At 33.2% G+C, this 72,089-nt stretch overlaps 1 protein-coding gene and 1 long non-coding RNA gene across 2 annotated transcripts; both read left to right on the top strand.

Moving 5' to 3' along the window:
* Positions 1 to 23,699: 23,699 nt before the first annotated feature.
* LOC134701901 (uncharacterized) lies at positions 23,700 to 40,421 on the top strand. The gene is made up of 7 exons (XR_010104248.1): positions 23,700 to 24,101; positions 25,313 to 25,410; positions 34,316 to 34,367; positions 36,604 to 37,051; positions 37,814 to 37,862; positions 38,885 to 38,933; positions 40,142 to 40,421. It is a non-coding gene; the product is annotated as an uncharacterized LOC134701901 (long non-coding RNA).
* Positions 40,422 to 47,586: 7,165 nt separating this feature from the next.
* On the top strand, positions 47,587 to 65,239 carry LOC134701915 (uncharacterized). Its single transcript, XM_063563023.1, has 4 exons — positions 47,587 to 47,702; positions 48,660 to 48,918; positions 61,984 to 62,199; positions 64,926 to 65,239. Exons 2-4 carry the CDS (start codon positions 48,693 to 48,695, stop codon positions 65,174 to 65,176), a joined length of 693 nt encoding a protein of 230 aa, XP_063419093.1. The 5' UTR covers positions 47,587 to 47,702; positions 48,660 to 48,692; the 3' UTR covers positions 65,177 to 65,239.
* The last annotated feature ends 6,850 nt before the right edge of the window (positions 65,240 to 72,089 follow it).

The following is a 72,089-nucleotide window of genomic DNA, read 5'->3' as shown; positions in this document are numbered from 1 at the left end:
ACTACCTGGTTACACAAAAAGCAACCACTTTTTGTTATGATATAGACGTGGGAAATGCTTAACCGGTCAAGTCCTTTTTCTCGTTTGACGCAAAATTTCACTTCTGTGTGGTAAGACGGATTACTTATATTTTTAAATGTTTTTCAATAAAGCATCACAGTCTGTATTTATTACGATGTTCTGTATTTAAACACACAACTGAATCAAGTGTAATAGTTTTACAGCACGATCGATGTATTATTGATAATGGACCCCTAAATGAGATATTTGGAGAGTATTTGCCCCAAAACTCAGACTTTGTTCGTGTTTTTACCGAAGTCGGCACCCCAAGTCAACAAACTATGTCACAAACAATGGCCACGAAGACGATGAGTTCTCATATTCTCAGCCCTCACAAAAGTCAGTCTATGTTCCCCAACAAGAATTCATCGCAAAATTAGACTACGATCTTGCTGATCTACCAAAAAGAAACATATATTTCAAAACTTAATGAAAAGACAAATAACGCTGACGATTGCCTGACACGGTACAAAAGTACTCTAGCTGGTAGAGCAAAATCTATACAGGGGTGTCCCACAGGGAAACTTTACAACAGAAAATCTATGACGAAAAGCACTTCCACGTCTAGATATGATAGGGATTGCTATATCATATATATGTTCCTGCAAGGAGATAAAACGCAAATCGACGAAGTCTTTAGAAAAGATGACAATAAATTAAGTGTTGTTGAGCAAAACAACGAAGTGGTTTCTAATGAAATTATCGAGATGCGCGCAAATATTTATATTTTATTAGAGAGAGTTTCGGAACTAGAAAAATCAGACCAGAAAAATGAAAAAGTCATTAAAAATCTTACAAACTGATAACAATAAACTTCGTTCGCAATATTTAGATTTAAATGAACAACGTGTTACTCTGTTATGGGACTACGAGAGAAAAGCAACACAAAACGATGCCAAATTTAAAGTGCTGTCCCAGTCGACAAAAACATTGGATGATTTTGATCTGAATAACTTTCAGCAAGATATTATGACCATGAATATCGAACTAGATAGACATAACAAATTACAATCGGTTATGCTTAAGTCATTAAATGAACTAAAATTAATTGTTAAACCGTCTTACGCATCGATAACTTCTCCCAGTAGAGCCTCTGGTGAGTTAAATGTCAGCACGTTGTTACACTCTACGGACACGAAAAAGTCACAGATCAATGAACATTTAAATGTGCAGACTACCCCGGAAAAAAAATAAAAGCATTAAATGAGAGTATTTTTGTTGGTGTAACACCAAGGAAACAATCTGCTAGATACTATTCATCCAGAATAGATAACAAATCAACACGATCTAGAATTTTACAGTTTCTCGAAGTGTCAAGTGTTAACAGTACGTTTCTACAACTGTTTCACTGCAAATACAATTATTCACGAATATCAGCTAAATTGCACGTCATAGAAGAACCCGCTAGCATTATCGAGACCGAATCATTCTGGCCTACTGGTGTACACTGTAGGAGATGGCTGAACAATCACGACTGGCAAGACAGATGTAATGAACACTTATAAAAAGATACAAGTCGAACACTACAAGACTATCTAACACTTAAAATGTTTACATGTATATAATGTTGATATTTAACAAATGTGTAATCATTAATGCTTTAATGAGTCTGAATATTTTATCATGGAATGTCAGAGGAATTATGTCTTATACTTTGTCTCTCCTCAATGACGCTCAGATCAAAATAGTTATAAAGCCAAACAAGCACAAAGTTGAAGAGCATTGAAATTTTTAAAAATGTACCACATACGAAAATCCTTAGTATTTCGAAAAAATCATACTTTTGTAAACAGGAAACTTATAAAAATGACCATGAATTGATATTTGAGACCCATTGGTGGCCTCCGGCTGTTGTCTGCTCTATGGTCGGGTGGTTGTCGCTTTGACACATTCACCATTTCCTTTCTCAATTTTATTAAATCATTCACATTAATATCTTTTCGTTTTTCTTTTAGATAGTGCAAGATAGGAGTGTTTTTGATTCTATTTATTATTTTGTTGGTGATCCCAGTTGTAAAAGGTCTTCAGGATGACAATAGGTGTAGAGGTAAAGTATTCTTCGAGTTAAAATATACAATATAGAATTGATGTAATTATTTGCTAAACATTTGTTAGTAAGATATACCAACTATGTTCTTGGAACCTCAAAATGTTAAAAATGATTTCTGTGTATAGCATTTAAAGAAATTTACAACACTGATGTAAAATACGTTTATTCTTTTTAACGTTTTAGAAATCTTGATATCAAATTTAGAAAAATATTTAGCCATCTCTTTCAAATCTGCGTTTTTACTTCGTTTGCAACTTTATTCACACAAATAATATAAGGAAACCGGTATGAAAAGAATAAACTTAAGTTACAACTTCTGACATCAGACTCGGACTTCTCTTGAATTGAATTTTAAATGTACGTATTGTTATGCGTTTACTTTTCTACATTGGCTAGAGGTATAGGGGGAGGGTTGAGATCTCATAAACATGTTTAACCCCGTCGCATTTTTGCGCCTGTCCCAAGTCAGGAGCCTCTGGTCTTTGTTAGTCTTGTATTATTTTAATTTTAGTTTCTTGTGTACAATTTGGAAATTAGTATGGCGTTCATTATCGCTGAACTAGTATATATTTATTTAGGGGCCAGCTGAAGTTTAATTTAGTTTAATTTAAACATATTCATTTATAGTGGATTGGGAAACAAGTTTTGCAACTTATATAAATCCCTTTCAACTTTGCGGGTGCGAGTGCTGTCTTGTAGCGGCATTAGCCTGCTCTTTTTCGAAATCTACCTAAAGGGTGTCTTTAACGTGCAAGAGATATGGCTCTCTCTTAACACAGGTCAGCCATTTATCGTCCCCGTCCGACGGACTATCATCGTTTCCTCAAGACCATACTCGCAAATGGTGTCAAGGGAGAGCCAAAAATTAAGTCCCTGAAATTTTCATCCCAGACGGGAATCGAACCAGGAACCTTTGTGTTAGTAGTCCGATGCACTAACCACTACACCACGGCCAGCTGAAGGACGCCTCCGGTCGGGGGAATTTCTCGTTACATTGAATACCTGTTGGTGATCTTTTGCTGTTGTTTTTTCTATGGTCGGGTTGTTGTCTCTTTGATACATTCCCCATTTCCATTTTTAGAAAGGACGAATAGAAAATTATATTGTGAATGTAAGGTGGAAGTCATTTATGTTCATGATTTACGCACCGAATTGGTTCAAAGTATCTGAAACTAATACACAATCAGGAAGAGGTACTCACCACAGATGAAGCAATGAGAGGGTATTAATGCATAGGCAGATCCAGGGGTTGCCTTAGTGTCCCGGGCCCCCTTTCGTGGAACAAATTTGGTTGATTATATAGGGAATCACTGAAGCATGATTGAAGCGGGCCCCTCCCCCTGTAGGTCATTCAGCGACCCCCCTCCTAAATGAAAAGTTCTGGATCCGCCACTGAAATTTGATGACAGAAAAAAGACGGTTTTAAGATTTAATACTCCCACTCCGTAATGTATTGATAGTTTTTTTATGACTTCTTCTTCTTCTTCTTTTTATAATAATAATTATAATAATAATTATTATTATCATTATTATTATCATTATTATTATCATTATTATTATTATTATTATTATTATTATTATTATTATTATTATTATTATTATTATTATTATTATTATTATTATTATTATTATTATTATTTCTTACTAATAGTAAAAGAAGGTGATGACGAATCAGCACATTCAATGGAAGAACAAGAGCTAAGTAAATATAAACATCTTATTGCATGTTATATAAGATGTATTTATAATCTAACTGGTCACACCTTTAAATAGTAATCATGATAATGTCTTAGGATAAACAAAAAACGACGGCTATGTAAACTTAAAAATTTGATCGTAATGAGAATATCATCATTTTATTTTCTATTTTCTTGCATAATTAATTGTACTCGATGCAAAAATCATAGATTTTTTTTCACAAAATAAATAATGAAAAATAAAGGCAAGCATGAAGAAGAAACCAAATCAAATCCACATGAACAGAGCTGTGTTGGCAAGGAAAAAAAACGAAACCAGAATTGAAAAAAAAGGTTATGGATATGTTCTTTTTTTTTTTTTATCATAGATGAAGTTTTGTTTGTTCCTGACACAGAACATCCCTAAACGGAAACGAAAGAAGAAAGTCAATTGAAAATATTTAGACAACTTCTGAGTAAAATATTCACGATACATTATACTGTAAATTGTAAATTGAAAGATATTTATTGTTGTTGTTGTTTTTTTGGTTTTTTTTTCAATCATGGTTAAAGATCGCATTGTTCCTGACACCGATTATACCCAAACGGCAAAGACAAAAGTTTACAGACAAATATTAGACAGTTTCTCAAGAAAAATATTCATGAATTTCTCCGTGAAACGAAAGTTTGAATGGTGGAATGTAGATAATCTTGTCTGACAATTGAGTGCTTTGATATTTCTGGTATAATATATGTCTTTATAATTTTTATATGAAATAAAAAATAAATAAACTCAGTTGTATATCTAGTTACAATGTGTATACAGTTGAAACTAGTAAATAAAAATCTCAAACGTCGGAAAATAAATTGAGAAAATGAGAGAACACTGTTATTTGCATTTATGTTATATTATAAGAAAAAGGAAATAGTGACAAATTTCTGTTGTATCGTAAAGATTTGCCGCTTTATTTCAGTACATTTTCTATGATAATAAAATCAACGGTATCAATTTTCTTGCATCAGATGCGCATTTCGACAATACATGTCTCTTCAATTATGCTCGTGGCCAAAATATTTGAAATCCAAAGCTTATATAAAAGATAAAGAGCTATAATCCAAACGGTCCGTAAAGTATAGTCAAATCCGTGAAAGAAATCAGAGCTTTGCATGAGGGAGATACATTCCTTAATTTATAATAATTTCTAATATTTTGTAACAGCAAATTTTAATAACACAAAAATCCGTATTTTCATGCCAATACCGAAGTACCGGCTACTGGGTTGGTGATACCCTCGGGGACTAATAGTCCACCAGCAGAGGCATCGACCCGGTGGTAGTAATAAAATAAACGGTACTAATTTTCTTGCACCAGATGCGCATTTCGACAATACATGTCTCTTCAGTGATGCTCGTGGCCAAATATTTGAAATGACTATTAAAAGCTGCGAGATTGGTTGCTTTGAATACAAGTATCAAATAACTTCAATATAATGAGAGATCTCATTATTGGTGTCATTATTATGTGATTGTCTGACGGTTTCCTTTAGGTATTTTTTTCACCCATGTTGCTTCGGTATTTTGTTTGGATATCGTACTACTACTATTTTTTAAGTAATTAAATATTTTTTTTCATTTGGACATGAAACCTGTAAAAATTCTTATAAGATCAGGTTTCTTGAAACTCATGGTGCAAAACAGTTGAAAGTGGTGTTATTTACCAATCAACAATTCCATTAATTTAAGCGAGACTTGATTGATAGATGTTGATTAGATACATTTGAGAATTAAAACAACAAATGCACGATAACAGGTACAAATAAAAGACTATTACTGGATGTATCGTCAATGTATTTTCAATCCAATTATTAAATAGCTTATACCACTGGGTCGATTCCACTGCTGGTGGACGTTTCGTCCCCAGGGTTATCACCAGCTCAGTAGTCAACACTTCGGTGAATATCAATAATGTGGTCATTTATATAAATTTCCTGTTTACAAAACTTTGAATTTTTTTAAAACTTAGGATTTTCTTATCCCAGGCATTGATTACCTTAGCCGTATTTGGCACAACTTTTTTGGAATTTTGAATCCGCAATGCTCTTCAACTTTTTACTTGTTTGGTTTAATAAATGTTTTGATATGAGCGTCACCGGTGAGTCTTGTGTAGACGAAACGCGCGTCTGTAGTACTAAATCATTATCCTGGTATCTTTGATAACTATTTATACTTCATCACGACAAAAGTCATTTTATATTTCATTCATACCTCATAGTTCTGTTAACACTTATATTTTACATCAATCAAAATTGTTTGCTTCATATGTATCCAACTAAACTAATGGTTATGGTAGTGTATGTATCATAGGTATAGACCAGTCTCTTATATAAAATTTCAATAAACGAAAGGTTCCAAGTATTAACAATGTAATCGGATGCCCAATATAAGCTACTAAGACTTAGTATATATATATTACTGTCGTTTTTTAACAAGTCTAAGTTGAAAACAACGTTCAAACCTATAATTGCGGTGGCTAAAGGCCGCATTTTATACGTGTCAATGTAAAACAAATTTCTTGGTGGATGGATCTAAATACAGCACAAACAAAATTTGCAAAAATAAAAAAAAAGGAAAAGTGTATTTTAACAAAACACATTTGACTAACAGGTCTGTCGTTACTGTCGTTTGTCATATAGTACTGGTAATACATATTTAAAATTCGTAAATGTTTGTTTGATGAAATACATCCAAGTGAACTGAAAAAACTAAATTACCATTTCCTAACATAAACACACACGATGAGTGTCCTTTGTCATTTTGCACATCTTTTTAAAAAGTTCCAGACAAGTAGTCTTTGATGAACAAACTCGGAATATACCTAGGCACATCTATATGCCTTGAAAATATGTCTACCGTAATGTTCGCATTCACCAAAGTTATATTGTAAGCACTTGTGTTGAATAAAATGTTGTTGTCATTAAACCACTCAACCATGTCTTCTTTGAAAGGTTTCAATGATGTTTCAAATTCAATCGTTAAAGAAATTGTGTCCGATATTTTGACTGTTTTATCTGTTAATACTAATGATGGCTCTGAAATGAAAACAAATCTAGATAACATATTTCATATCAACCATTTTAGTGTCAAACGCTTTTTTATTGCAGCAGTCGGTTATTTTCAAGATAGTCACGTTAAAACAAGCACAATTAACATTTGAAAAAAAATGAAAATACGAATAAATGTATCACACGTTTACACATAAAGTAACATGCTTGTACGAAGTGAGGAATTCATTCGTGTGATGTGTTTGAGCTTTTTATTTCGCCCTATGATAAGGAACTTTCTGTTTCTAATTTTCCTCTTAGTTCGGTGTTCATTGGTGTTTTTTGTACTTTTTAATGTTTTAAATACCTTATTTTCTATTACAGATATTATTTAAACCGTTGTTAGCTAATTTAAAAGGAACTCTAAGTGACAACACCGATGTTTAACGTTTCTTCAAGTTTTCCTCTCCGAAAACAAATTTTTCCCCCGTTTCAGATGTTCTCATCTAAAAAACCATTTTTTAAAATATGATGGAGTTATCCTGTTTACAAAATAAAATTCATATGGTATAATTCAATAGTTTCCATCCCCAAAAATATTGTCTCATTAAATATATTTCTAACTATTTAGCTTATAGGCAGATTTGGTTAGAAGAAATCTTCATCAAGTTTACGATATAAACTAAAACGCCTATCCTGGCGACAAGAATACATTTTGAATACCTTTTAAAATGTTTAAAGCTCCTTCCAGCCAGAATATGAAATTCAAATTTAACAGTTCATACTGATACTTAACTTATAAATTAGGGGGGAAACATGTTTACTATAGCAACCAGTATCTTTAGAATAAAATTGTATACCTAGATGCACAGGGTTTAGTAAATAAGATAGTATTTAAGATCAATAGTAGTAGTAACTTGCACCTCAACGATGCTAAATGATTATTCCATGTAGTTCATATGTATTCGCCTGCATTCTTATAGAAGCAAGAAATTATTAACTAAAGGTTAATTTGCTTATGTTAATTTCACTTTCCAAATCTCGCATAAACTGTCGTTCAATAAAATGCTTCCAGTAAACCCATATCTGGTTAAATCTCTGTGCACTATACACACTACCTCTGAAGTGTTGAACATGTTGCTTCGTCGTTTTTTCTAGTCTTCTGAAGATATATTTAGGTTTTTTTAAGCCTTCTGAAGATATATTTAGTGGGTTTTTTTTAACTTTTTTTATCTGAGCGTGAATGATCAGTCTTATGTAGAAGAAATGCGCGTCTGGTGTATCAAAATAATATGCCTGATACCTTTGATAACGTGTTTGATTGTATGTGTTTACTTTTGCACTGTATCAACCTATCTTTTTGACAATCGTGTTATTAGTAACTTTCTCAGACGTGAATTTCCTAAGAAGCATTCTTTATCCTGAACCCCAATGTGTGTGTACGTTTCGTCATTTAGTTAAAACTTAGTGCTCTGTCCGACAGGGACGTCATCTTAAGAGCAATTAGGGATTAAATTTTTACCCTTTTTGGCATAGTTTGGTCCTCTTATGACAATCGGGTTCAAACTAATGCTCAATTAAACAATATAAGATAACTAAATTCCTCAACCGATTGTCTTTATCAACACAACAAAATTTGAGTTACAAATCTAAATACATGACACAGGTTAAATTAAACGTACTAAGTAATGATATGATGGAATGGATTTTTTTATAGTTCGTTGCAAATCATTGAAATTCTTATTATAATTTACACAATAACAGATTTACTTCACACAGAAAAAGAAAAAAATCTGAATATATAGAACAGCAACAGATACTGAAAAGAATGAAGAATTGTAATGGCATTTTAAATCCAACAGATATATCTTATGTCCATAAGTTGTGGTGAATAAATCAAACAGACCCTAGATCTGCTATAGACGCCAAAATAACATTTTTAATAAGGAGAGGCACATGAATCTTTTGCAATTATTTAAGCTAATAGTTTTAACGCCGTTTATGAAAACATTGTATTCAATTTAACACTTAGCACAAACTTGTTAATGGAGAAATGTTTCCACTAGTCTTTGCAATTTTACTAGGAAGTCAGGGGAAATTGATACAACATACAAATGACACAGAGATAAACAACTATATGTCACCATGTCACGGGCCTTTAACAATGAGCAAAGCCTATACAGTATATTCAAATATAACAGGCCCTGAAAATTGAAAATGAAAAACATATTCAAACGGGGAATAGGGGAATAGTCCATTTGCTAATTACCCGATTTGATTCTGTTATTACACAATTTTTATAAGAATTACTTCCCTTTCAGTTTGTCAATTGTAGACTGGCTCTATTCAGGACAAAATTGGCAAATTTGCCAATGCAAAGCATGATAAAAGGAAAGTGAGGTATCGGCATTTAACTTACTTTTCGTGAAAAATTAGTTTCTGATGTCAAAAGTATTAAGCTGTACAACAAATTAATGTAATTAAAAGATTTGAAACGCTTAGAATACTCACATTACGCACAAATAAATTTGCTCTTTCTGCTAGCTCTCCATTGTAAATAAAAATGAATGTCCCTCATACGGGAGACAACTTCAAGAGGGATCTCTAAATACAGGGTCAATAACGGGAATTGGCAAATGGACTATTGATTAGATATAGGAAGATGTGGTGTGAGTGCCAATGAGACAACTCTCAATCCAAATAACAATTTAAAAACGTAAACCATGATAGGTCAATGTACGGCCTTCAACTCACACCGAACAACAAGCTATAAAGGGCCCCAAAATTACTAGTGTAAAACCATTCAAACGGGAAAACCAACGGTCTTATCTATATAAAAAAGAGAAACGAGAAACATTGTAATTGGAAATGGGGACTGTGTCAAAAAGACAGCAAACAGCCCAAAAAGCCACTTATGTATCCCAACAAGAAAGACACTAAGAAAAGATCTGAGAGTAATTGTAGTTACTGACAGTAAAAAGAAAAGAAATTAAAAAAACATACATCTAAGACTAAATTTTCATTACTTCATATTGTATTCTAGGTTTGATGATGCTTCAATTGTACAAAATAAAATATGTAATTATTATTACTTTATCCGACGTAGTCGGTATAGTTTCGGTTTGTGCCCTTTCAACTTAATGACGCTTAACTATGGCAACAGAATACGCATGCTCGAAAATCCTTTCTGTGATTGGACAAAATACTGTCATGGTGGGTGATTAGGTTGTGTTTGAAAAACGTCTCGTTTATTATATCAAATAATAATAAATTATTTTATTAAAGTGTCACGTATTGATTAACATCTGAACAATATACAGTAAAACATATACAATATTTAAAATAATCAACACCCAGCCAAACAAATTGACTTATGAGACACTGTAAAAATATATTACAAAGTTATAAACATGTATACTAATAACCATTTTCATTTCATTGAATTGTTTCATCAAAATTCTTTTTAAAATTCTGGGTAAAAAAACAAACTTTCAGGTTTAGAATAAAATGTAAAAAGAAAAAAAAAAAAGTAAAATATTAAAAATATGTGATTGACAGAGTATTTTCATGATAAAAATTCATAGACAAGTAAGTTAAATACTAAACAAGATTAATAAGTTAATAAAAATATGCTGTTTACTTTTGAATAAAAATTCTTCGATAAAAGGTTGTTTACAAAAGTTTTAGATCAGATATCTACATACAGTTTCCTTCGAGTGAAAAATTTATGCAGTTGTTTACATAATAGTTTTTGAATCGTATCACAATTCATTATTTCAATAAATTTTTCGTCCATACTAATATTTTGAAAGTTAGCAATATGTTTTGAAGCTTCATAAAAAATGTCAAATCTTAAATCACTGTACAAGTCACATTTCATTAGAAAATGTTTTTCGGTTTCAACTTCGCTTAAATTACAGAATTGACAAAGTCTGTTTTGAACTGGTACTGGCGGCCTGGAGTAACGTCCTGTTTCAAGCGCTAACGGTAGCGAACCCGCGCGGAACATAGCCATAAGTCTTCTTTGCGATTTTGGTAAATTTTGCCGAACATATGGTTCCACAGATACATTGTTTTTGTAGAGTCTGTATGTGCGCAGTTTATTGCCGTTTATCTCGTTGGCTTTGTCATTGAATAAATCTTTTTTCCACTCCTGATTGTCTAATTCTAAGAGTTTTTCATTTGCAATTTTCATCACTAATTTAGTAGATAGCGTAGTGTCTTGTACCAATAAGTCCATATCAATCTTGTCTACCAGTTTGTTTACCATGAATGTCCATCCTTTGCGTCGACGGGCCGAATATTTCCAAATTTTGCTCAACATTCTCGTTTCGTCCAATCTATATAACTTGCACAATAGACGTGTGCAGGACTTCCTCTGTTTGGTTTCACAAGATGTCCAACCCATATCCCCTCGAGAGGATAAATTTGAAGTGTTTTTACCGACGGATAGAAAATATTTACACGCACGGTTCTGTACAGATGTTATTTCACTGAAAGTCTTTGTTCCCCATATTCCACTTCCATACAAAAGTATCGGCTCAACAACTGTTGAATAAAGCTTCGTGTAAACGCCATGTGTCATTCCACCAGCAGCCACAACTTTACCGCACAATGCACCTAATGCTCTACTGGCTGATTTTGACAGTTCTCTCGCGTTCTTCCGAAATGTTAGATGCTCGTCTAACCATATTCCAAGATACTTGTATGAATCTATTTTCATTATGTTGTGTCCACTACATTCAAAACTATACTCGGATATCGCTATTGATTGAGGACGAAAATGAACAACTTTTGTTTTATCTGCATTAACGGAGAGTTTCCATGTTTCACACCATTCCGTAACAACGTTCAGTATTTGCTGCAGACTGTTTTCATCCGGTGCTATCAATGCTATATCATCAGCATATAGTAAAATGCTCAACATAGTATCGTCTATACGTACACCACAGTTCAGCGCGTTGATATGTTCTGCTAAGTCGTTTATATAAACGGAAAAAAGAGTTGGTGACAGAATACATCCTTGTTTTACTCCGTTCGCTACGTTAAACCAAGGGGTTAAGTCATCATTTAATCGGACAGTGCATTTGACGTCAGTGTAAAGTGACTGTATCGCTTTAAGAAAGCTTCCGTGTATTCCCAAGGCTTGTAGTTTATGCCATAGTAGTGTTCTATTTACCGTATCAAACGCTTTTCGCATGTCGATAAAGCCTACATGTGTGGACAGTCGAGATATTTTTCTATCGTTCAAAGTCAGGTATAACGCTTGGATGTGTTCTTCACAACTTCTTCCCTTACGGAAGCCATTTTGTTCTTCGCATAAATGATCGTTATCTTCTAGCCACTTACTAAGACGTTGATTGAGAATAATACAGTAAATTTTAGATGGCACTGATATCAATGTTATTCCACGGTAGTTAAGTGGTTTACGTTCATCGTCTGCGTTCGGTTTCAATATTGGATTAATTATTCCCCTTGTCCATTCTAATGGGACTTTTCCGAGCTGAAAACATCCGCTTATTATTTGGTACAGTAGTTCTATTGCTGTGTCATTTTTAAGTACTTCCGCGGGAATATCATCGATACCTGTAGCTTTTCGGACCTTTGCTCTGGTTACGGCCGTTATCACTTCCTCTCTAGTGATCGGTTCATTTAATTCCGTTATATCTCGATTGGCATTTTGACTTTCCGTTGATTGTGGAATCGTTTCTTCGTTGTTTTCATCGGAGTTAAATAGTTGTCTAAAATCTTCCTTCCACCGATCTAAAACGTTAACTTTGTCCGTTTCTATAGTTCCATCTTCATTTACAACAGCGCTAGGTATACAAGATTTCCGTTCGTTGCATATTCCTACTTTCCCGATTGATCGCCAGAAATCACGTTGGTTACTTGAATAGAGTTTATCTTCTAGTTTTTGTCGTTCGTTATTCTGATATCGTCTTTTAAATTTACGGTTCATTCGATCAAATTGTTTTCGTTCTGTACAATAACAATCTTTTAATTTGCGCTTTTCACTGTTTGAACCGGAATGTTTTAACCATTTTCTTTCAGACATACATACTTTATCCCATTGGTCACGCAGAATATCGTTCCAATACGGTTTAAACATAGACTTTTTACGCTTATCACTTCTGTTATAATCTGTTTCATACACAGGTAATTTATTTTCCATTTCGCTTTTTATCAAAGATTGGAACTGGTCATAGGCCATTTGAATGTTTTCATTTATTTGAATTGAATTTTCTATATTGCTAATAGTATCGTTGATCAATTGAGTTATCTCCTCATTGTTAAGAAAATCACTCGGTAATGCAGACACTTTAAATTTTCGTTTTAATCCTGTTATATTACGATCACAATAACTCGCATTGCTAACTGCCTTCGGCAATAAAATATCACAATACATTAAAGAATGATCTGGGATCCTATCAGGCATGACATTTAGTTCGTTAATTATGTTCGACATCGGCATTATTTTAAAATCTAAAATACATTCCATATCTTCATATGGCACGCAGACATAATCGACCACTGAACGTCCAGTTGGTGAAATATATGTAAAATCATTGTCACCGAAGCGACCATTTAACATCGCAAAATTAGCGTCACTAAGAAAATTTATAAAAGCATCACCTTGATGATTATCTGCAAAGTCTACCACACTTCGGGGTTTAATGTTATCAACACCTTCGATATAATCTAAATTTCGTCCTACTCGAGAGTTGAAGTCGCCACAAATAACAATTCTTCCCATGTTTTGGTATGTATACACTTGTTCTAATAAAGTTTGAAAAAATACATGATGGTCCAGCGCTCTACACGACTCGGCTGGGGGTAGGTAACAAATCGCAATGCATAAACTTAAAAAATCTGTTTTTGATCTCATTTTAATCCATAAAATTCCGTCAACTTCAGAGTCCAAAGTTTCGAAAGTGTAGCTATTGTAAATTTCATCCTTCACTAAAACGCCAACGCCACCTGATCCTCGATTAGCATTTCTGTTTATAGTTTTCCGATTGTTGCCAAAGAAAGTATACCCCGGAATGTTCAACTTTTCGTCTTTTCGAAGAAATGTTTCGGTTAAGGCTAAAATGTCACAATTTGTGTATTCAAGTACTTGTTTGCGAAATTGAGAATTATCGTTACTTTTAAGCGACCAACCCCGTACATTCCATACTCCAAGCCGCAACGATTCCTATTTATTTTTAACTAAACGGGTTCCGACGAATTTGTAGTCTTTTTCTTTACCTAGTTCTTTCAATACAGTTCTAATACTGGCTTGTATGTTTCGTGATTCAGCAGACTGGTCATTATTTATGTAGACATTTTCATAAGCCCTGTTTGCCCTCAACTTTCGCTTGTTTTTCATAATTTTCGATTTATTGTCAAAATTATCTATTTCTACTATAACAACACCCGGATAGGAACCTCTACTTTCTTTTCTACAAACCGACTTAAGTGTAATGTCAGATAGAGTAAGACCGTCTTTCAATAAGGTTTGCACTTTATTCTTAGTAATATCTTCATTTTCTTTCTCTCTCTCGTCAAAATTCAAGTTCTTGATGACTATCTTATTTCTGCTTTCACTTTTCTCACCTATAGTTTTTGTTTTAACAGTTTTTTCTAACTCATCTATTTTATTTTGCATACCTAACATGTCAGCTTTTACTTCTTCTCTAACTGTATCTATATTCTGTTTTAGCTTTTCATCAATCATTATTGAAACCTTTTCTGATATTTTATCGGTAATCTTTTGTTCAAAATTTGTTTCAAGTTCATCTATTCTCTTTTCTAGCTTTTCACTCACTGTGTTTAAGTTTGTAGATAATTGGATTATAAGCAATTCTAATCTAGTAGGGGGTTCTACTTCTATTGTTGGCGGTGTGTTCGATTGGGGAGAAACTATCGATTTCTTCAGTCGTTTATTCATTGAATCATTATCAGATAAATATTGCATATCTTGGTTTGAGAGACTTCTTTTTCTCATGTGTGTAAAATTGTCAGTATCATTACTTACTGTTCTAACGTGGCCATAACATAATTCACTGTTCATATTCATATTCTCGGTATTGTTTACATATGTATTCACGCCACTAACACTACATTGTGGGTACATGGAAAATTGTTGAAAGTTTTCCATTTTACACTCAAATTTCTCAGTTTTTCGCCTCCGTTGCTCGATTCAATATACTATAAATGTCAGAACACAGACTCAGAGTCTAATAAATGGACAATATCACACAATTTATCAATTCTTTACACCAGCTACAACAACTGCTTGTTTTCTTGTCAACAACCTTGACCTTCTATATCGTGATGGAAAGAAAGTAAAAAACTATAAATATTTGACTAGATCTTACAAAAATTTATATCTGTATTGAAATTATTGTTTCTCAATAGCTCTTGCATCCATGACAGCTGTTAACTCGGGACAATTATATAATTTTCAATGTAAACTTTGGTGTACGAACTTTTAGAACGCACCTACGCCTGTGATATTTCCGCGGGGTTTGGTGAATGTAAACAGAAAGATACGAGGACCGAGAATACTGAACACAAACAGAAAAACGTTATTTAAATGGTAAATCGAAATGATAGTTTTAAACATATACTCAAATTTAAAAACGTCGGATATCTCTTTTAAAGATAGTTCTTGTTTCATGTTTTTTCATACTTTATAAGTAACATTGATTAGTACCCTGTAACTTTAATTAAAACTGCTTTACACTGTAAACACAAATTATCATCACTATCAAAACAATTCCCAATTTTACGAATTGTGAATAAGAATTTGGTAGAGAGTTCTCTCATTAGCTTTAAAAGGTTTGCTTTATTTCTTAAAGGTATGCATTATTTCGCAAAGGTTTGCGTTAAATATTGGCAGAAATTACATAAAAAAAGATGTGTGGCGCTAATACGCTCCCGTAGTTTTTTTTTCATTTTGCTAAATCAATATTTTATAATTATGTATTGTGTGTTTTACTGCCTGTTCGCGCATAGAGAATGTTTTGGTTTGGTGTATCTATTTTACAGTAAACCTTATGCTCCTGTATGTTTATCTCCCTTTTTAGTCTGCTCATTCACTTTGAATGAATTTTTGGAGTCTATTGAGCCGAGGTGGTAGTATAATTGGTTGTTGTTTCAATGAAATTGATAGTCGAAATTGTAAGAAAATGGTTTCTGATTTTTGTGAGAGTTGCAAGCCTTTAGCAATGAAGAGAGCTTTAACACTTTGTTAGTGCTATTTAGAAAGTTACTATTGGTGAGGATTAAATTATTAGAAATGGAAAAGTCTTGTTATAGTTTTGTGAATGAAATATGCAGAGTAAAAAGTGACAATTCAAAGCAAGGTTTGGAACACACTGAGATCAAATGCTCTCCAACTTATGACAATATTCAGGAATGGTATAACATGACGTCCTTCAGATGAAAACTTTATAACTGAAAGTTATTCAAATACTAGTACAATTAAAATTTGGATTGCATTATCAAATGACTGTTTTCGTTGCTTTAAGCACAAGTTAAAACGTGTTGACATGAAATTACTTTCACTTTATTTCAATTTAACACGAAGTCTCCTAATATTCGGGCAGAATAAAGCCGTGTCCTGAATGTCCATGTTGACTTGAAAACTTACAGCACATCGAAATTTATTACGTGTCAATCGATATTTTTCCATACCTCTATATTTACGAACGTCATTTTTTTCATTTTCATTTGCAAGATCCCCAGGACGCAGTATTCCGAATTTCACTGTAGCAGTAAAATATATACCGTTCCAAGACTCATGAACATGTACCAAAAAACCATTAATCTCGTAAAGTCCGTGATTTTATCAATTCTGTACCGAAAAGCCTGTCACATTCATTTTCAGTTAGATATCAAACTGTTCCCAACCTATAGAAAGCACAGATATATTCCGGAACAGTCGCGATTTAGAAAGGCCAAACAAGTCACGCATGCATGGTTCACTCAATTATATACAATGATTTAACATGCATATCAGAGAGAGGCATACTAAAACTCTTAGACAAAAATTAACCCACACAAGGTCACAGGGCAAGATCAGTGTTCCAGCTAGGATTTCAAAAGGGCAGGGTGCCAATCCTGAAAAAGGGCATTTAACGCGCGATATGATAATATGAAAAGGGCATATTTTAATAAAAGATGTTAATCAAACATTGTGTTTATTCGTTGAATCACAGGTTATACTATTTACCGGATTTGTAATCACATAAGCAACACGACGGGTGCCGCATGTGGAGCAGGATCTGCTTACCCTTCCGGAGCACCTGAGATCACCCCTAGTTTTTGGTGGGGTTCGTGTTGTTTATTCTTTAGTTTTCCATGTTGTGTCATGTGTACTATTGTTTTTCTGTTTGTCTTTTTCATTTTTAGCCATGGCGTTGTCAGTTTGTTTTAGATTTACGAGTTTGACTGTCCCTTTGGTGTCTTTCGTCCCTCTTTTATTACCACTGGGTCGATGTCTCTGCTGGTGGACATTTTGTCCCCGAGGACATCATCCGCCCAGTAGCAAAACTACAATTGCATGAACTTACGAAGAACTAACAGGAAACTGGCTCGGACGTCGCCCAGTATAAAAAGGTCCGAAACAGACGTCACCATGGACACGGTGTCGTCTGATACGGCAGGTGTCCCCTCATCACCAGACATGACAAATAACCCAAACACGACTCATTCAGATCATCGTCCTAGTGACAACAGCAATATTACACATATACAGCCTTGTTCAGTTCTCCTTAAAGACATTTTGGTTTTTGATGACACAGTACAACACTGTCGCATTTCAAAATGTGAGATCAAAGGCTGCAAAACTTGTGCTATTTTAATTACAGATGCTGAATTCACTAGCAATTTGACCAAGAAGTCATATTTTACCAGAAGTTACGATGATCTGAATTGTAAATCGATAAATGTCGTCTACGGATTAGAGTGCAACCTTTGCGGCTTGGTATACGTCGGTGAAACGAAAGGAAGGCTAAACAAACGTATGTGCGGTCATAGATCAGACATTAACCTCAATGCTAACGACATTCTATACCAGCATTTCAATCAGCCCGATCATTCCATCGTTTCTATGACAGTTCGAATTATTGAAAAAATATACCATAGCTCGAACAATCCTAATCTTTCAACGACTCTCCGTAGACAAAAAGAAGACTACTGGATTAGACAATTGGGAACTGCAACACCGTATGGCTGCAATGACAAAATTGATGGTATAGGTATTCTATCTAGTCCTTCGTGTAACTCGGTGAATGTGATGAATATTTTCAACTCGACTCCTCGACGTAGACGTAGTCATGGCCATCGTCATTATACATCACCCTCTCTGCATGATGTCTCTATTAATGACTTGCTGTCATGCATACAAAAACCGTTAGGTATTCATCACATTCGCACGAAACTTTATTCATTACCCCTTTCAAAACTTCATTCTCTGTTCAATTTATGTTTTGAATCCACTGTAACAAACCCTCATTCAAACCAATACAAACTACAAGCTATAATTTCGGATATTGCTAGTCACAGACTTTTCAAGCCAGTTCGCATTGGAAAAGATGAAAAAGAGAAAAGATCTTTTCTAAATCTTTCCTTTGCCAACAAAGGTCTCGATGGCGTCAACCTAGGCAATATCCTTCATCATAAATTAGTTCAATCGAAAATACCTCCTTATTTCAAAGACCAGTCTGTACCAATAATTTCTTATACCTATACCAAACCTATTGCAACTAAAATTTTCAATTACAAACGCGTTTTGCAGGATCTCGATATTGACGACTTCAAGTCTAAACCTCCTGATTGCACTTGTGCTAGTTCCCAATTCACATATAATCCTGCTGGCCACGTTATTACCGGTGACCTTAACATTGTTAATAACACTTCTCTACGAAACGTGTTATCGAAAGGTCCGAAATATCGTGAGCCTAAATCCATCAATTGGAAACACAACTTTAAAATTTTGATGGATTCAGTCGAGGATTATGCCAGGCAATGGGCTAAGCGCGAGAAGGAAGACATAGACACTCTATCCGAATGGATTAAGACAGTGAGGTCGTTAATACAAATCAGAATTAAGAAACTGAATGGGTCCATCAATGCCCATGCTACGTCAATCTTCAAAGATCCAAATGTTGCTAAACACCTATCTGACCTCCATGATGAATATGTTGTTGTCCCCGCAGACAAAGCCCCAAATAACATCGTTTTTATCTGTAAAAGTCATTACATTAATTGCTTGATAAACGAATTAGGTATAGACAACTCACTTGGAAACCCAACATATACCCTCACGACACTTACCAAAGAGGAAATCCTGGATAATCATAGGTCTGTTCTTTGTTCCTTTGGTATTTCAACAAAAGATGAAGAACTGGATCTTCCATCACTGTATTGGATACCTAAACTACATAAGTGTCCTTACAAACAACGGTATATTGCTGGGTCTTCCAAGTGCTCTACGAAACCCCTTTCTAAATTATTAACATCCATTTTATCAGCAATCAAAGACGGGCTTCAAAGTTATTGTGAAACTGCCTATTCTAGAGGTGGCGTGAATCAGATGTGGATACTTAAAAATTCCAAAGATCTTTTAGAGTACATACAATCTAACTCTCTTTCATCTTGTAACAGTATTAAAACATTTGACTTTTCTACTCTTTACACAAGTATTCCACATTCCAAACTAAAAGAAAAATTAAAAGAGTTGGTATTGCTTTGCTTCATAAAAAGGAATGGCCAACGTAGATACAAGTATCTTGTCTTAGGGAGGGATAAATCATACTTTGTAAAGAACCATTCTGATTCAAACAAAAAATTCTCTGAAACCGATATTATCAAGATGCTTGATTTCTTGATTGACAACATATTTGTTACGTTCGGAGGACGTGTTTTTCAACAGACTGTCGGCATCCCAATGGGAACAAACTGTGCCCCTCTACTTGCTGACTTGTTTCTTTATTATTATGAGGCTGACTTCATGCAGAAACTTCTAAGGAAGAAAGATAAGAAGTTAGCAATATCCTTTAACTCTACTTTCCGCTATATAGATGACGTTCTTTCACTAAACAATTCAAAATTTGGTGACTATGTGGATCGCATCTATCCCATCGAATTGGAGATAAAGGATACTACAGATACAGTTAAGTCGGCTTCATATCTTGACTTACATCTAGAAATTGACAAAGAGGGTCGGTTGAAGACAAAACTTTACGACAAAAGAGATGATTTCAGCTTTCCAATTGTGAACTTTCCATTTCTAAGTAGCAACATTCCAGCAGCACCTGCATACGGGGTATATATCTCCCAATTGATACGATATTCCCGTGCTTGCATTTCCTATCATGATTTTCTTGATAGAGGGTTACTGCTCACAAGGAAGCTATTAAACCAAGAGTTCCAAATGGTGAAGTTGAAATCATCCCTTCGTAAATTTTACGGACGCCATCACGAGTTGGTTGACCGTTATGGAATAACCGTTTCACAAATGATATCGGATATGTGCCTTACGTCGTAACTACAATCCCCTTCCCTTTCATGAATTTGACCTACTAATTAGACTATTTACCGGATTTGTAATCACATAAGCAACACGACGGGTGTCGCATGTGGAGCAGGATCTGCTTACCCTTCCGGAGCACCGGAGATCACCCCTAGTTTTTGGTGGGGTTCCGTGTTGTTTATTCTTTAGTTTTCCATGTTGTGTCATGTGTACTATTGTTTTTCTGTTTGTCTTTTTCATTTTTAGCCATGGCGTTGTCAGTTTGTTTTAGATTTACGAGTTTGACTGTCCCTTTGGTGTCTTTCGTCCCTCTTTTATACAAGAACAACACCATTAGCCCATATAGAACTCTATCTTTCTACTTTTAAGGCTGAAAAACTTGTCAAGCAGCTTGTCACACAAGTCTTTTTATCATTGCTTGGCACAGTTGACCTTTATATGCAGTATGTTTTGAAAGGTAACCTGTTTCATACTGTTTCTATGGTCTGCCACATTTTACCAGTTTCACCTTTCTACCCCTGCTGTGCTTAAATCTTAGATGGTATATATGGCAGTGTGCTTAAAGAATTTAGTACTGTCATCGCATCCATAATAACATTAATTTTCGAAAAATCCCTGAACACCAAAAAAAAAACTAATTACTGGAAGCATGCCAGCGTCTGTCCATTATTCAAAAAAGGAGATTAAACATAATCTAATCAACTACAGGCCTATATCCTTAACATGCATCCTATGAAAAATCATGGAGCACATATAAGCAAGTAATATTATGACAAATCTAGAAAATAGCAACATTCTACACGATCTACAACATGGCATATCCAACTATCTCGGTCATCACGTGACTTTTACACTTAAGTTGTATATCATTAATGGCCGACAGATTATCCATGAAAGTGAACGGGTACATAAATAAAACGGTCATAACTATTTTGTTATAATGTATATTTTTCCTTCTAACCCCGCGTTTTACAGTTTATAAATTTTTACAATTAAATATGTTTTAAGTTTCAGTTCAGAAATATGATTTCGTGCTTCGAAATAAGTTTGAAAATTGAGGTGACATAGCCACACAGCCTCCGTTGACATCTTCGTAAAAACTTGACAAAATTGCAATGGGACCTTTTTGTAAAATCAATTTTCTCAACTAATTTATTGTTGCTTATATCCTTCCAACCCCTAAAAAGATCGACAACATATTTATTTAAAGTAAATCCCAAACCATATCAGTTCAGGTATTAAACTTTTTGCTTCGAAGTTTGTTTGAAAAGTTCATATTTTGGCAGTCCTCAGCAATATTTTCAAAATGGCGGCCACTGTTGAAGGTTCACAACGACACGACATGCCGGTATTCATTTAGTTATACATCGGAAAGTAATATTTCAAATATTTATCAAAGTCTGTCTTTTTGTACTTAAGAAATTTCTTTTTCACATGTTCCTCAATATATTTATAAGAAACAGTCTCTCACTAAAAATAAAGATGTACATGCACCGACCATGCAGTTTACATGAACATTGATAGCGTGGGGCGACATGGGAATATATATTTTTGTAGATTTTTACATTCCTCAAGATCTTGCGAAACCCAGTTGGTATCATTTATACAAGAACTTGCAAAAAATCGCATTGATAACATTCAAACAACAAAGCATTGAATTAGATAGAGGACTCTCAAGTCGCACGCAAAGGATATTACTGCATGGAAGGCACCAAATCTGAACGGTACTGGGTCCTATCCTATTCCTGGTGTAAATAAACGATCTGAATAGATATATTAATCATGCCACTATAAGAATTTTCGTAAATGACAGCATAATTACAAAACCATCAAAAATAAACATCACTCAGAAAATTACAAGAAGATCTTACAGCAGCAGCAAAGTGGGAAGAGGACTGGCTCGTGTCCTTCCATCCGGACAAGTCTTCAGTCCTCTAAGTAATTACAAGAAAACGTCTCTCCCATATGATTACATCTTACACGGGCACACTTTGCAACAAAAACATCTAATAAATATCTTGGCTTATAACCATACAAACACATAAGTAACATCACAGCAAATGCAACTAAACAACTAACTTATTTCAAAAGAAACCCATAAAGTCAGCTCACGGTCAATTAAAGAAAAGTCCTTTATTTCACTTGTGATACCAAAGATAGAGTATGGTAGCTTCATCCGGGACCCATATGCAAACATCACAAAAATTACAAATGACGAGCCGCCAGGTATACATGCAATCGATAACATAATACCAGCTCTGTTACAAATGTACAAGCATGCTTTACTATCTCATCTGGCCAACGCTTAACCTTACAAGTATATTTTTCACTTTATACACCACCAAGTAGCAATATACCCCCCCCCCCCCCCCACGAACTTGTTAATACCATCAGACAGTTGAACAAGACAATCTCACAGTCACTCATTCAGGCACATACAGTCAATAAAAGACTTATGTAAATGCTCATTCTATAAAAGAAAAATCATCCAATGGAATCTTTTGTCAGTTACTGCTGTTCAATGCACCACAGTTGAAACATTCAGAGAATAGCTTTCTTCATCAGTTCTCAACCATTTACTAAACCATACAATCGTAAACCTTGTAAATAGTTTATCTTATATGTACAGTGAAAATCAAAAACAAGTTACTATTTCTTTATTTCTGTATTTTTTTTATGTAAATATAATTTATAATTTGTAAATTTGAACTACGCATGTGCGGCACAATTTGATGTACATAAATAATTGATGTACAGTTTATTTGTGAAAGAATATTGAAATACAATAATCCAGAAGAAATCAACTTTCACATTTACTGCTTTGATTTTATATACTGAGTGGATTAACATTATATTTTTTTCTAATTCCTATTTCAAACATTATGGTTAGAAGTTCTTCTAAACATAACAATAGTTAATTATTGTAACAAAGAAATTAACATAAGTTACAATTTTCACTCGACAAAAAACTCTATTCTTAAAAAAACTTCATTTACTTTGAAAAAAAATAAAAGTCAGTTTTATGTCATTTTTTTTAAATTAAGATATATCATATATATTGCTGAACTTTATTTATTCAGTATACATCGACTTTGTTTAAGACTTGACTCATGAAAAAGATATTCTACACTTTTAAATATATTTAAAATTTGTTCTTTGGTTTGCAACGACCATACTTGAACCGCAAATATATTTTGTCTGAAATTTAATCTGTCGTCCATTGTCCTCGGTGATTTAATTGGTTTAAATGGACATCGACTTTCAAGGGATTTGAAATGAACAAACAATTAATAATTACAAATACAAACGTCCTTGTAACAACAGTTTTAAATTAAGTAGGTCAACGCGGTATTAACAAAGCAAGCATATGCCAATTATGACATGGACTGCCCAATTAAAAGTTCACTTTTTGTAACGGACAACTGACATCAAATAATCAATGTCTCTTTTAGTGTTCGCTCTCGAATTATATCTGCTTAAATAATTAATTAATATCAATGGAAAGGTATTAATTCCACCTGTACATACATGTACACGACTGAAAATTTAAATAGTTTTCATATTGTATTGCATCCATGAATGAACATCGAACGGATAACGCGTATGTGAGAAGAGAGCATAACCCCAGTGGATTATATTCATCAGAATTCTGAACGTTATAGTTTTTACCTGACTAGGTTATTTAACAGAGCAAGTGACTATACTTCTTATTATTGTTTGGTTTTGTCCAAGTTCGTCGACAAAAACTCAAGGTAAGTACTCAATTTCAATATCACGTGGAGAAGAGTAATTAAAAGGTAAACAAATGAATTATATATATATATATTGCATTAATAGTTTTTTCTTAGTTCATAACATTTTTTGTTTAAACATTAACTATATAATAAAGTTACTATTTCATGAATAATAATATTATTATATACATAGGCGGATTCAGAGGGACTGGGGTCGAAATGTGAGACAAATTTTGTTGATTATATAGGGAACCACTATTTTAAGCATGAGTGCCCCTTTTTAGGTCAGTCAACGCCCCGCCCCCTCTGATATTTTCTGAAAGTTTGTATTTATGGACAACTTATCTCTGCCATGCAATCGGATCATTAACCTATTTAATGTTGGTCTGTAGGCGATCTCCCACTAAAATATTTAATACCACTGTGACCTTGAATTTCTAGCTATGCTCTTAATTTCCCCAATGCCAGAGGCGGATTTAGGGGGCCCGGGCCCCCCTTTTTGGGACAAACATTTGTTGCTTATATAGGGAACCACTGAAGCGTGACTGGAGCGGGCCCCTCTTAGGCAGGTCAGTGGGCCCTCACTTACGAAAATTTCTGGATCCGCCACTGAGTGCTAAACATACAAGTATATTTATGGATCATTACATGAGATATAACACAGATATAAATAATTAAATTTATGGATTACGTACATCGGATATTACACAGATATAATGTTTATTGCCAAATAAAAATTAAGATGTATACATACACCTTTGCGCTGTTTAAAAATTAATGATTTCATAATAATATAATATACAGTCATTCATAAAGACTCATGCAATATACGATTAGAAAATTCACAATTTTATCAGATCGAATCTTTTTTTTTTATTTTGTAAGTTCAAAAACTAGAACTATAACCTGAACGCAAAGGATTTAAATATTAAAGATTTATTACACTTAAACAACCTTTCCGGTAGCTTGGGCAATATATATTGTGTAAATAAACAATGTTCTAACAATCACTTGTAAAATGTATACAACAGAAAGAATAAAATAACCTATAACTCATTTAAACCATTTGTAAAGTGAGCATCGATTTAAAAAAAAGATTTATGAGAGACTTAAGATATCAGATATCATATATCTGAACATTTCTAATAAAGTTACTTAAACACACTACGGTGTGTAATAAAGACTACCTGATAAATTAATTCATTTATCTAAAAACGTATTTATTACAGAATGAGTCTAATGGTACTAGCATACAAACGATGGTTGATTGTCCCTTACTTATTTATTGTATTCTGTGTTTGGATAATGTACATGAAGTTTGGAAAAGGTTAGTATAATATTCTCTTTTAACAATATCGCATGCAAAACACTTGCATATTATAATTATAACCAGGGGTGGATCCATTCATTTGAAGAGAGAAGGGGTCCTAACCCAGGACAAATAGGGGTTTCCAACTCCATGTCCCCATTCAAATGCATTGATCGACCCCAAAAAGGGAGTTCAACCCCCGGACCCACTCCACCTGGATCCACGACTGTACAACTGTTATATATGAGTACATTCTGGTTAATCATGATTTATTGTTAAGTGGCAGGAAAAAGAATTAAATATATATTAAATGACGAAATTAGCTGCAATATGCAAATGTAATATGAGTCCATTTGGTATCATTATACTTTCGTGACACACATACAGGAAGAAGAATTAAATAAGTATTGAATGATGAGGGTGTTTAACCCAGTCGAAAGCAACGTATATGCAACTGTTACTACGCTGTAAAAACGATGTTTAGATCCTAAACACATTTCTAAGGACATCTTGTATGTTCTTTTTTTGTACATGTGTAAGTCTAAACGTGTCTCGGTGCAATGTGTTAAGAATTGTGGTTGCTTAGAAATAAGTGTTTTATTTCTAAACACTTTCATTATTAAACACATTAAAAGTGTTAAATTCAAGTTATGTTTAGCTATTTGTGCTTACTGAGAAATGTGTTTAGAAATTAAACACAATCCTAATAAAATTGAGAAAGGAAATGGTGAATATATCAAAGCGACAACCACCCGACCATAGAGCAAACAACAACCGAAGGCAACCAATGTGTCTCAGTCAATGTAGCGAGAATTCCCGCACCCATAGTTGTCCTTCAGCTGGCCCCTAAAAGTATGCATGATAGTACAGTGATAATGGACGTCATACTAAACTCCGAATTATACACAAGAAACTAAAATTTAAAATTATACAAGACTAGCAAAGGCCAGAGGCTCCTGACTTGGGACAGGCGCAAAATTGCGTTAAACATGTTTATGAGATCTCAACCCTCCCCCTATACCTCTAGCCAATGTAGAAAAGTAAAAGAATAACAATACGCACATTAAAATTCAGTTCAAGAGAAGTCCGAGTCCGATGTCAAAAGATGTAACAAAAGAAAATAAATAAAATGACAAAAATACATAAATAACAACAGACTACTAGCAGTTAACTGACATGCCAGCTCCAGACCTCAATTAAACTGATTGAAAGATTATGCCTTGTCTTCATCATATGAATATCAGGTACAATCCCTCCCGTTAGGGGTTTAGTATCATACTATCATAAAATATATGAGAAGAACATAACCCGTGTCATGCCAACAACTGTAAACACGTTAAGATCTAAAAATGAAATACAAGTGTTTAAAATCTAAGCACGACGTTTACGGTGTATATCAGTACATTTAGGTTAATAATTGAGCGACATACATGAACGAGAGAGGCACATGTATTAGATTGATTAATTGATTGACGCCACTTTCAACACAATTGTGGTTTTTCGTTGCGATAATTTTTTATTGGTGGAGGAAGTCGGAGTGCCAGAGAGAACCTATCAATTAAAATATGAGTCGAGTACACCTGCCATGTTCGGGATTCAAACTCACAACCTGTGTTGACAAGCTAGTGATAAATATATTTATATTTACTCGACCTCATAAGCATCCACACAAGTATTAGATTTTGAATGGTGGAGAGAGAAAGGGGTATATTAGGTGGAATTGTAATTATGTAACGCATAATTATGGTATTGACATTAAGGGTCGATGCTTCGTTATTTATAGAATAGAATAGAATAGAATATTTTTATTTCCCAAATTACAGGCCCCATAAAGGGCATAAAATCAGATACAATTGATTTACATATTAATTAGTAACAACAGCAATAATAGAGGCATATCCATATATAATTGGAATATAAGCATTGGTCAGAATCAAGCTAAAAACCACATATATATTGTGAATAAAAGAATAATAAAATTACATTATACATGCATATGTATTTATTTTCAAATTATTTACTTGACTAAATGTCAGTGTTCATGCCTGATCTCCTTAATTCAAAACAGTCACAAATATAACAACCCAGTTTTTCCATAAAAGTAACATTTTCTTGGGTCAAGAGCCATAAAAATTTAGAAGATTTATTTAAGTTTATAGAATTATAACAATTGTTAGAAATGTCTTGAAAAAAATCGTCCCTTTGAACATCATAAAGAGGGCATTCTAATAAAAAATGAAGCTCATCTTCAACTTTACCAAGTGAGCAATTAGTACAAAGACGCTCAGATCTTTCTATATGCTTTTTTGAATATCTGGCTGTCTCAATTTTTAAAGAGTGAGCACTTATTCTTACTTTACAAATTGACTGCCTTTTTTTGAAGTCCTGCAATTCTAAATATTTTTCTTTTTTAAATTTTTTTTTATGGAAAAATAAGTACCAAGCTTCCCTTTTTCAGAGATAATTGTTTGATACTTCAGTTTATTCCAAAAAGTGACATAACTTTTACATAGTTTATTTTTAACATACTGACATAAAGAACCAATTGATTGGTCAAAATTTGGTAATTCAATTTCTCTCTGAATATAATCTATACTAGAATACCAGTATTTACATTAGAGCTATGTAACTGCTTACAACATATAAACGCATCATATAATAGTCCTTCTGTCAAATGTTCCAGTCTATGACAATATTTTTATAAAGACATTTAATTTAAAGGTTATAATACTTTCGATTTCAAGCTATCCAGAATATGATTTACCGAAACGATTTAAAAAGCCTGAAAAAAAAATAGATTCGTGCCTGGCAAGTAAAACCCGTATGGTGTTTATTTTATATTTTTATATTATGGTATTAATGAAGTCCTCGCTTTATTTTCTTTTCTTATCTTTGCATGAGGGTTTTTCCCGGGCTAGTTATACTTCGCTACGTTGGAAGGAAACATTCTGGCCCACTTGGTTGTATAACCATCATGTCTTAAATCTTTTAAAAGAATGTACAGTATTTAATAAATATAAAATGCAAAACCAAGTGCTTGTCATTTATACATGTATTATGCTCTAATCAAATATTTGGTATGATCAAACAAACTCATGTCAGTGTATTTATTCAAACCAGTTTTCAACCTTCATTTTTTAAATGTTTCAGACAATTTTTCGATTTATAGTTTTTCCATAACTTACGTGATTCTAGTTAAATATATAAATGCCGGCAATTGTCAAAAAAATAAAAAATTATTATAGCATTTATTAGTTTACCAAAATATTTAATAGCCTCTCTGAAAACTAAGCATTTTATAACAACTCCGTTCAATTTTTCATGATACATAATTCTAACGCTATTTACTTTAAATGGAGATATTAGTACGAACAACTTGTAAACTTACAATAAATATATCAATCATTTTTTTTAAATACACCTGCAAGTTATGAATGTGATAGACTTTGAGGCCATTTTTTGGGGGGAATTTATATCCATCTTCTTTTTTAGCAAGAAAGAAATTAGTGTCTGGATATTTTTTTCTTTCATTTTGTAGTTAATGATCATGTGATGAGTTATTTCAATCGTCCTTGTAAAAAGGGTTCAAATTTCTTGATTTTCATATTAAGTCTTTTATATATTTCTTAGAACCAGACCATTTAAACCCAGCCTATATAATTATATCAGATGCAAAAAAAAGAGAGAAACACATCTTGAGTCACTTTTCCTTATACTATCAATCGTCTTAGACTGCATTTAAAATGAACGATATTAAAATTCGAAAAATAATTCGTTAATTCCATTTCTTGTTGGTCAATTTTAGTGTGCAAGAGTATAAAGTAAAATACAGTTTATAAATTTGAGAAAGGAAATGGGGAATGTTTCAAAGCGACAACAACCCGACCATAGAAAAAACAACAGCAGAAGGCCCCCTCAGAATTATATATAGTACATAAATCTTTATGTATGACCGCAGTGGCGGATTCGGGAGAGGGTTTCGGGGGTTGAACCCCCCGTTTTGACGATCAATGCATTTGAATGGGGACATATAGTTGGAACCCCCCTTATCCTTGGTTTGGAATCCTTTTTGAAAATAGCTGGATCCGCCCCTGGGCCCCATCACACCCTCATGCAGACACTTGAGAAAGGCGTGCGTATCGTCAGAGACATATAATATTTCGTTTGGCGGTCTCATGTCGCTAATATCATTTGAAATTCGTGTCCCTAGTATCATTGGGAAAAAACTTGTCATTCTTTCTGTTTTCTTTTACAATAGCTTGATCGGTCATTGATACGTGTACGTTACATTCGTGATATTTAAAATACACAATATTTCTATTAATAATTAAGATGTTTACACTGACATCCACCCGCTACCTAATAACTACATTATAGGACATTTAAATGTTACATTATTCACTGGTATTAAAGAGATAATAGTAACTGCAATTACGATTATCCCAATATGGCGACGGTAGATGTAGGTAAAATCTTTACACTCATTTTTCTTAAATGTAGCATGCTTTTGTCAATAGTTACTCAGCTGCAAGGTTTATCTATACCATTACATCATATGTGAATCGTAAAGGTGCACTGGATTTGTCTAAGCGCTTTGAAAATTGTCGTCGAAAAATTCGGGATGATAATCGTAACTCGGAAAAAAAGATAATCGTAATTATGGTATTTAAAAATGGAAAGATAATCGTAACTGGAAAGTGTTTTATTGATATTGACACTGTAAACATATATCTGATAGCATATAATGAAGTTATGTCGATGAATTATTTACGAAACGTTCCAACATCTTATGACATTTCTTTTTATGCATATATCATTAACAGTTCTTAGGAAAACAGCTACATATGTGTATTAATTTATGTTTTTTGATTGAGTTAAGTCTGCCAATTGATATTTTAACGTGTGTTTTTCTATGTTGTGATGTTATGCTATTGTTTTTTACACTAGTAATTTTGGGGCCCTTTATAGCTTGTTGTTCGATGTGTTGAAGGCCGTACATTGACCTATACTGGTTTACCTTTTTATAAATTGTTATTTGGATGGAGAGTTGCATGTCTCATTGGCACTCACACCACCTATTCCTATATCTACACACTAGTATATCATAAAATTTAGTTTTTTAATTAATAATGCCGTTAGTTTTCTCGTCTAAAGTGTTTTACATTGTCATTTCGGAGCCTTTTATAACTTGCTATGCGGGTTGGGCTTTATTCATTAATGAAGGCCGTACGGTGACCTATTTTTGTTAATATCTGAGTCATGTTGGTCTCTTGTGGCAAATTGTCTCGTTGTTAATCATACCATATTTTTTTGGCATTTTAGCTACTTCATGACTGTCACTGAAATTTCGATATCTCAGAAAATAACTATAAACAACACAAATTTTGAATTATAACAATATGACATCCTTTAAACATTTAATGCTATATAAAAATAGAGAAAGGTTGGGATTTTTTTGTGTATATCCGATAATGCAGTTATAAAGTTATTGACAGAAACTTTTGTTCATTTCGCGCAGAATTTTAATATAAACGTGATATTGGAGGCAAAACATATATATGACATATGAAAATGTGTTACACGCGCACACAACATTATAACTTTGAAAAAAAATCAAAATATCTACTTACCACGATAGCTGACTCGACAGCTGCTTCATTTTCCGTATCTTTAACAGGTACATGTATATATCAAAAGGTTCACCAGCTAATAGAAATTTATTATAGGATATGCATGTCACTTGATGATCGCTGAATAACATCTCTTATATTATGTGATACCTCGAAAGCTTTTGATAGGGTATGGCATAGTGGCCTCTTAATAAAACTAAAAGCGTATGGTATTGATGGAAATCTGTATAAATGGTTTGAAAGTTATATTTCAAATAGAAAACAAAGCGTTTTTGTTTCAAATGCCTATTCGCCTTTTGATAATACTAATGCAGGAGTTCCGCAAGGCTCTGTATTAGGTCCCTTACTATTTCTTATTTATGTAAATGACATAGCTGATAATTTGACAAGTCTAACTCGATTGTTTGCTGATGACACTTCTCTTTCTTATTCCAGCAATAACCCTTACACTAAAGAGGATGTCTTAAACAGCGATTTAGAACAAATTTCAGTATGGTCTAAAGATTGGCTTATTAACTTTAACCCTAATAAGACAAAGGCTATGATATTCTCCTGCCATACTTCCCCAGATGATATTGAAATAGAATTTCAAAACCAATTAGTAGAATTTGTCTCCTGTCATAAACACTTAGGGATTACTTTTGATTCCAATGGTAAATTCCATACACATATAGAAAATATTTTAAAGTGTGCAAGCACGAGATTAAAAATAGAAATATGTATTGAATAGAAATTATCTTGCTCGTATCTATAATACTAAAATTACGAGGTCCAATTTGTCAGCCGTCATCACGTAAAAACGACGAATCAAAGAATTCAACTTTATATATAACTAATGTAGTACAAAGGTGTAGATTAAAAATTACACCACTCCAGGCCCTTTTGTTTTCCACGTTATTAATATTGCCAATAATTAAGAAGTTCCGGGTCGAGTCCGATATCGATACCATGCAAAAGTATATTCACCTGTTACCTATTACCTTATCTGTACGTTCTGCATCTGACAGGCGCACCAACAAACGGTGTATTCAGGATTAATATGCTATATACACGGGTCATAATCATAGGGTTGACGCTACTAAATTGTCAAATTGTTACCTATTGTAGTATTTTAATCAGTAAGATAACAATACGAATACTAAAAATCTGGACTAAAAATAGGGCGTATAGGTACAGTTTTCAATTTGTTAGCGGGCATGACGTTAAACAGCGAATCAAAGAATTCAACTTTATTTATAACTAATATAGGACAATGCTGTTGATTATAACATACTCCATTCCAGGACCTTTTGTTTTCCAAATAATTTTTATTACCAATAATTGGTAAGTTCCAGTTCGACGGGTTCAAACAGAAAGATTTGAAAGCAGAGAAAACTGTTTATCGACAATTCTTAATTTTCCCTTTGATCTTACTGCCTAATATTTTCGAGTATCAACGTACTGGCTGTATCACTGAAAATGAATACATTGTGTGACGTCATTATTACTGATAAACAGAATACTAGGTGGTTTCGTTTTTGATACTGACTATCATCTGGAATGTCTAAACTCGCCCTAACGGACCCGCGATATCACGGGTGTGTTCTAGTATATTTAACTTTTATAAGACCCGTTGTGGAATATGCATGTGAGTTATGGGATGGTTGTACTCAACAAGAAGCCGACAATTTAGAACATGTTCAGTTAGAAGCAGGGAGGTTAGTAACTGGGTTGCCCGTGTTTGCTAGTCGGGAAGCTATATATTTTGAAACTGGCTGGCAATTGCTTGTGGACAGAAGAAAATCCAGAAAGCTCAATATGTTCTATTCTTTACATAATGGGACTGCCCCTGATTATCTCTGTGATTTAATGCCCCCGCTTGTTGGTCAAGTATCTAACTACGATTTGCGAAACAGTAATAATTATGTAGTACCCGGTTATAGACTAGACATAACTAGAAAATCCTTTTTCCCAACTACTACTATTGAATGGAATAGCCTTCCCCCCCCCGACATACGTACGTCCAAAACGTAAATATTTTTAAACGAAAGATGAAGTCCAAATTGATACAGCCACCTTCCTATTTTAGTTGTGGGATATCATTCATACACGTTTGAGAAATATGTGCAGTTCTTTAAATTCAGATTTTCATCGTGTTAATATTAAACCCAGTCCCGCATGCAGCTGTGGCCACCCTGTTGAGGATAGTATACACTATTTTTTAGAGTGCGCTCTTCACAACGAAGCCAGAGAAATACTGTTTTCAAAATAAGAAAGTTATGCTATATCCATTGAGCTTCTATTAGCTGGTGACGGTAACCTTTCTTTTCAGCAAAACAAAGACATTTTTGAGTCCGTACAATCTTATATCACAATAATAACACAAAGATTTAAAACAATCAATTAACATTCTAAATTTCTACTTTACAACCTTTCACTTCAGTCTAGTTGTTTCATTATTATTCCTTATTATATTGATTTTCTTTTCTTTTTATTTCTAATTTTTGTTTGAAGTATGTATTGGTTGTGGTTTCTTTTCGCCATTATCTAATGTACTTTGTGTTTATATTTATATTGGGAGAGGACGTCTCTAATGTTGTTATAACTTGTGTCCAATCCCTTTTGCTACTTTTGCAAATAAAATATGTTTAAACTAAAAGGTTATGCATATTATTGTCAGTTATAAATAGATATACAAGTTGAAATGATAGGACTTTTTTTTTTACTGAAAACTCACTTTTGTCCCATGACTGTATATATATATATATAGGTAAATGTCCTAGATATTAACCTGTTAGTTTCTTCATTTATTTTTATATGCGTTTATGTCATCGTTAAACTTGACATTTGCATTTTTAACACACAAAATACCATTGAAATGCTGAAAGACACATTTATTATGTTTCAGTTACTATTATCCGATAAAGAAAATTACGATTATCAAAGAAGAAAAATACCATAGAGTTACGATTATCATACCGAATTTTTCAACGGCAATTTTCAAAGCGCACAGACGATTCCAGTACACCGTTACGATTCAAATATGATGTAATGGTATAGATAAACCTTGCAGCTGAGTAACTATTGACAAAAGCATGCTACATTTAAGAAAAATGAGTGTAAAGATTTTACCTATATCTACCGTCGCCATACTGGGATAATCGTAATTGCAGTTACTATTATCTCTTTAATACCAGTGATTATTTAACGTCCTAGTATTTGGCCGGATAATACACAATATTTATATTTCTGAGCTTGAAAGTCTAAACAATAATTAGTATAATTGTAAAATGCCGACCAATTTATCATTCTAGATCATTCGGATGTTGTTATACCTGGTAATAAAACAGGACCACATTGAAAAAGGTAAGTGACAAAATTTATTATTTTTAATTATATTTAATCATCAAAAGTAAGATTGAAATATAATGTATAAAGGTAAATTTCAAAACATTTTATAAAGTTATATATAGAATCATACGATAATAATAATCATCGAAACATGAAGAAGAAAACACATATACACTCGTATCTATTGTATATGATAAGCTAATCAAAAGCTAACGCAGCTGAGATCATGCCATGGTGGTTCGTGTTACAGCCTATTTCAATGAGTGTGTAGCTAAAGATAATATATTTGGTTAGCTTAGCCTAGTCCTACAGGCATATACATTGGTTATCTATCGGACAAGCCTACTCTTCAGTAGTGGAGGGTAGTTTACCTAACCTAACAATAACTTCATGGTCCAGCTAACAAGCAGGCTAACCAAAAATATTACATCTGCCTACACACTCAAAGAAATTGGCTGTAACTAATCTATAGTTTTCTTCGTAGTCGAATCGTGGTTGTGTCTTTGCTCTCACTCCTTAAAACACAGCGTTTGCATTTAGTTTGTTTAATGTTCTTATATTACTTCACCATTTGACGAGTTTAATCTGTTCTAACCCTAATTTTAAAACAAAATGACAATGATCAGAATGTTTACTGTTTGCTTCTTTTCGATAATTCGAACCTTTCCTAAGTGTTATGTGACTGTGCACTTGTATAAATTAAGTAAACTAACACGTGCACTGAGTTTATTTGCAATACAATCTTTGAACATTTAATATTTATGATAAATCTGTTAAAATAGCCTACAGCATAAACCACAGCGTTTGTGTTTATTTTGTTTAATGTTCTTTATAGTACTTCACCAACTGACAAATTGAATCTGATCTTACTTTATTATTTAAACACAAGGACATTTCAATATTTATATAACTCTGTTTAAATAGTCTACAGCATTACCCAAACATGGTGTTGTTGATATAGTTTATAAATTTTACCTTGGTTGCTTTTTTAAAAGTTAGTGCTTTTTTATATATATTAAAACAATGTTATTACTTTTTTTACAACGACAATTGTCTAGACTACTAGGTTAAAATGCAATCTAATTAAAATATTGATCTCTGATTACGTTATACTGCATATGAGCATGCAGTATAACGTAATCAGAGATCAATATTTTTTAAATTAGATTGGTTAAAATGTAAACTGACAATTTACCGAGATGTGCATTTGTAATACGTTTAAAAGAACGGCGTATATTTTAAAACAATGTACGCAAAAAGAAAGGCAAGATGACGATTTTTAAAAATAAAAGGTCAGAATAAAGTAATGAAAAAGGCTGTATGAATAGATTTAAAAATAAAAAGGCAGAACAGATTACAACCACCACAAATTGACGTGTTTTTAATATTTTTTTTCATTTCATCGCCACCATCCTATTACCCATACAATTGAAATGGTAGCCCCTTAAAGCTTATAAACACGCCAACAAATCAATTATAAACGGATTTCAAGTTTTGTTTTCCTTTTTTTATCCTAAATTTCAATATGAGAGCCTTACTTGAGGTATTATATGCATCGACATTCAAAGATAATACCAATAGCGACGATATGGAAACTAATGAATTCTAATACATTTGTTAAAATCTTTTAAAATAAAAAAGAAGATGTGGTATGATTGCAAATGAGACAACTGTCCACAAGAGAACAAAATGATACAGAAATTAACAACTTAAGGTCAACGTACGACCTTCAAAAATGGGCAAACCCCATGTCTTTTCCCCAATATATTGAAATGACTAGTGCTATTACGGGAATGTTAAACATTTTTGTTAACCAAAGTTGTTTTCGCATGATCGGTCATATATTTAGTCCATTATTCTGCTTAAAAAGAAAGGACCAGGCCTCACGGTCATAAAACTTTCGAACATGATTTTTGTACTCAGACTCAAAAATCAGCCAATCAAAATGGTTGATTTCATGTTTCGAGCGTGATTTTTATGCTCCGAGCACTGAGCAAAGGTTTATAGGTCTTGTCTTAGTCTTTTTGTTCGCTAATACAAACGAATCGCAGTGTTAGTCCTTTAAACATATATCACATAACCGGTTTGATATTAGATCAAATACGATTTCTTTTTCATGAATTTGTGATGATGGTTTGATTTGAAAGTGTCCATTACCATTATCCACATTATTTTCTGTTTCGTTGAACATATTTAACAATATTTTGCAATCAATAAAGACATGTGTCTATAACGGTAAATATACTTTCAGGCAAACGGTAGGAGAAAACTAAATGAACGGAAAACTCAGCTACGTTCTCGCTGTGGATACCAAGAAAGGGAACCAAAGGATCATATAGAGGGATCTTTCTTAGGATGAAGCAATTGTTTTGCCAAAATAACAACTTGCTATAATAGTTAACAAAATGCATGGTTAACTAATTTTGTATACAAAAAAAAAATACTTTTGCACCATAGCTGTCCGAAACCCTGTCGTAATCATCTAATGCGTACTTATGATTGAGAGCGAGAGAAAAAAATTCGAACGAATAGATTTGATCCTGCATGTACGACAGTGAGAGTAAATGTTCACTTTATTTACTGGTCGAACATCATCTTTGTACATGAGTGAGATTTTAAGCCGACGTTGGATGATATTGCCATTTCTGTTCCTGACATTGTTTGTGTGGCTGGCGTACATGTATTTCGGACAGGAAAGGGTAAGTGGTTATGTCTACCGCTGTAACCGGAAGTCCTTGGGGTTTTTAAGAATATGATTGTAACTACTTCCTAGCCATCAATCACACTTTTAAATTATTCTTACGTCACTTATTTTTCATTCGGTTTTTTTTTTTTTTTTGGGGGGGGGGGGGGGTAATTGAAAGTTGAAAGGTTTTTTTTATAGACTGATTGCAAAGCATGTATATATATATTCGTGTTTACACTATTTTACTTTGTACGAGGGGGAGATATTCCGTAAATGAACAAATCTAAATGTAAAACTAACATGATTTCGAATAAGGCTCGAGGACTTATTTATGCTTAAAAAATGAAAAATGGAAACGCGGAATGTGTCTAAGAGACAACAACCTGCCCAAAGAGCAGAAAAAAGCCCAAGTCAACCATTGAATTTTCTCTATAGCGAGAAAATCCCACAGGCGAAAGCAGACTAATCATTGTATTAGAGGTGATGCACATTTACTAGATATAAACTTAAACCTCAAAGACAACATCAGGTTCTAGCTTAGCTGTTGAGTTATTGTAACCGCTATTTTTTAAATTATCAAAAGGCGTATTTCATGTACAATGAGCATTCTGTAATCTATGGTTTAACTTTCGGAACCTAGCAATTAAACAACTAATTAAAACTAATTGCATGTTTTTTTTTTTTTTTTTTTTTTTATGAAGATTATAAAAAAATTCAAATACATGACATATTTGAAATGGACCTTATGTAAACATGAGTTATTCTCTTTTTTCAGGGGCAAAACGAATTGTCAGCTAACGAGAATCCTTTCAAGCCTTTAATTGGTAAGATATAAATAGCATTGAGGTAACAACAGTTAGGAAAAAATATTAAAAAAATTTCCTCATAAATTTTACCATCCCGTTTTCATTGCTTTCTTGCAATATTAAGCTTAATGTTTGTGTCATATATGTGCATAATAATAATTATGTATGTTATCAAAATCTTCCATATCCAGTATATAAAATGGTAAAATATGATTTCTTTTAGGTGTATCCATGGCAACAACATGCATTTATTTGTAATAAAATATTACAAAATGAGGGGAAAAGATGTCACATATTTCCTTAAAATTTGGCCAAAAGTAGCATTCAATTGTTCGAAGTCATACCTTTTCTGAAACTTTTTAGATATATCTTTCAATAAATCAAATGAAAATCATATGTCTTTCATCTCATTGCGTCAAAAACTTCGTGTAGAAAAAAAAATGTTTTTAAAACATTACATTAGTTTCTGTACCGATGGCCGGTCTAGCCCATAAAACATGTATAAAATAAATTAATGTTCTTATAAACCATCTTTGAAGGCTACATTAGTGGTAAATAAGTACTCGGCTTAAATTGAAGTTCATTTATATTTGAAAAATCCACCGGGGACAAAATGCGAAACTAAACTCCTGACTGTGTATTGCTACCTGAGTATCTGTGACCAAATGAGCAGCCTATTACTTTATCCACGACTTAGTATATTTCTAGGATTTTGATTGGTTAACGCACGTCGTTACAAAACCCATAGCACCTGAGTGTCACTAACCCATATTCCCACAAGTTGCTACCCATTACATCGGGGAAATTCATAGAAAATGATATAGAAGATACTTTCAAGAATGTACTCGAAATTACAAAAAAAGAGTTAACTTTAGCAGCAATTCCAAGACAACAATATCTAAATTGGCTTAAAATAAATAGTTCCACGATAAATCCATGTACATGTATGTTATTGTAGATACATGTATACATGTGGGAAATTATAGAAATATTATGGAAAACTGTCTTTTTTATACTAACTTGTAGATTTTTTCTTGTAGATTTTTTTAAGAAGCTTTATAAAGGTTTAGCTTAATGGCATTTCAAAATGTAAGTAGATCTTACCAATTTTTAAAAATTTATCAATGAAATAACACTTTATAAATGTGAAGAGTCCAATGCACCTCATTTATGAAGTGATCTTAATCACGATCACACAACCCCAAATATTTAAAAGCTATAGATCAATAAATATCTTTAAAATACTTCAGCTGTATGACAAAAAGTAAAAAATGTAAAAGATAGCCACTAGAATTCCCATTGGCAATAACGGATGCTGACCTTGTCCGTCAAATTGCCACCAAAGCGTTTGAATCGTTCTTCAATTTTCAACATGTGTGCTGTTTTGAATTGTTTTTATGGAAACGACAGCCATTTTGGAAATTCCAAAGTCAAATGACAGTCAATCTATGGCAGTCATTATTTCTGTAAAGTTTTTTTTTTTTTTTTTTTTTATCAGTTTCAAAGTCTTTTAAATTAACAACTATAGGTCACCGTACAGCCTTCAACAATGAGAAAAGCTCCTGAAATGACAATGTTAATCAATTCAAACGAGAAATATAACGGCCAAATTTATATACAAAAAATTAACGGAAAACAAATATGTAACACATAAACAAACAACAACCACTGAATTACAGGCTCATTCATACAAAATGTGGCTAATTTAAACATGTTAGCTGGATCCAAACCCTCCCTTAACTTAGGGCAGTTGTGTGACAGTACAAAAAAAATGAAAAAAACTATAAAAAAATCAGTTGAAAAAGGCTTAACTCATCAGATGGATACAAATACACATACTACAGAGTGGACGTGGCCAGGTACTTGTATATCCCGACACAAAAAGACACTAAGTACAGACCTGAGAGTACTCACAGTTACTGGCAGCTTGTTCAAAGTAACAAATAATAAAACAAATCATGCTATCAGACTAAAGTATCAATCAATACAAATTCAACATCCAATGGATTTAGTGTAAAGACGTCATAAACAGAAAAACATGATACATTGTGTAATGCCAAAATTTATACAGGTATCGACAGATTGTACATCCTTGAATATGTATATTTATATAACAATATTATTTAGTTTGCTTTCAATCTAATACCAATAAAAACAATATTCAGTGATCTAGTTAGTACACGGTGTTAAATTGGTAACCTTTTAGAATAAGTTTATTAAAGCATATTTAAGAATAAATATAATTCAGGCTAATATAATAGGACATCACTCCTTACAATTGTTATTATTGATTTCAGGATCATCGCCTTGACAATTTTAAAAATTGAAACAGATGCTCGGACAACATAGCTTACATATGAGGTTCTCATTGAGACAAACTATGCAGGAATTTAGAAGGGATTTGTACTTGGCAATTCAGTGGACTTATGTTTACCAAAAGCGGAAGTCGTCGCTTTCACCGAGAAGAAGATGGAAACAATTATATATATATTTATTTTTATACAACCATGAGTATACCGTGTTTGCCCCTCCACACTGAGGAGAGTTCAAGTGCTACCATTGGTCAACAATAATGTATGACTTACTTTAAATCAATCGACAGATGGCGCAGCATTGTTCTCAAAAATGTTGGCTTAACCTGCCAAGGGTGGGGTTAAGGGCAGTGGATCGTTACCAATTTCTAGCGGAAATGACAAACGTGACAATTGCAATTATTGATAATAATTTAATGCATTTTTTTTCTGTATATTTTGATTACTTATGAAATTAAGTATTTATACAAATAAAACAATACCTTTTAATAAAAGTCAGTGACGTCAAATAATGTACCCCTGGTGTTGTATTATTTTTCAAGAAGTAAGCAGATTTGTAATCCCAAAAAAACAAAGCATAATTATTAGTACTAATAGTTTATTCATTGGCATTTGCTCAATGATGAATATAGAAAAATATTGTCTGTAGTAACCATGCAAATGTAACGGTTCCAAACCACTAATACAATATACAAAACTTGGCCTACCTTCCTGTAGAATGTATCTCTTAGTATTTCAAATAATGAGAATTATAAATCTAACGTACATGTATCATAGGCTGCAACGGCTGCATCTGTTTTTCGGTCCCTGAAGCAATACTTGCTTGTGATTCAAAATCTGCATCGTAACCCACTACAATTATTAAACGATGGAACATAGAGCACTGCATAGCAAATGATTCACGTAAATCATAGTGTTTAATCACAAACTCCGATGTCTCTCTTTCTTGTATCAATATAGAAATAATGAGATGTGGTATGATTGTCAATGAGAAAACTATCCACCATGCTGATTTAAAATAAAGTGGATATAAGTAATCACCGTATGCCCTAAATAGTTAGAGATAGAGAGACCATAACCTATAGTCGATATGTTCATATTTGTACCACACTTTTCTTAGTGGAATAGTTATTGGTCATACATGTAGTCGGAAAATGTGTGACTACCTAAAAAGAATCACGAAGTGCATGAGTGAGTTCTCATGTAAAAGAAGTGGTTTGATTGCGAATTAGACAAGTTCAACTCTTCGCATGACCAAATAACTAAAACAAAAAAAGTTACCGTACGGCCTTCAACAATGAGCAAAGCATATACTGCATAGTCCGTTACAAAAGGTCCCGAAATAACAAATTACTTGACAAAGACTATATGCATGTAGTTAAGTAGAAGGGGGAAATTGAATGATTAAAAGCTAAATGCCAATCTGTTAATTTAAAACTGTTCACAGAGAGCATTGAATATATAGAGGTAAGAATTCCAATGAGACACCTCTCAATCCAAGTCGCTATTTATAAAAGTAAACCGTTATAGGTCAAAGTACAGTCTTAACACGTCGCCTTGGCTCACACAGAACAGCATGCTGTAAATTTTCCTAAAAATTATAAGTGTAAAACCATTCAAACGGGAAAACCAACGGTCTAATCTACTATAGAAAAAAGGTGAATAGTGAAACACTTATGAACCACATCAACAAACGACAACTACTAAACATCAGATTCCGGACATTGTTGCTTAAGAAATGGTGTCAAACCCAGGTCTTCAACAATGAGCAAAGCCCAAACCGCATAGTCAGCTATAAAAGGCCCCGAATGTAAAACAATTCAAACGAGAAAACTAACGGCCTTATTTATGTAAAAAAAATAACGAAAAACAAATATGTAACATGTTAACAAACGACAACCACTAAAATTCAGGCTCCTGACTTGGGACAGGCACATACATCAATAATGTGGCGGGGTTAAACATGTTAGCGGGACCCCCCCCCCCCTCTAACCTGTGCCATTGGTATAACAGTACAACATAAGAAAAGAACTATAAAAATCAGTTGAAAAAGGCTTAACTCATATGAAAATAAAAGGGGACGTGACCGGGTACTTATACATCCCGACACAAAAAGACACAATGAACAGATCTAAGAGTACTCGCAGTTATCTGACAGCTAGTTCAAAGCCACTAACAACTAATAAAAAAATAATGCCTCTTTGACTAAACACTCAATCCGTACATATCCAACATACAATGGATTTAGTGTAAAGACATCATAAACAGCCAGAGAAAAACATGACCTTGTGCAATGCCAAGTTACAGGTATCGACAGATTGTAGATACTAAGTACATGAAAATGTATATGTATAGATCTATAACATACGAGTAATATTTAGTTAGCTTTAAATCTACTGATAAAAAAATCAATATTTATGCCAATAAAAACAATATTCAATGATCTTATTACAGTGTTGAATAGGTAAACTTTTAGAATAAATTTATAGGAGCAACAAGTTTACATGGATCATTTCTAAATTTCCGGGCAAGGTTAACAACATTTCCGTAAAAATGAGGATGTGCTATCCCGTTTTTCGAACTGCAGCCATTTTTTCTATCGCGAAAATTAGCGCAACTTCTGAAAGGCGGGCTATAGTACGAGTCACATTGTCTGAGATTTGCTTCCCGACTGTTTTGTCGCGCCAAAACCGCCTTGACGTTTCATACGTGTGACGTTGCAAAACGTGTGCTTCTCAGAAAAACGGCAACGCATTTCCCGTCTTCTATCATATTTCCCGCGTGAACGTAGCCGTAAGACGGAAATATGGTACCTCATATAAATTAAAGCCATGATGTTAACGATTTCTGCTATAAATTTTCGTTTAATATTGATTAAATATGATTTACTCGATTAAGCAGTAAGATGCAAGTTGTTTTATCCCTAAAAAGAACAGAAAATGTGCATGATGAACAAAGGTTATACACAAAGGTTTTACCAATTTTGAAAGATTTTCAATAATTTATAAATTAATTGTAAAGAATATGTACTGTGTAATGGACATGTGTCTGGTAATTATATTTCATCAATTTCATTTGTTGTTTCTCTTTTTTTTTGTTTAATTTAAAAAATAAACATGATTAGAAATTTATTTCCCGGAAAAAGTAGTTCATTTGGGTTTCTCTAATACGTTGTAAAAGTATTGTGTGTCAATACACAAAAAAAAATTAACAGTACTTTATTTTGTATGTATGTGTTACTTGGTGCAGATTGCAAACAATGTTTTTACTAAAGAGATTATGTATTGGTCTGACCAATGTTTGAAACAACTAGAGATCCATGCATCAATATTTTAGTACTTCCCTTGGGCAGTTTCAGGTTGTCGAGAATATCTTGGCATTCCCCGTCTCCTTACACATAGTATTGTTCAATTTGAGAAAGGAGGTTTGATTAAGAATTTTGTCCTGCATTTTCCTAGTTGTAATCTCTGTCCTGTCTTTTTTTTTTATTTCTTCACTACTCGGACTATTCGGTCCTGCTTTTCGATAAGTTAAGCTTATCCTGACTTTTATTTTTTACATAAACTACCATCCTGTCTTTTTTTTTTATAGCAAAGTAGCTCATCCTGCGTTTTTTACTCAAACCTATTGTTTTCAAATTTCATCCTTTTATCCTAATCCCCCCCCCCCTTTTCGTAAAAAAAACCCCTATAATAGCTCCCCCAAGATATGTGTCTGCCTTTCTGTAGGCTATATATGTAGGCAATATTATGTCGATTTTTTTTATTCCTAAATTATTGGTTTATCTCTCTTGGAGCGACGCAACGCCAAAAATTAACATTTTGACAAAAAAAAACATGAAAAACTGTGCCGTCGTCATTTTTATTACATAACGTCAAGTTATCATGATACGAATTTAGAAAGATAACTTTTAAAAGTGTTGTGTGTGCATGATGATTATGTGTTTTGTATTGATAGGTTATTTTTATCATAAGAGTTTGGATAGAGGTCCTTCATTTATCAATTTTGTTGTGTATTACCAGTATTCTTTATTTATATTTCAGCACCACATTATTTTTTATTATTTGGTGGTTTTTTTTGCCTTTTATTCTGCAATTTTTGCCCATTATTCTATATTCCGTGCCAGTATTCTTTATTCTTTATATTTCAGCACCGCATTATTCTCTATTCAATTTTTTTTGCCTTTTGTTCTGCAATTTTGCCCATTATTCTATATTCCGTAAGCCCCAAACCCTCTTTTATGGACACGCATTTTAAAATAAATCATGTATTATAAGTTGTTATAATTTTATATGTTCATTATCAATATACAGGTTTAAAACAATTACTAATTCAGACGAAAAATACATTGTAGGTAAATGAACGCAAAAAAAGTATTTACACAAAGAATATCAAATACTATAGCTCTCCTAAATGCAAGTTTTGTCTCAAGTGGCGGATCAAGAACTTTTATTAAGTGGGGCCCACTGACTGCCTAAGAAGGGGTCCGCTTCCGACACGCTCGCTTCAGTGATTCATATTACACTAACAAAAAAAAATACCTCAAAAAGGAGGGACAGGCCCCTGCCCCACCCCTAAAGCCGCACTAGTAGCACAGTTTTAAGCAAAGATAGCGAGTCAGGAGAGCTCTTACATTTTTTTGATTAAAATCATCAAATAAAGAACTTTTCTCCATGAATTAACTATAACTCTCGAAACAAAAAAAGCTTTGCATTATGCATGTAAAGTTAATTACTAGGTAACCAATCTTTAAAATCTCTTAGTCTAGACTTACTTGAAGGTTATCTGTTTTAATTATTTTTCCGTTCTTATATAAGATGTGGCCACTTTTTAAAAAATAAGTAACTTTAGCAGCGAAACATGTAATAGCTTGTTAAAGTTCACGTTCTGTCCAAATGCTTCTGCAATTAAGACAAAAAACAAGAATGTGTCCAGAGTATATCCCACTAGCACTATCATTTTCAATGTTCAGTTGACCGTGAAATTTGGGTCAAAGTTCTAATGTCACACAGCGAAATGGCAGAAGATTTGCGTAAAAATATGGAACATTTCAGCGCCGATATTAAGGACATTTCAGCGAAAATAAAAATGAGCTGACTATGCGGTAAGGGTTTTGCTCATTGTTAAATGTAGTACGGTGACCTATTGTCTGTATAGGACCCAGCCGTTATTGAAACTCTTGACAAGACCTAATATTTATATATTCCAAAGGCATCATGACTGGATATTTTACGGAGGGTACCAACCTACCTAAATCTCAACTTCATAAAGATTATAACTCGTCTAAACATCAACCCAACAATGTTAGATCTGTAAATTTGCTTTCGCAAATTTTTGTTTTTCCCTCGCCGGGATTCGAACCCATACTACTGTAATATCGTGACACCCAATCGCCTGCACTGCAGCCGTCCCGCTAGACCACACGACCACCTTGGCTCTACAAAAATTGAGCTTACGGTGGCCGTATGTTACCTTTCCTAGTCAGTTTTAATCTAGCGGCGTACTACAGTACATGTTATATAAGGCATGGAGATGTTATTGTTACAGATCAGCTCAATTATGTATATAGTAAAGGATCCTACAAATTAATGTAAGATACAGTCACAGAAAATAATTATATTCATAAGTACGTCTGAGTCAGTGACAACTCTACAACAGATTGATCCATCGGATCGCCATCAATGATTGTGATACATGGCTGTGTACATAATGTATATACAACTCGTCTAAACATATATATATGAGGGTATTTTTTAAATGGCCTTCCAAGTACCGTTTCGATCCCTAACAGCACTGAGGAGACAGTTATTGTCGAAATCCGGATCTGGTGTACTAAAAAAATATTGACACCGTATGTTTGTGGCATAACATCGTTGCCACAAGTTGTTTTTTTTTCTGTTTAATATTAAATTTATATTAAGATCCATTTTTTACATCTTGTGATCAATTTTATTTGGCAATCGCCAATTGCAGTCAGCAGGGTTAAAGAACATCAGTTGTTCGACCTGTTAGTCAAATGCGTTTTGTTTGAATATATTTTTTTACTTTTTTGGTCTTTTGGAAAATGTTGTTTGTGTTGTTTTTAGACCCTTCTACAACAAAATTTGTTTTACATGCACGTGTATAAAAATTGCGGTTTTTATCCAATTAGTTTTCAATTTAGACTCGTATAAATATATTAACTGTACACAACAACTCTAAACATCAACCAAACAATTTAAGATCTGTTAATTTGCTTTCGCAAATTTTTTGTTCTCCCTCGCCGGGATTCGAACCAATGCTACTGAGATATCGTGACACTAAATCGCCTGCACTGCAGCCGTCCCGATAGACCACACGGCCACCGGGGCTTCACAATAATAAATTTTCAGTGGCCGTGTGCTATCTTTCCTCGCCAGTTTTTTTAATCTAGCGGCGTACTACAGCACATGATTTATAAGTCATGGAGATGTTATTTTTACAGATCAGCTCGATTATCTACATGTATTCGATAAATAGATCTGTTGTAGAGATGTCACTGACTCAGACGTACTTATAAATATAATTATTTTCTGTGACTGTATCTTGCATTAATTTGTAGGATCCTTTACTATAGATAAAAAAATAATAATAAAATAGCAAAAAAAGGCAAACTTAAAACACATTAACAAAAGTTTTTCAGAGTGTTCGTCTTTAAATAAAATCTGTGTTGTTACTTCGTTACCGAACCATTTCCTTTTTTTAGTGTTAGGTTAAAGTACGAAATCTGTAGAGTTATTACGATTGCAGTATGAAGACGTCACATCTTATTATTACTATTTAGTCTAAAAACTGCCAAATGTCCTTTGGAATTCCAGGTTTTGTTTATAATAAAAACGGACAATACTATTTGGTATGCCTATGTCTTATCGTAATTTATATTATTTTATCCATCTATATCATGTTTGTTTTCAGACGTCACGCAAATAAATTTATCAGCCCTTTTATATGAATTACAAAAAAAAAAATAAGTTAGTATTACGAATCGGTTTCTCGTAAGCAAGAGGAACACAATACACCACAATAGATATTTACAAAAATAAAAGAATAACAGAATAGTATATTAAATATAAAATATTTAAATATTAAATATATGATTTTTATTTTTTTCATATAAAAAAATTGGTAAAATTTAATTCTTATCTAAACGAAAAGTTGATTCCATATAAAGTTCAGCATACACGACTACATGCAGTTACTTTGCCGTGTCCTTTCTTTTTAACAGTTATCTTATAAAGTAATAAAAACTTCATTTATTTAGTTTACGTATTCAAGTTTTTTGTTCGAGGGCCTCAATGAAAATTGTACTTATTCTGATTAAGTTTCTCTCTTTAAATAAGGAATTCATTATTATTATTACTTTATTCCCGCCATAATCTTCATTTTCGTGCCGTCTTTAGACGTTTTCAGTACCCGTCTATATTGTGACGTTAACAATGGACCATTGACGTTCTACACAATAAACAACATTAGTATGTATAAGCCATAAATGTCCCTTTGGCAGCAAGAGGGCTAGACGAACGTCAAGGTAAGATTGTAGACTTGTATGCTCGGTGTCATTTTATTTTCTAGAGAACTTTCAATAACAGGTATTAAAATATACTTTAAATCGTTCGAATTAGTTGCTTAATACACATGCAGCTTTTTGATTGATATTTTGCGTAACAGACTAAAAAATGGACTAAGAAAAAAAAAGAAACATGCCATTTATATATTTTTTATAACAAAAAAAAAGATAATAATAAGTTAATGAAATATAATTAACTTGCGTCATTTTGAAGAAACACTAACAAGTTTTCTCTTTATTTAAAACAATAGTGCAGAGTTCCGGACAATTTAAGCAGGACGAGTAAACATGTACACAGTCAAAGTTAACTTGTCATGCAGTACCGTGTATGACCAACTCTTGTATTTATGATCAACCGAGACACCTCCGTCGCATTGAATAAATTAAACGTCAAATGAAGTCTTGGGGATAATTTTCAATTCCAAGTGCTATTCGGAGCTGGGCGACAGTTTCCGGTGGATTTTGGCTATTTCTGAAACGTCGTCCAAGTTCGTTTAAAAGATATTCGATTGGCGATGCATCTGGAGATATTGCTGATCATGACAACACACGAATCAATTTTTTAAAGCGACCTTTAACAATTTATAAACAATATGACATAATGATCATATAGTTATTTCTCTTTACATGTAACTATTTGAATAAATGCGTGTTTGTTAAAAAATTAGAAAATGGACATTACGACTAAGAACTTTTATAAATGAGTAAATTTGACTAGTTTTAATATTGAGAGTTTTAATTTTTATATATGTTTGGTTTTATTTTTAATGAAAAACCAATGTGCAAATGGAAGTTATTAACGACCTTCTCAGACTGGCTATACAGCCCTTGCACGGTCGGTTTAAAACCAATGTAACGTTTCTTTTTGGCCTATAGTATAGTATAATATCTTATATCCAATGTTTCTTTTTTTTACAGCTCAAATATTTACTGTTGGCTGTTAGCGAAAGTATGGAATTTGGTAAAATGCTTTACTATGTTACTGGTTTGATATTGGGATCCATTGTGTTGTCGTCTGCATGCAAACTTTCCATTGCCGATACAAACGGGAGACTGGTCACTAATCAAATGCTTGCAAATAGAATCCTGACAATAGAGACCGCGATGAAAGAAAAACTTAAAAGCCATGTAGACATGCTCAAAACAATTATGGAAAAGTCGTCAAATGATCATGAAGGTATGGAAAAATGAAATATGAGTCGACTGTCGTTTGTCTAAATTTACTTTCAGAAATTCAGCATCGTGTATTAAATCAATGATTTCTTTTTTACTCGGATATTTTTTTATTGACTCACAATTTGGTAGTTTCATTGAAGAAAGGAAATTAATCAAAGTCTAAAAAATCAGTTTTGCCATACAACGAAGGACGTATATTAGATGTTAGTGATACATGTACGTCCTTGGTCATACCTGGAACATACATATTATAGTCACAGCCCATACACAAAAAAATGGTTGTTGGTAGTAGATTTATCACAATCTTTTTATTCTATTGTTGAGATATCGGTATATTTTTTGTGTTTTATAGACACTTTTCTACGTTTATAGAAGAGTGTATGTTTTCTTTACTATATACCTTTTTATTTTGGTTATTGTGCGATCCCTATATAGAATAAAATACTTTAGACATTACAGTTATGTACCTTTACTGTCTATGAAGAAATAACAACAAAAACTGTTATATATACGGTCAATATTTAAAAAAAAAAATACTAAGTAGCTACAGAACTGATTTATATCAAATAAATACCATAAGATGTTGAAATTTTGAAGGTTTTATTGTTTATTTGGCCATTATATTATGCATGCTCACTCTAATTTTCTGACGAGATGAACACAAAGAAAAATATTTTTTGAAAAGTTTGCTATGTATTCTAATCAAATTAAAATCGTAAAAAAATGCATTTGTGATTAACCCATCAGATAATGAAAACGAAACACACGTAAATTATGGCCAAATAAACAATATAAGTGAGACATTTCTTGATATCTATTTTATAAGAATCGCTCATACAGTTACTTGGTAATATTGTTTTTGAAAAATATCGATTGAAGTTGAAACGTAAGACATTTATTTTATAGTGAGAACTCACTTTTGTCCCACGAGTGTATATATTCTAACACTGTTGAATGTAATTTTCAGACCTATATACATATTTTTATTAACCAGTTATCTCTAGCACACTGATATCCAATGGGCATATATACATGTTAATTACACCTTATATAAGAATGCCAGCTTTTGATTGGCTGATAGCCAGTGTATTTTTCGCATATTCTAACATTTTTTCCTCATTTCAAACTAATCTGTCTGTTTTTCATCACTGCCGGTGAATAGGCCTCAAATACCATGGTATTAGCCATTTTGGATATTCCTTTTTACCCTCGCGAGCATCTTCCCGTCATTTTTTCGGATATGACGTTACATAAATACAGCGCGAACGCGTAAACGTACCTGTATAGTTCCCGCGGTATATTTTATGACAGTACTTGTCCTCAAATCATTATTTCCTTTTCCTAGTACAGAGAGTGTAAATTAAAATTTATTCGGTGTAATTAAACAGATATATCATGTTATGGAGGGGTATTTGCAAAAAATACAAGACTTGGGACAAATTTCCCTTGCCTAGCGGCTCGGGAAATTTAAGTCCCTCGACTTGTATTTTTCGCAAATACCCCTCCATAACATGATATATATGTTCAATATATACAATATATGTACATTGTCTGAAAATATTTAAAGTATTTGTATGAGCTTTAGAAACAGGACTAAAATTATAAAATTATACATAGCGGGTTATTTTAACGGCACTTCTAACAGAAACTTCGAATAGCCCCGAGCCACCTTTACCATGATTAAAATCATGACTTTAACTCTGCCAGTTCAAACCTACTGTTGGAATTTGCTATATAAAAAGAGCAAATGTCCTATAAAAAGCACACACGTCCCGTGCCGCTATATACACGCATGTGTGTCACCGTACGACCTTCAACAATGAGCAAAGCCCATACCATAGAGTCAGCTATAAAAGGCCCCCATATCACAAATGTTAAACAATTCAAACGAAAACAAAAGCGGCCTAATTAAGGCACACAAAAATAGACGAAAAACAAATTTGTGACATAAAAAAAAAAACGACAACCACCACTAAATTACAGGCTCCTAATTTGGGGCACATACACATACAGGATATTAAACGTACTGGCGGGATCACAATATTGAATTTGATAATTTAATGTTGGAGTGTTTGGTAACCCGTTGTAAGACAACCAGAAGGAACAAAAATGACACTCATCAAGTCTTGCCTTCAACAAAAGGACAAACTTAATATGAAAAGGTTACTATAGAAAACTTGTTTGTACAAGTATTCAATTTGGGTTTCGAACTGTTTCACTCCAAAAGCTGGATTAGAGTTGCCTATGGTATAGATTTGAATTCTAGCTGAGAAAAAAACGCACGGTGACCCAATCTTTCCTTTTAATATTCTCAAAGCATTTTCTAAAATCTGTCTTCTCGTATTTTATTTTTGAATCAATCATTTAGTTTAGCTACTAATCACATAATGATGATTTTTTTCCTGTATAATGCATACAAAATAACCTTTATGTTTTTTACATAAATAAGGCCGTTGGTTGTCTCGCTTGAATTGTTTTACATTGTCTTATCGGGGCCTTTTTATAGCTGACTATATGCGGTATGGGCTTTGCTCATTGTTGAAGGCCGTACGGTGACCTATAATTGTTAATGTTTGTGTCATTCTGGTCTTTTGTGGATAGTTGTCTCATTTGCAATCATACCACATCTTCTTTTTTATATTTAGCTTTAAAAAATGCGCGGTGACTTCTCATTTTTATTATATTTTTGAACATATATCAATAGATACTACGTTTAGGAAAAGTATGAACAAATTATATCATTTTTAATTTAGACTCCTTTATTTATTTGTTCAGTGTATATTCATTTGTTTGTGTTATCGTGTCTTTCGATTGAGTTAAGTATGTTCGCTACTCTGTTTCAAAATAAAAAAACTGTTGTAAGGACTGTTATAATTTGAAGGATTAGAAATAAAGGAACTAAAAAACCTGAAAAAAATAGGGGTCCGTTTGCTTGTTTTAGAGATATAAGCCATTGAAAATTTGGCGGGAAATGATTCTCTCTAGACTTTTCACACATTTAACATTGGCACAATTTTTCTTTCAAAAATAATGAAAAAAAATAATATGGCTGTTAAACTATCTGTAATATAATTATGAAGATAAAAGTAGGGGTAAGTGGGCAATTTTTTAAATGGCACTACATGGATAAAACCGGAGGAATCCGAATATCTGGCAAAAATTCAAAAAGCAAGAGGAGCGAACAACCTTAAAGGGAAAATTCACGATTTGTTACTTATGGTTTAAATATGTTCATTATGACATAATATATATATTCACAAAGTTTTATCGCTATATGTAAAGTAATAAAGGAGAAATTCAATATTTAATGAAAAAATATTAACTACTTCCTGTAGGTCGTGACGTTTTCTCCTGGTTTTTGCATGCCGGGATTTAAAAAACAATCATTAAAAGTCTTGGTTTTTAATCATATTTTAACGTAATCGTAAGCGCGCCGATGACTTATGCTTTATCTAATAACCATCCGATAATCAGAAGATAAAACGCACATACGTTCAATTGTACATATTCATGAGATAAATTTTCTATGTTAAACGTATATATTCGAATTATTTTTGTAGACAACTCAAAAAGTTATAAATTGATTTTTAATTAATGTATTTTCGGACTGATAAGGTGAACAAAGTAAAGTACAATAATCTGTAAAGACAATATGTTGGTGTACTCTTATTGACCTTTTACTATCTCTGCTATGACTTGGTTGTTACGATGTGTGTATTCACGGTTATGTAGGAATACTCGTAGATGGCTTGTTGAAAGGTAAATTGTTATTTGCACTTCGGTATTTAACCACGCCTCTCGGGCACACCTTGCCAGGTGTGACTGTCTGTTCGGATCAGTGAATTATAAGACAAGGGGAGCATCCAATACACATATTTAAAATATATATTCAAGTTGGTGACAAATAAAAATTGATCGCCGTGGAATTATTTAATTATGTTTGGTGCTATTATTTATTTGAATTCAAATAAGTTAATTTACTAAGAAATAAACAGTTTTTGGTTAAAGACGGGAAACTTAATTCATATGTCCGATTGAAATGATGTACACCTTTTGTCCTTGATTGATGTCTAATAAAAAGGAGAACTGAGAAATTATAAATAGCTTTACCAAAGTATTTTTATTTGTCTTTATTAGGCAAATAAATGAATGAGAACACTTAGATTTAGACTTTCTAAAAGCCACGTACAAATTAATAACTGGAACTCACTGAAGATAACTCTACCGAAACGGAATATAATATGAACGAATAAAGAAAAAATACTTTTTGTACTTGAGAAGTCTTAAAACATTGACAGCAAATTTAAGGTCTTCTTGGAATGGAATCGAAAAATTACGAATAGATATTCTTTATCAAGTGTGAAAAACGTCAACCAAATTTAATCATAATCGGGGACGTCCTTATTAAAGTAGTCTTCGTCTCACAACGTATAATACTTAATAACTATTTGACCAAAGATGTTTAAAAACAAAAGACAACGAATTTAATGTCATCTTTCCCTATTTTTGAATGTAATTATAAGTCTGTTCAACTGGCAAGAATACCCCTAAAGCGGACAAATATCTGACAAGCAGTTTATTCTTTAAATTTGCTGTCATTGAATATCAAGAAAGAAAATAAATCCCGAAAATGATTTGAAACTTTAATACTCAATAGCTTTCCTAGAAAATATTCACATCCCTCGGGGATTATTAGTGTACGTCCAGTTGCATATGTCGGAACAGTTGTGGTGATGACGAATTTCTTTCTTTATTCGAGAACAATCTAATTGATATATAAATCTGTGATTTTACTATGTTCATAACTTCGAGGAACCAAAGCAAGTTATAGATCGACCTGTATTTAAATCAAATTGGTCCTCTTCTTCTTCTTCTTCTTTTGGTATACAATAGTCTATCGAATTGGATGATTACATACTGTTGGTATACGTGGACTAGTCTATTTACAAAACTTTTACCCCAATTTGCACAAAATGTATGTTTCTTTCTTATTTTCAATGTATACATGTATATATTTTAAATTGCGCTGTAGTTCCGTAACTTTCTATCCGGGCGTATAAACGAATCGTCGACAAGTGCGCACATTTTTTTAATCAACATTTCTGGAATGATCCAACTATGTCCTTTACTATTGACAACGAGTAAATATTACATTGTCCCGCGCAGAGACATATAATACAATTATATGTCTCTGATTTTCCCCAAATTAACCCTTGGAAAAAATACGTATATTTGTATATCTTCAATTTTTTTTTTTTTTTTTTTTGGTATCATTTTTTTTTATTTTATAAATAATATTCTTTACAGCAGAAATTTTATTTATAAACAAGCGTATGAGTTAAGTAATGACTAGTATATTATATCACTTTCGGAAACGCAAGACAGAGATGTATATTATACATGCACCTGATAGTTCAAAATGGAAAGTTATAAGTTATCGGCCGTGTACACTGATCAATACCTACAGAAGTGAAACGATGCATGAACTTGCAGGCCCGACAGGAAATCGCTTGAATACCTGGTCGTGTCACCTTACACCCCTCACAATACCTTTGGGAGTAATACCTTAAGCCATGCGGGTGATCAGTGGAGCGAAGATCCTAATTTATTTGAATAAAGTATATTACTTTAAAGAATTATGAACGAATTAGATTTTCGAAAACAATTTTCACGGAACTCTTATTTATGATTTGAACTTTGACTTTTTAACTAATTCCAATATTAACAGTTTAAAAATAACAGACTATATGGTTATTAAAAATATAAGAACACTTTCCGAATCAAGTTAGTTAGTCAGATAAAATAACCATACGATTGACAAGATATCGACACGTAATTACGACAACATCGGTTACTGTAGTTTTGTTTCTTTATGGTTTATAGACATATCGTGATTTTTATTTGGACAAGATAACAAAATGGCGGAACGCAAAGAACTGATACTCAAAATTTAAAATCGATGGTGATCTCTTATCTAGCGGAATAAAACTTTAATATTTATAAATTTGAGCATTTTCATACAGAATGGACATAATATGAATTTTTGATTTTTTTGCGAAGTTTCCCTTTAAGGGCATAGTTTAAACATATTTATTTATAGTTGATTGGGAAACAAGTTTTGCAACTTAAAATAACCCCTTTCCACTTGAAACGAAAGATGAAGTCCAAATTGATACAGCCACCTTCCTATTTTAGTTGTGGGGATAGAAAACTTAATATCTTTCATACACGTTTGAGAAATATGTGCAGTTCTTTAATTTCAGATTTACATCGTGTTAATATTAAACCAAGTCCCGCATGCAGCTGTGGCCACCCTGTTGAGGATAGTATACACTATTTTGTAGAGTGCGCTTTTCACAACGAAGCAAGCGAAATACTGTTTTCAAAATTAGAAAGTTATACTATATCCATTGAGCCTCTATTAGCTGGTGACGGTGACCTTTATTTTCAGCAAAACAAAGACATGTTTGAGTCCGTACAATCTTATATCAGAATAACACAAAGATTTAAAACAATCACTTAACATTCTAAATTTCTACTTTACAACCTTTCACTCCAGTCTAGTTGTTTCATTATTATTCCTTATTATATTGTATTTTTTTTTCTTTTTATTTCTAATTTTTGTTTGAAGTATGTATTACATGCATTACTACTATGTTTTTGTTCGCCATTATCTAATGTACTTTGCGCTTATATTTATATTGGAAGAGGACGTCTCTAATGTTGTTTTAACTTGTGTCCAATCCCTTTTGCTACTTTTGCAAATAAATTATATTTAAACTAAATCCACTTTGCGGGTGCGAGTGCTGCTTTGTAGTGGCATTAGCCTACTCTTTTTCAAAAACTACAAGAGTACGATACATATAGAATAATGCATGCTGTATCATCACGAGAAACCAATATCAGTCCCAAGGTAAAAAAATATTGAGTAATTTTCATGGGTTTTTTTCTCGTTCGTGTTGTCTTTCTTCGGAACATTGAATCTGACGTCATAGTACAAGCTTTCCTTGCTGGCGAACTCTTTGAAAAAAATCGCATATTGGACGTTTGCAACCCACATTTAAATTTCCAAGAATAACAGCTATATTCAACTTCTTTTATATCCGGTAATACAAGTCGAAGAGATTATTACATAGAGAATAATACATGGCAAAATCCGTATCATATGTCGTATCATCCCGAGACATCAATATCAGCCCGAGGGCCCTTATGCCCGAGGGATGATATTGGTCGAGGGTGATACGGCATGTGATACGGATTTTGCCATATATTATACGCTTTATCATATATTTCAACAGAAGAGTTTTATATTATATGAACTGTTTTCTGATCCATAGCACTGGGTTACCTTCAGTTCTGCTTTTGTCATGTTTCAAAGCTTTAAAATAACTGCTCAATTATTTATACGAAGCACCTTTTTTTCTATGAGGTTACCTTACAATCTGTTGTTTTGAAATATTTTGTTTATTATTGTATTATTGAGTGTTTTGTATTTTTTATAGTTGCATTTAGTGTGCCAAAAAAATTGTTGTAAAAACTTGATGTTCGTTACATACCAAACAATGACGTCATTAAAAAATTGACCTATTTTTTTTTTTATTTTTTTTTTCAAATTTTTTTTTTTTTTTTTTTTTAATATTAAAAAATTTTAATAGAAAAAAAATTCTTCAGCAAAAAAAACCCCAAAAAAAACTGACTTAAGTTAAAAAAAAAAAAAAAAAAAAAGGGGGATGCGATACGGGTTTTACCATGCGATACGGGGTATGCGATACGGGGTATGCGATACAGGGTAGGTGATACAGACTGGAAAAAAGAACCTTTATTAGATATACAAAATAGCTGTATTTTGTACTAAATATATGATAAAAATGCATATATCAGTATCAGATCTCATGATGTTTTTGCCGCATAATATCAACCTTCAGAAATACCTTCCGTCTGAATGAAAAGTTGTTTGACATAACCCTTTTACGCCGCTTTTGTTAGGAAGGTCTGTTTTGTCCTCTGTCCTGTAGCTAAATTAATAAAATAAAAATGAAATGAAAGATGGCACTGGCTAACTTACAGACTATTCAACCATAGCAGACAAGATGTGTGGGTTTTTTTTTCGCGTCAATTTCAGAAGTTTACCCAAACGCACTCATTCGCTACTGTTGACAGACGGGCAGACATAGCAATGGTCGGACTTCTTTATACCATTATTTTTAATGGCTGAGACGAACGTATCAAAATTTCATCTAATTAGTGTATTCCTTTTTTCCTGAATATTTAAGATCTACGTTGTGACGTTACGCGCGATGTTCGTACATGTAAGCGTAACATAACGTCGCGAATATTTCGTAACGTTCAAACCAAAACTTCGACTGAAACGTTGGTTTTAAGCATGTGCGACATTCTTGTAAGACTCCGCAAAATCGACGGTGCGTTTTTTAAAACTACTTATCGAAAATTGATGTACTTTAGATTTTTGAAAAGTTAAGAAAAATAACATTTTAAAAAATAATAAAATTCTACCATTATAAGAGCTCTGATAAGCAAACAATTGATGTAAATTTGAGTTGAGTTCGTTTTTACGTCTAAAAATGGCGGTGCGACAACCTTGTAAGCCTTTGAAAAATCGCTCATAAATTACCATATATATATTTTTTTAGGATATTTGTCTTTAAATTCATAAAATTAAGCAAAATAACATTGATGTAGTAAATACAAATAATAACCTTTTTCCTTTTAGATAAATGTTTTTGATTCTCAAATTTGGAATACCAGTTGTTTTCCTCCCGTGGGACAGATTTGCCCTTGTAGTATGGAACACTTTATTTTTTCTATGACGTCATCAAAACGTCATAAAGAAATGCATAAAAAATTAAGGAACCTTTTTGTTAAATAATAGAAAAATTAACAAATGTTCCAAGACATTAAGTATGGATAATATTTTTTGCTTTAAAAAATAGTGTTCAGATTGTGTCTGCCAAACACACACTCCTTACTGACTTTTACACTGAAGAGTTCTGCAAGGGGAATTAACTCTTGTATAAAATGAGGGAAATTGGGGGAATCCAATGTTTTTAAATAAGCATAGACCCCACCAATTTTTGTCTTGAAATATGTAGTTTTATATTTTTTCTTCCAAATGGGAAAAAGAATTAATTCTTCTGATTTTGACAAAATATTTTTTTTTGTGTTCAAAATTAGGTCAGCTAGACCGAATCTAGGTCATATTACTTCGTTTCATATAAAGTTTTCTTTCTCCAAATTTAAGAATTATTTGGATATCACTCTTATAAATGGAACCAGTAATGGAGATTTATTTATTAGAGAAAGAATGAAAATACATCTTTGTAGTAAGTTAGCTATCTTTTATAAGGAATTGTGGAGTAAGGAAAATTTGCATGCCGTATCCATGTTAACCAAAACATTTCAATGAATCAAAGTTATGTTTTTTAACATATATTAGGAGGTCCTTCAAATTTATGTTGAAATTCAAAACATATGCAACCATGCATTTCCAGCTAATTTTGGTCATTACAGATAATTGCTTTTAAATAGTTTAGACGAAAATCACAGTTTAATCGTTACAATAAATGAAATATGTTACGCGGGACAGCCTAAAAATAGCCGTTTTTTCAAAACTGAAGCTTGTCGCATGCAGCATAAAACATAGTTTCAACAAATATTTTTCTTTTTTATTTAAAAAAAAAAATTTTGTTCAAAATGCGTACAATAGCAATGAATATGATATCACAAAATAAAATATTTTGGACTTGCATCATGTCAACTACACCGATTTTCCAATGAGGTACGAACATCGCGCGTAACGTCTATACATTGTTGTACGTCATTTGATTAGATGATAATTTTTCGTTGAAAACTACAAAGTAAGATTCCTCAAAACCGAATAAAATATTAAGAATCTAAATTGCTTATTTTGGAAATTAAAACAAAAGAAAGTTGTTGCCGGCATTGAAAATAGAAATTTGATTTTCAATCTTTCCGGTCATTTTAGCTTATGGAAAGTGAGAAATTATATGTTGGATATTATACTTGGAGCAATGGTTTTTGTCATAAGTTAAATTTACTACAGACTCAATATACAATTTAGTTTTAAACACCGAAAATTTTGATTTTAATTCACATTCGCTGGGTTTTAATTATATCAATTTATTTTGCCTTACAACTAATTTCCTACTGCATGTAGGGTAAAACTTTGGTTGGCTTTCTTGCTTTGTTTGTATAAATGTTTATTCAAGCTTTGTTATTAAGATTGACATCTTTATATATAGGTATGTAAACCTATATATATATGATTTTCAAATTATCCCAATATAATTGTACAAAATATACAAACAAAGCAAGCAAGCTAACCAAAGTGTTGCTCTACATGCAGTAGGAAATTAGCTGTATAAAGCTCCAGTGATATTAGACGAAATTTTTATCATTTCTCCTTCTTGACACAATGAACCAGTGTCATAGTTTTATTTTTACATTAAAATTTTGTCAAATAAGCAGTATGAATCAATTTTAACTTGTCTTCATTGCAAGATCGAACATTATTTTACGAGAATCATCAAAAAATAAGTTACATGCCTACGTTGCCACGTTGTCAAAATTTCAACAAAAAAATATTTATCGGCCTTACCTTCTGAATACTCAATTTGGAAAATCACATAAATTCAAATTTCAAAAGTAAGACATTAAAATTTACCAGTGTAAAGTTACACTGACGTACACGATTTGCGCAGATTAAAAAGTTGATCTTTAATTTGCTCCTATTTGATTCCTTTAATTCCGCCAATTATATTTGTTATCACTAGCCTTCATCAAAAACTACCTTGACCAAAACTTTAACTTGAAACGGGACAGACGAACGGACGCACAGACAAGAAAACATAATGCCCATAATGGGGCATAATAAACGGGGCATACAAACAAATGTCACCTCATAATTAACATGTACACAATCGGGGCAAACGAAAGACAAAATATGCGCAAGTGAAAGAAAAAATGGAATGCGGATCGGCGCAAATGCATAGAGTCGAGTTCAAAATTCATAGTTTATTATTTTTATTTGAACGAAGATTTAATATGGTGAGGTATCTTTTGTGTCCACTTGATATCAGCGCGACTCTTAATTCCTCTTTTTCTTGGAAGACGTATTTTAAACAGATGTTTTTGCGACAAATACAAGTCTTGAAAATGAAAATGAATTTCCCTCGCCTTACGGTTCGCAAAATTTAACATTCTCTCGACTGGTATTTTTCGAAAATATCCCTCATGATATATCTGTTTGAAATACCTCGGTCGGCAGAGAGGGTTAAAAAGGCATATCCTTTTAGCATATACCCCGGCGGCGTTAAAAAATGAACGATATTCATTTGATAACAGTAAATTATTGAAAAATACACCGGCTGTCAACTAAATCAAAACCAAGGATTCTTACATAAGGTATAATTATCATGAAGAGAACACTTTGTTGGAATCCGTGAAAACGCGAAATATTACGTTAAAATTGACGTTTTTTCATTGCTAGAAACAACGTCATAAAGGATTTATTTCAATTCAAAGTTGCGTTAGTTGATGCGCATAATAGTTATCAAAGGTACCAGGATTATGATTTAGTACGCCAGACGCGCGTTTCGTCTACATAAGACTCATCAGTGACGCTCATATCAAAATATTCATAAAGCCAAACAAGTACAAAGTTGAAGAGCATTGATGATCCAAAATTCCAAAAAAATTGTGCATGAACAATAGGCTGTTGTGTCTACTAGGTTCATCATAACAAATGAATCCATTTGTCCGTATTTTCACTTCAACTACTCTGTGCAGGTAAGTCTGTACACAGAGTATTTTTAGGTGAAAATACGGCCATATATATGTGTCCATTTTTTATTGTGAGCCTTAAGGGCATACGATACAGTTTTGATCCTGTATTTACAAGTTCATGAAAATTTGCTTATAGGCTATTTTTTACCTGATTAAATCAAATATGTAATAAAAAATATACCTTCATGTGCTACTTTTTGAGTAAAATTAGGTCGAAATTTTGTATATTTCCTAAAAATTCAGATTTGTGGCCGTAATTTCTTTTTCGAAAGAAAGACATAACATTTTTGTTATAAAAGATAAACACAAATAGTTTTTTGTTAAATAATCGGTAATTTCTGTATTTTATAAATATCCTAAAAAAATATGCAATTTTTTATTCAGAAATAACTCATATTTATCAAATGTTTATGAATTGAGGAAAAAACGTCATTTTTTACCTCATGTTTATCAAAATTAAAAAAAAATCTCTATTTACAGTTTTATAAAATTTGGGTCACATAATCTCCCTGCAAAATGAAACAAAATGCCGTTTTGAAAGACAGGGGTCCATGAACTCGTTTTCAAATTATATCAGTTTGAATGATAAAAATCGGTCGAAAAATGCATCTTTTCCCGATATGTCACAGTTTGACGTCGCGAAAATAACAAATTACGTTAGCAACGTCATTACCTTCCCTGTAACTGTATCGTATGCCCTTAAAACAACAGTTATAAATTGATTTTCAGAACGTGTAACTTTGCACATTTATATTTTCTTTTCTGAGCAATTTATTCACAATGAATTACATTTTTATTATTATTACATTGGTTGCAATAAATTACATTGATTTCCCAGTTAAATAAAAACCGATAATTTCACATGTGAAATAAACGTGGTTAGGTCACTCTATGACGTCATACAACAAAAGGCGTTGTCAAGACATCGATAACAGCGGACCAAAACAAATTGTGAATGCGTCGAAAGAAAGATTTAGTTCCCAACATGTTTTACATTAATTTCTTTAAAAAAAAGCCATTTGCCAATGTAATAAAAAGAATAACTTTTTAAAGAATTCAAATATCGAAAAATATTCAACTCGTGATCGACCAACACTGATAGTTAGCTCATGCGCTACGCGCATTCGAGAATTAATGTGCTGTTCGGTCACTCGTTGAATATTTTTCGATATTTGAATTCTTCCATTAGTTATTCTATAAATAATGCGAGCAAATAAACGTGTTTTTATTCTTTTTTTTTTAGATCCACTTCCACATGATATGTGTTTGGAAGATGTGGCGCTCCGGAAAATGTCAGGTCAGAGTTCAAGATTTTACCATTTTACCCCCAGCCTTGGGAATGACGGCAATACCAATACATTTTTCCATACGTCTCTTCAAAGGAATCCATATTGGTGGGTAGACCTCGGATCTTTCTACAAAATTCATCATGTTGAAATTTGGAATAGAGTATCTGCCGGTAAGTAAATGAATCCCTGATGTTTGAAAAACTCTACAAATCAGGAATAAGAAATATAGATTAAGGTTCGTATATGTACCGGCCGTATATTTAGAATAATGTTCAATGATCATGTTATCTGAATATCAATCTGATTAAAATTCAGATCATTCGTAACCCGCTTACGATCATGACAATAGTGATTCAATGTTATAGCTAGGAAGGAATGTTCCGTTTGCACTAATGCCGGCGTCACACATTAGCGTAAAGACCGACGTGCACAAGACGTTCAGAAAAAAAATACTAAGTCACGCATGAGGAACGCTTAACCATTGTTTGACGCGCGTTGCACAAGTTTGCAGTACGTCGAAATAGTGATATGCGCTTGATAAACTCTATAAAAACAAGAAATTCATATGCAGCATAAAAAGTTTGAACAATTTCTAGCGTTTGTCAAGCGTTAACCTGTTCTCAATATGCACGTAGTACATACGTTTCAATCGCGTTGGAAAACGGTACAGATAAGTTCGTTCAATATCAAGTCTTTCGATTTATTACTTAGACGTATGCGGGGCGTGATGTAACATACGCTTGGCATAGTTTCAGCGCTCCGTGAACATATTAAACGCATCCGTGGCATATAAAAAACGCATCTTTACATTCAACGAAACTTGTTTTGATATTTAAATGACATATGTCCTTGAATTTTTTTTATGCAAGTACATGTATAAAACAGTATAAAGATTGGGGAGTGTTCAGATTGGCACCAGTTATACTGGATGGCCTGGAGATAACTCAGGAGGGCATGTATGCAAGCCCGATGGCTTTCTTGTTCTCGACGTTCTCGTCATCCCACGGTCCAGGCCACGACTTAGGAATTATTAACCTCTGCATCTTCCTTGGGATGGCATTTTGAAACGAATTATATGAACAAAGGCAACACAAGACCATTTGCATCCAGAAGTAGTACAAACAGCCCATAATTACACGTCCCACACAAGTCGAAAACACGGATACTCGTCCAAGGTACAACCATGCATAACGCGTCTCAAATATGCACAGAGGACGTTTGTTTCTTCGTAGCGTGCAGTTCATCTACGTTAGACTAAGTCCCGGTACACAATAGGTTCGCGCATGATGAACACTTAGTCATTGTTTGACGCGCGTTGCATAAGTTTGAAATACGTCAAAATACAATGATATGCGCTTGATAAACGCTATAAAAACAAGAAATTCATATGCAGCATAAAAATTTTGAACAAGTTCTAGCGTTTTTCAGGCGTTAACCTGTTCTCAACATGCACGTAGTACATACGTTTCAAGCGCGTTAAAGAACGGTACAGATAAGTTCGTTCAGTATCAAGAACTTTCGATTTATTACTCAGACGTATGCGGGGCATGTTTGTAACATACGCTTGGCATAGTTTCAGCGCTCCATGAACAGATTAAACGCATCCGTGGCATATCAAAAACGCATCTTTACATTCAACGAAACTTGTTTTGATATTTAATTGGCATATGTCCTTGAATTTGTATATGCTAGTACATGAATAAAACGGTATAAAGGTTGAGCAGTGTTCAGATTGGCACCAGTTATACTGGATGGCCTGGGGAGAAATCAGGAGGGCATATATGCAAGCCCGATGGCTTTCTTGTTCTCGACGTTCTCGTCATCCCACGGTCCAGGCCACGACTAATGATTTATTAACCTCTGCATCATCCTTTATATAGCATTTCGAAACGAATTATATGCACAAAGGCAACACAAGACCATGTGCATCCAGAAGTCGTACAAACACCCCATAATTACACGTCCCACACAAGCCGAAAACACGGATAATCGTCCAAGGTACGACCATGCATAACGCGTCTCAATTATGCACAAAGGACGTTTTTTCTTCGTATGAAATTTGAAAAAAATAGGCAGGAGAGGAGTTTTGAGTAAAAAAAAAAGTCAGGATGAGACATTTGCAATAAACAAGTCAGGATGACGATTTATGCAAAAAAAAGTCAGGATAAACTTAAAAAAAAGCAGGACCGGAAAGAGTGAAAAATAAAAAGGCAGGACAGAGATTACAACTAAAAAAATGCAGGACAAAATTTTCCATCCTATGTTGTCATCAATGTTGATTTTCCTTCTATCTTTTCTTGTATAATGGGAAGAAGGCATAAGAGATTGGACAATCAAGTATGGACCGGACAACAACAGATATGGGAACCTGGAAACTAGACATAAAAATTTGGATATACTGACTTTATTTTTATTTAATACACGTGAGAAAAATTACTCGTTTAACACAGTCTTTTCATCCGATACTGAAGAAAAGTGGGGATCGAACTAGGAATCTTTGTGATAGTAGTGGATACGCTAAACACTACACCACGACTTTTGAATGTTACGTAAAAGGTTCAAATTTCTTTTCTTCATTTGTACGATCATTGGTGTTCCGAGTTGTTTCGGACTATATTTTTGTATAATAAGATTTATTAAATAAAATCTTACAAAGCAGCCATAATTATAATTAAATGTGAATTTTTGGATTTTCGTTGCTTTTTGTTTAAACAAACTACTACCTAAATCTGCATGAAATTGAAATTGATACATAAAAAAAATCTGTCTTGCATGTATTGTTGGAATGCCAGGCATATAGTGATATTCGGAAAATTTGTTCTTTTTTGCAGGACTTCCCTTTTAATGAAGGAACTGGTCATCGGCAGTTTAAAAAATAATATTATTTTCGTTTTAGGTAATAGACTCCGTGCATTGACTATTTCGGTTGGTCCAACTTTAGCAAAGGCACGGTCGAGATGTGCTTATTATAGAGGCCCGGCTAAAAATGGACAGCATCTTATTTTGAAGTGCAGCAATAAAACTCCTAAAGGACGGGTAGTCAAGCTTTCTATAAGCACCTGGAAGAACTACATGCATTTAGCGGAAGTTAAGGTGTTTGCATATAAAAAGAATTGTTTGCCAAAAGAGGAATCATTTATGCTCTGATATCAAGTATTATGATACTTTTTTTGTTGCTACCATTATCTTATTAAAGATTAATATGCTCTTTTTCGTTTGTTTTTTTATTAACTTAGAGAATGCACAAATCCTTTGAATAACCATGCAGGAGTCGGTTTCCCAAAAAAAAACTAACTATCGATTAGGATTGATCGTAAGTCATGAACAAATCAGCATATTTACGATAAATCTTGTTGGGTTTTTTTTTTCGTGAAACCGACTACAGGTTTCAATACAACATTAGATTGTATGGCCGGGCGCTGCCATTTTATGAGCCTATTTTGGTCTTACAAGTATAGCTAATCCTGATTGGTTGATATATGCACCCGTTTTTTTTTTTTTTTTTTTTTTTTTATTAGAGGCTTTGCATTCTGCATTATACCAAAGGCCGAATGAATTATTTTTTTTAGTCCTAGCGGAACTAAGATGTCTTTAAAGCGCTAGTTTTAAGCACAAAATTGATAGGCATGGGAGATACATTTTTTTGTGAGAACAAATTACGCTAAGAAAAGCAAAAAATACTGTCCTGATAACTTTTCTTTGATTCTAGCAAGCTTTAAAAAAGTTCTAAAGACTGTATCTCGAAAGAGGCTATCTTTGTCGCCTTTGGGGAAGTTAATAGTTTAATTCAATCTAAGGGGACTTTCTATACTAACGGGTCTCTGCTGATTTTATTTCAATCAAACACTCTCTAGTTACGATTATCTCCTGTTTTATTACTACCGGAATAACGTTTTATCATCCCGATTTTTTCGACGGCTTTTTACACTAAACGCTAATCTAATAGCATATGATGAAAATATGGTGATGAATTAATCACGAAAAAAAAAATCCAACGTCTTATGACATTTCTGTTTGTGCATATTATGATTAATAGTGCTACATACTAGTACATCATAAAATTGCTTCAGGAAATTTGGAGATGGGGAAAATACGAACTATGTTAGAATTCAGAAAACTCCAGGAACTAAGAATGTCGAAAAATATGGGAATGAGAGAAGAGACAACTATAAAGGAAGTTATGAGATATGGAAGTAATTTTCGGGCGAAACGCGCGGGTCAGATTTGTGATTAATTATAAAAAAGAAGATGGTGTATGATGCCAATAAGACAACTCTCCAAAAGAGAAATGACACAGACATTAACATTTATAGGTCCCCGTACGGTCAATGAGAAAAGCCCATATCGCATAGTCAGCTACTAGTATTATAAAAGGCCCAAACATGACACTTGTAAAACAATTTCAAGTCTGTTGAAACGGAAAATTTTGTTCATTTTGCGCAGAATTTTAGTACTAGTATACACGTTTAGTTAATAGCACGCTCCCGATCTCCCTTTTTCAAAATGCCTGGACCTATCCCTGAATATAATAAAAAGGGGACCCAAAACTGGGAGGGGTGGGGTCACATCTGGCGTGCTGCTTGAATTTAAAAAATGATCCCCATTCATATATTGCCGAAATCCAGCAACCGGATCAATGTAATGACTTTTAAATTTAAATAGATATTTTTTGTAGGTTTCGTGGGTATATTTGAAATACGATTCAAACGTTTAACTAATTACATATTTTGTATACAGAGATTGGCGAAATCATGAAATCAATTATCCACGAATATGCAAGTGTTCAGCAATCCACGAAATAAATGAATCCATAGTAACCAACAGCCACCCCCATGGTATAAGGTTTTTGACAGGGAAGGTTTATTCGCCCTTTTTATTGATTATGTCGAGTAAAATTGAGAATGGAAATGGGGGAATGTATCAAAGAGACAACAACCCGACCATAGAAAAAACAACAGCAGAAGGTCACGAACAGGTCTTCAATGTAACGAGAAATTCCCGCACCGGGAGGCGTCGTTCAGCTGGCCCCTATATACTAGTGATATTGAACGCCATACTAATTTCCAAATTGTACACAAGAAACTAAAATTAAAATAATACAAGACTAACAAAGACCAGTGGCTCCTGACTTGGGACAGGCGCAAAAATGCGGCGGGGTTATACATGTTTATGAGATATCAACCCTCCCCCAATACCTCTAGTCAATGTAGAAAAGTAAACGCATAACATTAGGTACATTTAAAATTCAATTCAAGAGAAGTCCGAGTCTGATGTCAGAAGATGTAACCAAAGAAAATAAACAAAATGACAATTATACATAAATAACAACAAACTACTAGCAGTTAACTGACATGCCAGCTCCAGACTTTAATTAAACTGATTGAAAGATTATGATTTCATCATATGAATATCAGGCACAATCCTTCCCGTTAGGGGTTTAGTATCATACCATCATAGCATATATGAGAAGAACATAACCCGTGTCATGCCAACAACTGTTTTTTTAATAAATGTGTTTAGTTCCGATGCAAAGACCCTATAAGTGAATCAATATTAACGCCAAAATATGCAATATTTAATGACCTGACAAGAGTATCGTAACTATATCCCTTCTTAATAAGTCTACTTAAAGGTTTTGTTAGTTTCTGTGGTGAATACTGACATTTTTGTGCTTTATAAAGATTATTTCCATAAAAAATACATATAGCATATTAAAATGTTGTATACGGGCCATTCTTTATGAGCAATGAACTGAAATGATTGCAATTATGGGATATTGGTTATACCCCCCCCCCCCCCTTTCCTAAACCCTAAAAACAATTATGGAAACTTTGAAACAAATCCAAATACAATCTGTGAACCACACTGACTCGATAGCTGCTTCATTTTTCATATCATTAAAAGGTACAAGTATATAGTAAAAGATGATGCATATTGTTGGCAGATATCAATCAAGATATAGAAGTTAATCTGTAAAAGAGTGACGAAAGATACCAGAGGGACAGTCAAAATCATAAATCGAAAATAAACTGACAACGCCATGGCTAAAAATGAAAAAAGACAATCAGACAGACATTAGTACACATGACACAACATAGAAAACTAAAAAAAAAACATGAACCCTACCAAAAGCTAGGGGTGATCTCATATGGTAAGTTCACAATATATGAAGTTGACTTAACTGTATATGTTGTATCCTTTATCCCTTGTTCGATGGGATAGATGCTTTAAACACAGTCACCAAATTTTGAATTATTTAGTGAAAGAACATCATCTATATAGCGGATAGTAGAGTTAAAGGATATACATAACTTCTTATCTTTCTTCCTAAGAAGTTCCTGTTTGAAGTCAGCCTCATAATAACATTAAACAAGTCGGCAACAGAAGGGCACAATTTGATCCCATTGGAATCCCGACAGTCAGTTGAAAAACACGTCCTCCGAACTTAACAAATATGTTGTCAATTAAGAAATCAAGCATCTTGATAATGTCAGTTACAGGCCATTTTTGTTTGAATCAGAGTGATCCTTTACAAAGTAGGATTTATCCCTCCCTATAATAAGATACTTGTATCTACATTGGCCATTTTGTTTTATGAAACTAAGCAATTTGCTTATCTGGGCCTTGTTTAAAATGAGTTTCTAGACTTTTCTTATCAATTTGTCTTTTAGTTTAGAATGTAGAATGCTGGTGTTAAGTGAAGAAAAGTCAAATGTTTTAATACTATTACAAGATAAAAGAGAGTTAGATTGAATGTACTTTAAAACAATCTTTGGAATTTTTAAGTATCCACATCTGATTCACACCAGCTCTAGAATAGGCAGTTTCACAATAACTTTGAAGCCCGTCTTTGATTGCTGATAAAATAGATGTTTATAATTTAGAAAGATGTTTGATGGAGCACTTGGAAGACCCAGTAATAGACCGTTGTTTGTAAGGACACTTGTGTAGTTTAGGTACTAGTATCCAATACAGTGAAGGAAGATCCAGTTCTTCATCTTTGGTTAAAATTCCAAAGGATCATAGAACAGACCTATGATTATCCAGGATTTTCTCTTTGGTAAGTGTGGTGAGGGTAAATGTTGAGTTTCCGAATTCTCAATTATACCCAATTCGTTTATCAAGCAATGAGTTTTACACACAATAACGATGTTGTTTGGAGCTTTATCTGCGGGGACAACAACGTATTTGTCATGAAGGTAGGATAAGTGTTTTGCAACATTTAGGTCTTTAAAGATTGACGTAGCATAATGGGCATTGATAGACCCATTTAGTTTCTTAATTCTGATTTGTATCAACGATCTCACTGCCTTAATCCACTCGTAAAGAGTCCACGTCTTCCTTCTCGCGCTTAGCCCACTGCCTGGCATAATCCTCGACTGAATCCATCAAAATTTTAGAGTTGTATTTCCAATTGATGGATTTAGGCTCACGATATTTCGGACCTTTCGATAACACATTTCGTAGGGAAGTGTTATTAACAATGTTGAGGTCACCGGTTATAACGTGGTCGACCGGATTATATGTGAATTGGGAACTAGCACAGGTGCAATCAGGAGGTTTAGACTTGAAGTCGTCAATATTTAGAACCTGCAAAGCTTGTTTGTAATTGAAAATTTTAGTTACAATAGGTTTGGTATAGGTATAAAAAATGATTGGTACAGACTGGTCTTTGAAATAAGGAGGTATTTTCGATTGAACTAATTTATGATGAAGGATATTGTCTAAATTGACGCCATCTAGAATTGCTTCATTTGTTTTTATTTTGCGTTAATGTTGTTGTTTAACTGGACATTACCGTTTTTACACAAGAAATACCATTTAAAAACTGGAAGTAGATATGTGGTATGAGTTTAAATCATTAATGAAACAACTCTTCAACAAGTCACAATTAATAAAAGTAAACCATAATAGGTCAAGGTACGTTCTTCAACACAGAGCGTTGTCTCACACCAAACAGCAACCTTTAAAGGGCCCCCAAAAAATTTACTAGTGTAAAACCATTTAATCGAGCCTAACCAACGGCCTAGTCTATATACAAAGCGAGAAACATAAAAAAAAAACTGTAATGAACCACATCAACAAACGACAACTGTTGAACATTAGATTCCTATGATAAGAAGGAACGATCAAAAGGAGGGGGGGGATAACGTGTTATTGATTGGTATACGGTGAGTGCACAACTAATGGTTATTATATTGCGAGATTTTGTAATTATTACATTTAGTTCTAAATCAAAAAGCAATTCAATTCAATTCAATATTTTATTTACGTCTCACCTTATGTATAAAATTACACGATACATTTATAATTGATACATTTTCTATACATAGCCAATCTGTTCAGATTTATGAGAGACGATAATCAACTAAAACAATATTATTAGTTACATAGTGTGCTAGTGACCTAATACGGAATAAATGGTGTCATTAAATTCCATATGGGATGAGAGCGAAGCACTGGCACATCCTGCACTACCAAATGGATTCCCCACTACAGTAAGGGGATTGCTTACGAAAAAAAGAAGACCAAAGTTTTAAATATGAATTGGTTTGTACAATAATATTGATTTTTTAGATAGTTTTTAACATGTTTTATATATATGCCTTTTTTCTGGTGGACAGTCCGTTTTCCCTATCCGTTCCGCCCATAGGTCTATAATTTATTGTAGTGTTTTTCAATAAAGATTTGACGCTCGACCTTTTCAATTCAATTTCATGGAAAAACGAGCAGAAATGCATATGACTTTTTTCGACCTCTTGATATATCTATGTCTATGAGGAAAGATATAGCTCTAATTAATTTAAAAATTTCCTATTGACTTTTTTGAGACTTTTATGACATGTTCACCCCACCCCTTTTTGCAATATTTTTTATCAAATAAATGCAGATTGTTGCCATGGTTACAAGAGAAAGAGATTATATTTCACCATCATAACTATTGGAAATCAAATCTATGGAAGATTCTTTTTCCATAAATGTACACACGCATAACACACATATTAAACCTTATTTGTTAGAAAGGAAGGGAAAGAGGGTGTTTAAAATTTATGATTGTCAATTTTAATTTTTTTTCCTAACTGTATTGCTACCTAAGTCACCCTAGTGGGATTCCACACTCCGGCACCAAAATCTTTCCCGTAATTGGAAAAAAGAATAGTCATATCATGATGTACAGTAGTTGACGTTTGTTTATGTGATATATACGTGTTTCTCGTTTTTTTTTAACTTTTTTTTTATATAGATTAGACCGTTGGTTTCCCCGTTTGAATGGTTTTACACCAGTAGTTTTGGGGCCCTTTATAGTTGTTGTTTGGTGTGAGCCAAACCTATAATGGTTTACTTTTTTTAAATTGTTACTTGGATGGAGAGTTGTCTCATTGTCACTCACACCATATCTTCTTATATCTATATTAGTACGGTGACAAGTAAGGTAAAATAAAAAAAAATGACCTAATTACCTCTCGGCTTATGTTGCTCTTATTTTGAAGATAAATATAATACCCTTTGATAAAAGCATGTTGAAGAATGTAAAAATTGTGCAGATTTTTTTGAAAATGTAATCGGAGGTCAAATAGAATGTTTAAAAAAAATATCGTTCGTCTCTCATAACTTGAGAAAATTTTCTATAGAATCATTACTTTTACGAACCTGTGCCTTGATTGTAGAGTTCAATCCTCTTGAAGGTACCGAATCGGTCGAGTTGTGACGAATGGTGGACAGTTGTCTCATTGGCTCTTCTACCAGACCTTCTTATATCTATCCAGGAATGTTGCACAAAATCAGCTTGTCATATTCATGTTTGCCAGAGGTAAGTGATTTATCTTACCTCCTGTATATATTTAATTTTATTATATAGTCAGCAGGGTTAAAGAACATCAGTTGTTCGACCTGTTAGTCAAATGCGTTTTGTTTAAATATACTTTTTCACTCTTTTGGTCTTTTGGAAAATGTTGTTTGTGCTGTTTTAGACCCTTCTACAACGAAATTTGTTTTACATGCACACGTATAAAAATTGCGGTTTTTATCCAACGCAATCATAGGTTTGAACGTAGTTTTC

Source organism: Mytilus trossulus, unplaced genomic scaffold (assembly GCF_036588685.1).
Source record: "Mytilus trossulus isolate FHL-02 unplaced genomic scaffold, PNRI_Mtr1.1.1.hap1 h1tg000373l__unscaffolded, whole genome shotgun sequence".
Classification (NCBI taxonomy): Eukaryota; Metazoa; Mollusca; class Bivalvia; order Mytilida; family Mytilidae; genus Mytilus; species Mytilus trossulus.
The sequence above is the reverse complement of the archived record's forward strand: the minus strand, read 5'-3'. Positions and strand labels throughout refer to the sequence as shown.

Excerpts from the sequence above, each read along its gene's own strand:
- LOC134701915 (XM_063563023.1), top strand. The coding sequence starts at position 48,693 with ATGGAATTTGGTAAAATGCTTTACTATGTTACTGGTTTGATATTGGGA. Across the intron at positions 48,919-61,983 it reads GTCGTCAAATGATCATGAAG|ATCCACTTCCACATGATATG; the intron begins GTATGGAAAAAT and ends TTTTTTTTTTAG. Across the intron at positions 62,200-64,925 it reads TTGGAATAGAGTATCTGCCG|GTAATAGACTCCGTGCATTG; the intron begins GTAAGTAAATGA and ends TTTTCGTTTTAG.